The sequence below is a fragment of the Equus asinus genome, chromosome 22 (genome assembly GCF_041296235.1).
Source record: "Equus asinus isolate D_3611 breed Donkey chromosome 22, EquAss-T2T_v2, whole genome shotgun sequence".
In the NCBI taxonomy this organism is placed as follows: domain Eukaryota; kingdom Metazoa; phylum Chordata; class Mammalia; order Perissodactyla; family Equidae; genus Equus; species Equus asinus.
In genome coordinates, this window is record NC_091811.1 from 22,109,933 (window position 1) to 22,170,880 (window position 60,948).

Genomic DNA, 60,948 nt, shown 5'->3' on the forward strand with positions numbered 1-60,948 from the left:
TAATCACCTACATACTTTCTGAGAAATAATGTGAACATGAAGCGATATCCACATCTCTGTTTTAATATCCAGAGATAAAAAAGCAGTTAATTTACTCAAAAGTGAAAACATATACTTCAAACTCCAATCAGACAAAATAACAAGAACTGACACATCTAAAGAAAAAGATAAAGGTTATGTAGCTTCCCCTGTCCTCCACTTTCTTAGTCTGCATGCACATGTTTCAAGTAACTTAAGACAAACACCACTGCTCCAAATAAGTGAATTAGCTCACCTGCTTTCATGAAGTTGTTTAAAATATATCTGAAAGTCTAAATGAGAAAGAAATGTTGAAACACAAACATGCAATTTTACTACATTCCAGACAATTGATGTAACTTGAGTGATGTAATTTCCTAGGCGAGCAAAAATGATTTTTTTCCCGACTTTTTAGAAATAGCTGTGAATCTCCTAATTTCACTATAGACTCATTCTATGAAATTTGAAGAAAGAACATTTTATTAACAATATCTAATATACGTATGTGATTATACTTTCTTCTCTGCAATAGCTGTGGCTGTTCTGATGATGAAGAACAGCAGTGAGCTTCCAATGAGAAAATTGTGAGTGTTTATGTACGTATATAAGCATATGATGTTTATAAAATAATAAATACCTTTTGAATGTGGGTCAATACAAGTGAGTTATACAGATTTATTTTAAAGAAACAAGTCCATACGTCTAATATTCATCTTTGTATTTCTATATTTCACAGAAAACTCCACTGATATCCTCAGTCTTCCTTTTTCTCTCTGGGCAGGGAGTCCGGTGTCATTTCCCTGGTGTCACATTGTAGTGATTCTCGGAATCTTCTGTTTCCTTCTACTTTTAACAGCTAGAATCACGGGATTCGTGGGTAAGTTAAACTAGGTCTATGCCTGAAAAAACATCTCCTTCCTGAGAAATTATTTTTAGTAGTCCTCTTCTCCTCCTAGTGCTGTAGCCATGATCACCAGCTCTACTCAGGCAGCCTTCCACCTTCACCATTAGAGTAATCACTCGTTCATTTACAAAGTCCTCTAAGGCTTGAGGTCTCCTTTAGTATAAAGCCTGGATCACATTCAGGCTTTTTCCTGGAAAGGCTATATCTGAGGATTTTTTGACAGTAGATAATGTTGCATGCTAATTTTCTCTACCCTCTCTGACACGTTCTTCAATAACCTATCAAGTCCCATTGATTTTATCTCATTACCTCCATTCTGCAGCTCGAATTTATTATTTTTTTTTATTCTGATAAACACCTAATATAAGTGAATAATACTTGTCTCCTGGACTATTGCAATTGCTTCCCAGTTTATCCTATAGCCAATAGACTTTTAAAATACTTTTGAAACTGCCAAATTAACTTCTCCAAATATATCTATGATCATGTCATCCAAATGCCCAGAAATCATTAATATTTTTTCATTCATTACTGAATTATGTTCAAATTCCTCTACTTATATTTGAGTTCATGAATTATAATCTTATTTCAACCAAATAATTGTAAGTTTTACTCTATACATCCAAACTGGCTTCAAATGATTCTATATCATTTGCTGTTCCCTGCATGTTCTCTAAGTTTCTCTGTCCTAACACATTTGCTGATGTTGTCCCTTCATCTGGATAGCCTTTCTCGTGCCTGAATCTCTACCTGTGGAAATCACACCCATCCCTCAACACCCATCTTACAGGACAGTGGCAACTTTTCTAATTCTTCCATGATTATTTTTTTAATTCCCTAATCCAATGTAATTACTCTCCAAAACCCATTTTGTGACCTTTTATTATTTTCAACATGCAATATTTTTCCTTTGAAACAGTTTCTCAACAGCACTGTTGACATTTGGCCTGATGATTCTTTGTTGGGGAGGCTTTCCTGTGCTTTACAGGATGTCTGGCAGCATTCCTGACCTCTATCCACTAGATGATAGTAGTTATATGTAAAATATCTCCAGACATTGCCAGTGTTCCCTGGAGGTTGAGAACTGGTGCTCTAAGTCATTTTCCCTTCATGTCAAACACTGTAGGTGACTCAAATATAGATTAGTAAGTAACACATCCTTCAGGAGGGAAGGTAGAGTCAGTTGAATGTTTATAGTTCTCTGTGTATTTTTTTTGAGAACGCTATTGTGTTTAACGACATAGCTGAACCTAGACCACAAGCTTTCTGGTTTGGAGACTAAGCCCTCTAAATTGTGTGTGTATAAATTATTTATATATTAATTATGTGTATATTTGAGTATACACAGATAGATATGTATCTGTGTATATACATATATATATATATATCAGGTTTATTGAGATATATTTCTCTACCCTACAATTCCTATTTAAAATGTAAAATTCAATGGCTTTTAGAATATTCACAGAATTGTGCAAGCATAACCACAATCAATGTTAGATCATTTTCATCACCTCTCCCAAAATTCCCATACTTATTAACAGTTGCTCCCCATTTCTCTTCAATCTGAACAAACCTGTGCAATTACTATTTTACTTTCTATGTTTACAGACTTTCCTATATGGACATTTCCTAAAATGGAATTATATAACATATGGTCTTTTGTAACTCTTTTTTCTTCATTTAGCATACTTTCAAGGTTCATCCATGTTGTAGCACGTCTCAGTATATCATTCTTTTGTATTGTCAAAAATATGTCATTGTATGCATATAACATATTTTATTTACCCATTCATCAGTTGTTGGACATTTAGGGTTTTTATTTTTCACTTTTTGGCTGTTGCGAATATATCTCTGTGAACATTTGTGCACAAGTTTTTGTGTGGATATATGTGTTCATTTCTCTCGAGGTTATCGTAAAAGTGGAATTGATAAGTTATATGCTAACTCTATGTATAAACTTTTTGAGGAACTACCAGGCAATATTTGAAGGTGGCTGTACCATTTTCAGTTCCCATCAGAAGTCTATGAGAGCTCCAATTTCTCTACATCCTTGCCAATATCTGTTATTATCTGTCTTTTTTGTTATTGCCAGCTTAGGCTGTATGAAGTGGCATGACATTGTGATTTTGATGTGATTTGCTTTTCCCTGATGGCTAATGGTGTTGAGCATCTTCTCCTGTACTTACTGGCGATTTGTCTATCTTTGGAGAAATGCCCTTTTCACATTTTTAATTGGGTTATCTGTCTTTTTATTATTGAGGTGTAAGGTTTCTTTATATATTCTGGATACAGGTCCCGAATATATGATTTAAAAATGTTTTCTCCCTCTCTTTGGGTTGTCTTTTTACTTTCGTGATAGTTTGCTTTGAACCAAAAAAGTTTCTAATTTTGATGAAATTCAATTTATCTTTTTTTTTGATTGTCCATGTTTTTGGTGTTGTATGTCAAAACCATAGCCTAATCCAAGATCACAAAGTTTTATACTTTGTTGTCTTCTAAAAATTCAGCTCTTACATTTGCTAAATGTCTTTGATCCATCGTAAGTTAACTCTTGTATATGTGAGGGAAATGTGGGATGTCTTTTCACTTACTTAGGTCTTTGTAAATTTCTTTTATCAATGTTTAGTTCTCAGAGTGTATGTTTTAACTTCTTTCATTAACACTATTTCTGAATATTTTACTTTTTGATGCTTTTTTACATGGAATTACTTTCTTAATTTTATTTTCAGATTGTTCATTGCAAGTATATAGAAATACAGTTGACTTTTGCATTGATCATGTACTATGCAACCTGACAGAATTTATTAGTTCTAATAGGTTTTCTGTGGATTCCTTTGGGTTTTTCTATATACGATATCATGTCATCAATAAATAGAGATACTTTTATCTCTTTCTTCCCATATGGATACATTTTATGTCGCATTCCTGAATAATTTCCCTCACTAGAGCCTCTAGTACAATGTTGAATAGAAGTGAGGAAAGTGTACATCTTCATTTTCTTCCTAACCGAAGAGGGAGAACATTCATTTTTCACCAAAAAGCTGTCTTGTGCATGTGCATAATCACCCAGGGATGACAATGATTTCAGCAGAGTTTTCTTTACTTTCTATTTCCCTGATCACTCTTAAAATGTCTACCTCTGTTGCTATCATACCCAGCTGATGGACTCTACCAATTGGCAGCTGATTTTTTCCATTGTTTTTGACAATATCTTGAGGAATAAACTGCTCTTCAGTCTGATGCAATGAAATCTGGGCTCCTTTTCAGGGAGAGTTTTTGGGGAAAACTTAGGTTTACTAAGACCCAAGGAAGACTTTTTTTAGCTATCTCTTTTTCTTGTTCTTTATGACAAACTTTCTGTATTATATTTAAGATTGTTGCTTTCATCGAGCTACAAACAGTTCTTAATAACTTACCCACCAAATCTCCATTGTTTTCAAGAGCTCCATTGTTTTCATTAGGCCTGAACTTCCCCACGCTCTATCCCAAGTAAAGTCAGCTCTTTTGGGGAGAGATTTGGAGCAATGCTCTTATGGAATTCCTTTCCCTGGACACAAAATTCTCTGATCTGCTTCTCCAGAGTTGGGGGTAGGGACAGTGGCTCACTTTCTCAGTTTAACACCTCTGCTTTATGAGAAGGGTTCCGGTGGGGAGGGAATAGTAACTGCTGGTCTTCTTAGCCTGCATCTCCTGGAATAGACCTTCTACCTACTAGCAGGCTAGAAAAAGAGCAACTGAAACCCCAGTATCCTTGGCCTGCTCAGACAGGATAGTGCGTCACTCTGTAAGTATGGCTAAGGTGGAAAAGGGAGCCCTAAATTCTTGACCACACTGTCTGTAATTTAGCCTCTTCGGCACAGATCTGGGAGAGACTAGAAATGCTGCTGACCTGCCCATCCCAGGGAGATATCATAGTCCTTGATTAGGAGTTGGAGAGAGAAAGAGCCTGGTCTTGGCCACACTCACTCATAGTGAAGCTCAATGGTGCTGATTTGGAGTGGAGACGGGGAGTACATCATGGCTCAAGTGCTGCAGACTCACTTTCCTTACCAATATTTCATAGATTTTCTTCAATAAATGTTTCTTCATTTGCTGTATTACCTTGGGGCCAGTACCACAGATTTTAGACTGTTGTTTTTTTGTAGTTTTCTACAGTTATAATTGCTTTTCTGGGAAGCAGTTCCACTGAGTTTATCATGCTGCCATTCTGGAAGTCACACCACTGCTTGTGTATTTATTATATGCTCTAGAAGTTAAACCTTTTGTATTCCCTAGTAACAGCACCTTCCTGGTGTCTTACACATAACGCATGCTTGTTTATGTGTATTTTTGGATTGGAATATATTTTCATATCTCTCAGCCCTTCATCTAATATCTTACAGTACCATTGAGACAAGCAAGTCTGAAGGTTTTGTGTGAGATGTATTTGGATCTTACCTCAGGGAAAGACGAAAGTGGAAACAGCCGTAGTATGATTCAAGTTATGTAATCAGAATACCTCAGGATAATGTCGTAATTCTAGCCTATTATACCCAATTAATTAATGCACACATAAAAGAATTTTCTAAGGGATTTTTCTTTCCTCCTCAGGCTCCTAAAAGTCAACTTGAGAATTTATGACATGGTATACAAATAGGTGAAATTTAAAAAACATTCCTAATAAGAGTTTCAGTTTCTAGGGGGGATTTCTTTATATTTTAAAAATAGTTTGTATTACTTATTGAAATATATTAATATTAATTTTTGCTTAAAAATAATTACTATATTACAACTAAACCATTCAACTATTCTCTTTAAAGGATACAGTCAGATAAATATGACACTAATTTAAAAAATATAAGCATTCATCATCAATATTTTTAAAAATTCTAATAGTAAATTACATTTTTATACTTTGGAAAGTGGGAGAAATATGACTAACAACAGAAAAGATGCATTGAACGTAATAATAATAAGATATTTTTATCATGTATGTAAGACCAATGTCCTATGTTGTTACAATTATTAAATTAAGAATTTATGTAGTTAGTGCAGGGGCTGGCCCTGTGGCCAAGTGGTTAAGTTCACGCGCTGTGCTGCAGGTGGCACAGTGTTTCGTTGGTTCGAATCCTGGGCGCAGACATGGCACTGATCATCAAACCACGCTGAGGCAGCGTCCCACATGCCACAACTAGAAGGACCCACAGCAAGAATATACAACTATGTACTGGGGTGCTTTGGGGAGAAAAAGGAAAAAAATAAAATCTTAAAAAAAAAAAGAATTTATGTAGTTAGTGTATTAACAACAATTTGTATCACAATGTAAGCACCCAAATATTGCTTTTATCATTTTATTATCAAAACATAACAACAATAAGAGCTAAGCTATTTGACCATTTAGGGAACTTATCTTCATAGATTTCCCATAGAAGAACAGCAAAGATTTACATAGATTCAGGAAAGAAATTTTCAGAGGTTTATGTTAGAAAAAGACTACTATTTTCCTCTAGAAGAAGTGTAAATGAATTTATGAGAATATGCACACACATTTATGGAAGAATACATATTCAGACTGAATTGTATACCTGGTTAGTTGTAGAAGACAAAGGAGAAGAATAAATCAAAGGTTCTCCAAATTTTGAGTCTCTACATGGGTGGTGATGGCTAAAATGAGAATAAATACAAAAGTTCAATGAGTACTATACTATTTTGCAAAAAAGAATGGAGCTATTTAAGATCTTTTGAGTCTGAAATGACAGCTAACAGTCAAGTAGATATTGCCAGTAAAATATTATAGCTGTAGGATTGTAGCATAGACAAGATTTCAGGGCAAAAATTGTGCCTCTGCATTATTCTTCATGATTCTAGTATCTTTGCACCTCTATTCAACTTTTTATTGGTGATCAAGTGGTTTTAAAATCTGGCTTTAAAATTTGGGTTTACTGTTGAGTAGTTCTTGAAATCCAAACAACCTCCATATCAATGATTCTCAAAGAATGAAGGGGTCTGGTGTGGTGCTGCAGAATTTATAATGGTTAAAGGTGTTAGAATTGCTAGCAGAATGTTAAGCACTACTGATATTTCTCAAGTGTATTGGTGTGGAAATTTAAATGTTGAAATGGCGGGCTTATGTTGAAATCCAGATACCTTAGCATCCATATGAGATTTTATTGTAATTTGATTTTTTTTAAATTGGCATCTGTGCTAACATCTATTGTCAATCTCCTTTTTTCTTTTCCCCCTCCTTCTTCTCCCCAAAGTCCCCCAGTATGTAGTTGTATATTATAGTTGTGTGTCTCTGGTTGTGCTATGTGGGATGCCCCCTCAGCAGGGCCTGACAAGCAGTGCCAAGTCCGCACCTGGGATCTGAACTGGTGAAACCCCAGGCCACCAAAGCAGAGCGCGTGAACTTAACCATTCGGCCACGAGGCTGGCCCCTGATTTTTGTTTTCCTTTACAGTCTTATCTCCCTAAAATCTATTACACACAACCTATCTTCTGGGTGTGCTAACTTTAGAAGTTCACTCTTCATTTCTCTACTTGAAGAACTGGTTGCAGCAATCTACAATTTTATGGTCTATTCCTTTTACTTTCCTACCTTGTTCCCATCCATAGACTAAAAGCAAACTTAAGATCAAAACTACTATGTGAAGTCTCGCCGACCTGTCATAGTATTCCAGAACCTACATTTAATGTCTACTCTCTTCTGAGTACTAATAGCAACTCATGATTATCTTTGTTATATCACTCATGTAGTACTCTAATTGTATACTCTCCAAACTATGATGAGTTTCTTGAGAACAAAAGTTTTGTACTTTTCATCATTCTATCATCAAGGCCCAGTAAGATATCTTGTCCTTAATTAATGTATTTTCAATAAATGAGATGTAAGTATGAAAATCACATGCAGAGAAGAGATGTCTAAAAAGCACAGGAATGAAAATGGTCTATATTCCTGAATATTAAATGAAATTAAAACTGTGGCTTTTATTCAGTCCCATGTTATGTTGTCCTTGTGCTAACAATGTAAAGAAAAGTTTTCCAGGGTCATCAGGCAGGTCAACAACAGAAGCCTCAGTTGGAAGACATAATGCAAGAAGATAATTCTACATTTAAAAAGATGACATTCAAAGAAGACCAATTCAACACAGGTATGCAGACGTGGATTCAAAACTGACACCAATGAGTCTCTTCTCCATTTTTCTCAACCTCCAGATATCCTGTTCTAATTGGATTTTCTGGTTGACTAAACTAAGTGTGAAGCACAACTTTCATTCTTATTTAATTCAAAAAAATATCAGTTATTACCAGAGGTTAGATTTTTCTGTGTGCATGTTATTTTATTTCTTTTCATTACTGGATCTCAAAATAATAATTTTTCTACAAAATATATAGAATTTCTTTATCATATTCTCTAGTGGCTATTATATCATTTAATATAGGTTGTAGATCAAATCCTAAATTAAGATCTGCTCTATACATATAGATCTTAGTCTAAGAGCAAAGACTGTGCATCCCACTAAGTCCTTCCAGTAGAAGTTGTAAGAGAATATATCAATCTTGTTAAAAAAAGTATTCCTAGAAAATTTTAATAATATTGTGTATAGACTTGCAGGGACATAATTATTGCAACTTCCCAGACCTAGACTATGTCCAAAGAGCAGAAATAAACCCATCAATATTATAAAATAAAATGCTTTTAGCAGGACTGGGAAGGATTTCTCAATTTCTCATTCCCAGAGCTTTGTTATCAGGATACGCACTGAGTGGTCTCTGGGCAATACCTTTTGTTTTCAAGGAAGTGAGAGCAGCACATGTAAAACTAAATGGTCATGTTGTGGAAAGAAATGTTGCTATTTTTCACCTGAATTGAAGAACTTTGAAGAGAGTATGGAAATCTGCAAAAAATTTGCCTACACACTTCTTAAGATAGAAGACGAAAAAGAACTGGTGATGTATATTTTCTGTTTTCCATTGCATATTGTATTTGTCTAGTTGCTAGCTAACTCTTAATGCCTAACAATGCGTGAATGTCTTAGTACAGTTTACAATTGTAAATTGACTCAGATCCAGACAGTACATGTCATTCAGATATAAATAGAAATGATATGAGAATTTCATTAATATATCAAATTCATCTACAGTTAGAATTTCTACAGTATAACTCATGTAAAGTCAAACATGAAGCAATTAGAACTATTTACCCTTAAAATATATTGTTTTGTCAAGGAAAATTGTATATCTCATAATGATAATTTCACAGAAATTTAGCTTCCGTCTCTCTGCGTAAAGTCATTACACCTCTTAAAAAAACAGGAAAAGACAGCATGACCACTGAGCACGAGGTACAAGGAATAATGCTGGATGAATTTAAAATTGTAGATAAGTTAATTCTAACTCACACTAACTTTTAATTCAATAAAACCAAATTAAATGTTGCAAATGAATACCAAACTAAATACTTCATAATCCTTATCATTATGTCTTGCTTTGGAATATAGGAATAATTTACCATCATTCCTGCAGAAGAATGGATATATCCTAACATTCCAGATTAAGCATAATCTTTTAATATCCTCTCAAAGATAGACACTAAGAATCATTCAGTTCTGTGAACTAGTTCAATTATACATATACTAGGCTTTCAACATCTCAGAAATTGTGCCGGTATTTTCACCATAAGTATCTTTGTTGTAGATGTCTTTGCTGCAAGCATTTTCACACTGTAACTAATTAGCAATAAGGCAATTTTTTTTTAAGATTTTATTTTTTCCTTTTTCTCCCCAAAGCCCCCCAGTACATAGTTGTATATTTCTCGTTGTGGGTTCTTCTAGTTGTGGTATGTGGGACGCTGCCTCAGCGTGGTCTGACGAGCAGTGCCATGTCCGCACCCAGGATTCAAACCAACGAAACACTGGGACGCCTGCAGCGGAGCACGCGAACTTAACCACACGGCCATGGGGCCAGCCCCAGCAATAAGGCAATTTTGCCATAAAAGATAAAATAACAAAAAATAAAAGTGGGACATTCAAAAGGACATAATGAAATATGGAAAACTAATAACAAAATTGAAAATACTTTTTTTGCAAAATACAAAATATTTGAATAAATTTAAAATGTGTGTATATATCAGGGGGCGGGACAAAGATGGCCGAGTGAGTGGTCTTCTTTGTCTCTCCCCCATCGAATCTACAACTAATTGGACATTCACCGATTAACAAAGGATATCCAGATAGCATCTCAAGACGCCTAAAAGTCTCGTGTTACTACACATCAGAAGGCGGACGGACTTACCCTGGGAGGAGGTGGAAATAGGTGAAAGCTCTCCGACCCCCGACCCCTGACCCCCAGACAGCCCAGTTCCTGCAGGAGGCTCTCTTCCAGCGGGCTTCCCCATAGCATCGCCAAACACCAAGGGCAGGAGTGTGCACTCACCAGCGGAGTGACGGTGGAAACAGGTGACAACAACCCTACTCAAGCCCCCCATGATCACACCTAAGCCCAGGGGGAATCCCCAGGGTCCCGCACCCACCGGCAGGGAAGGCCTCTGCTCGCCATTAGCAGGGATGCCCCTCCCAGAAGCCAAAACAAAGAGAAGCTCCTGGCGGGCCTGGCACGGCACCAGACCACAAGCTGCCACTGGGCTCATGGTCTCTGGCCCACGGCTTGGTGCAGGGGGTGCCCGGACTTCCCGTAGACGTGTTTGGGGACACAGTTGGAGCTCCAGCGCCTGGCTCTGTGGCACGGGGGAAGGCTCCCGGGTCCTGCACCTCCCTGGCTGGGAAAGCCTCTGCTCACCATTAGCAGGGAGGCTACACCCAGAATCCAGGACAAAGGGAAGCTCCCAGTGGGTGGATTCCCTGGCATGGCACCAGACCTTAAGCTGCCGCTGGGCTCACGGTCTCCATCACACGGGTCGGTGCAGGGGGTGCCCAGACTTCCCATGGACGCACTTGGGGACTGGGTGGAGATCCAACCCCCGGCTCTGTGGCCCAGGGGATCACTCCCAGGTCCCGCACCCCCACAGCAGGGAGGGCCTTTGCTCACCATTGGCAGGGAGACCCCGCCCAGCATTCGGAACACCAGGAAGCTCCCTAGAGCAGAATTCTCCACAAGGCAGCAGCTTACAAGCCACTGCCAGGCCCACAGACTCTGGCCATGTCCCAGACGAGGCAAGGGGCTCCCAGAGATCCCATGAGAGTGGAGTGGGGCAGAGTAGAGCTCCGGTGAAATGGCTACGTAGCCCAGGGGGGAACTCCAAGTTCCTACAGCAGCCTCAGCGAAAGCCTCTGCATAGCACTAGTGGAGAGGTCCCGACTGGCAATCACAAGGCGGGAAGGCCCTGGGGCAAAAGCAGCACAGCTAGGTGAGCTAATGACAGACTGTAGAAGATACCCATAGCTCTGCTGGGACCTATAGAGGACAAGTGTAATCTGGTGGGCTCTGTTAGGGGCAAATCGGTGATTATAGGTGATCCTGCTCCTGGCTGATGGGAAAGCCCACAAAACTGCTGCAGAGCACAAGGAGGGAGCACGTCTAAATGGGCTGCAGCAGTAGGCACCAGCAGCCTGAGGCCCCCTTGTGATTGCCCCCACAACCAACGAAGGACCCCACAGGACCACTGTGACTACGAGGAGGGGTCCAGGCCAAGTCAGTAACAGCTGACAGGGTTCCTTGTTGGTGCAGTCTAAACAGCTGCCCCCCACACACACACCAGTTGCAACAAGTGCAAGCAGGGACTAAACTCTATCTCTATGCAGAGGCACAAATCCACGCCATTAAGCAGTAGGAAAAAATATATTAAATCTCCAGAACAGAAGGAAAATGATAAGCACCCAGAAAACAATCCCAAAGACAATGAAATCTATAACCTAAATGATGATGATTTCAAAACTGCCATTATGAAAAAACTCAATGAGTTAAAAGAGAATTCAGATAGACAACTCAATGAGTTCAGGAGCTATGTCACAAAAGAGCTTGACACTATAAAGATGAACCAGTTAGAAATATTGGAGATGAAGAACACAATGGAGGAGATTAAGAAAAATCTGGACTCTCTGAACAGTAGGGTCGATAATATGGAGGACAGAATTAGCAATTTGGAGGATAGGAATATAGAAATGCTGCAGGTAGAGGAGGAGAGAGATCTAAGACTAAAAAGAAATGAAGAAACTCTCCGAGAATTATCTGACTCAATTAGGAGATGCAACATAAGGATTATAGGTATACCAGAGGGAGAAGAGAAGGAGAAGGGGGCAGAAGGCCTATTCAAAGAAATAAGAGCTGAGAACTTTCCAAACTTGGCAAGAGAGATGGAACTTCATGTGACAGAAGCCAATAGATCTCCAAACTTTATTAACGCAAGAAGACCAACCCCAAGGCATATAGTAGTGAAACCAGCAAAAGTCAATGACAAAGAGAAAATACTAAGGGCAGCCAGGCAGAAGAAAATAACTTACAAAGGAAACCCCATAAGGCTATCAGCAAATTTCTCAGGAGAGACCTTACCGGCTAGAAGAGATTGGAATGAAATATTCAAAACTCTGAAGGACAAAAACCTGCAGCCAAGAATACTCTAACCAGTGAAAATATCCTTCAAATATGATGGAGAAATAAAAACTTTCCCAGATAAACAAAATTTAAGGGAGTTCATCACCACAAAACCTCCTCTTCAAGAATTGCTCAGGAAGAAACTCATTCCTGAAAAATCAAAAAAACGGAAAGGGGTTACAAAATCCAGAACAAAGGAGATAAGCAGAAGGACAATAACACAAAGTAACAGCTCTCCATCAGGACAAAATGCAAAAGAACTGGAAAACAAGTGATAAAATGGCAACAGTACACCCCCACTTTTCAATAATCACACTAAACATGAATGGATTGAACTCTCCACTCAAAAGGCACAGAGTGGCAGGATGGATCAAAGAACAAGATCCAACAATATGCTGCCTCCAGGAAACACACCTCAGCCCCAAAGACAAACACAGACTCAAAGTGAAGGGATGGAAGACAATACTCCAAGCTAATAATGAACAAAAGAAAGCACGTGTTGCCGTACTTATATCAGACAAAGTAGACTTCAAAGCAAAAAAGATAAAGAAAGACAAAGAGGGGCAGTATATAATGATAAAGGAGATGCTCCACCAAGATGACATAACACTTATAAATATATATGCAACTAACACAGGAGCACCAAAATTCATACAGAGGCTATTAACAAAACTAAAAGGAGAGATCAACAGCAATACAATAATAGTAGGGGACCTCAACACCCCATTAACGCCAATGGACAGATCATCAAGACAGAAAATTAAAATGTGTGTATATTCATGACAACACTGAAATAATTGATTTTATTTTATGTGTTGTACCTAGGCACTTGTCTTTGAAGTCTTTCATTCACAGTATTACATTTTTCTTTTTTTGCTTGTTGATTTATCTCCTTCTTGAGGATCCACTGCACTTTTTCTTTTTTACTAAAATCCGTTTCTTCATTAGAAGAGGTATTAGTTTCCACACATTAGAATGCATATTCTTTACTGAGCTTTGTATTGTGGTAGTGAGACCTTCTACACTGTTGTTTGTTCTTGGCATATTGTCACGTCTGTTGATAGACATTCCAAAGTTTTATGGGAAATGTGGAGCTAAGATTTATATAATATAAAAACAGGAGTACTGTGTCAATGGAGAAATGAAACCAAACTGTCAACTAGTTGAAACCAAACTGTCAACCAGTTATTTTAGCTTTTACAGCAAAATTGCCTTACCACCAATTAGTTACACAGCAAAAATGTTTGCAGTGAAAATGTTTGCAGCAAACAAGTCTCCAACAAAGATGCTCACAGCAAAAGTACCTAGAAACCTCAGAAATAGCTATAAAAAATATGACCTTGAAAACCATCAAGCAAAGGAAGCAAAATTTGAATGTAGAAAGAAAAATTTGTAAAGTCTGAATTAACCTCATTTTCACTTGACTGGAAAGTTACAGTTGTTGTTGATGGCATAAATAAAGGAAAATATCCTACTTTGTTTACAGAACAAAGTAAAAAGTTTATATGGAAATATAATATAATATATTGACAAGTATCCCATAGGGATGTGGATGTGAAATCTGTTTCTATTCAACATAAATTAATCATCACATTTTAGTGAGAAGTCTCGTATGGTCTTCTTTGATAAGAACTATAGGATTTGTATGGATAGTGACAGAATTTTCAGGAATACATTTTATATAACTATACTCATACCACCCAGAATTATTATAACATTAGAAAAGAGGTGAGAGGTGTTAGCCCATGGAATTTTTGGCTTCTCATGGGAGTATGTGTACCTTAACTTAGTTTGCTCACCTTTATCCTATCTAAAGACTTAGAGAGTTTCAGAAAAAGATTATGAAAAGACTCATATTCAGTAATACTTTTATTGATTTATCCACAATGTATCCTTTGATATCAGAGATTTTGACTTAGAGCCCATAGATGTACAAAAGGTCCAAAAATGAGTTTCAAAGTCTAAAAGTTCTGATCTTTCTCAGGGAGTATCTTCATTGAGATATAAAACCATCTGAGGAAACCCTGAAATTGAATGCCAAATTTTATGTCTAGATCCATTTATGTATTTTTTTCTCAATGAGGATGTCTACACTTTCATCATTCTCTCAAATGAGTTGGAAGCAAAAGTAAAGTAAAAAATGGAGTTAAAAATGAGAAGCAGAATGGGGGAAAATAGAATTTACAGTCAGAAAGCCTCAATTAAACTCCCTTGTCACACATTATTTGTGTGACTGAATCAACTGGGGCATCAGTTTCCTCATTTGGAAAAGTTGAGGAGCAGGTAATAAAACCAACTACATTTTCTTACTAACGTATTTGGGAAGATCAAGTGAGATATAGCTGCACAAGCTTTGTAAAACCAAGGTGCTAGATCAATTACTTTTATACTTGCATAAATACTTATAATTATCCAGCAAGCTACGTAAACACCTCATCTAATGGGAAAAAGACTACCTCCTCAGGTTGCCCATTTCACAAGAAATAAACAGTACTTGTGGAAGAAAAATGTAAAGCAACGTTCATAGAAATCTCATGGCTATCACATCTGGACCCTGAAGTACAAATCAGGCTCTGCTCAGAACTCATCTTTGAGCTACAGACATAAGTTTTGAAAGGGAATTAAGAGATTTCAGTTCTAAGTATAAATAGCTAAAAAGAGAGTGTTATTTTATCTCATGTAGCCTCTATATTTAATAAAATATCAATAACTAAGATTCCATTATTTTATAATTTAAATAGAATCAGGATGAAGTTGATCTTTATACTTTGTGTTATTCACAATAATAAAAATAATTTTAACAAGATTATTACTTCATTTCAGAAACATAAAAATATTTTTCCTCACAGAGTATATTCCTTTTATTACAGCATTTCATTCAAAGTCAGCTATCTTATTTCTCTTGGACTGGATTGTCCCGTAAAGGAATAAGCAATCCCTGTACATGGGAAGATAACTCAATACCCTTGCTCAAAATGTAAGTTTCTAGAATAGATATTAACTAATAAGTTCTATATTAACAAATTCTGGTTTATGTTCCTGAAAGCATATAGGAAAAAACTTGCACACATGCATATATAGGCGTATATATGTACACACACACACACACACACACACATCCAAAGGACTTAAATTCAAAAAATGAGTACACAGAAAGAAGGAGGCTTTTTGACTTCATGCCTATATTCCTCATAAGGTACTCTTTAGGAAAGTCTAGGGCACCAAAGGATAGTTTTTGTGAGGAAAGAAAAATACACCACCTTGACTTTGGACCAATATCTCTTATTATATCTGCATTAGTAAATGTATATTTTACATCATTTATATGCTTTTATTTTATATTAAGTGATTGGAATGAGTCAAAGAATGGAAACTGTGGAAGTATAACAGCAACAAGGATGGCTGCTTCTGACTGTTCCAGATTCATGTACTACATTTGTGAGAAGAAAATGTTTGTCTGACGACCTAATAATGAGACTAACAATAACAATAACAATAACAAACAACTAAAATAATTTTTTCTTATAACAACCCAGACCCTTGGAATTTCTGAGTCTTCCTTTCTTATTTCAGTGTATCTTTTCTTTTTTTATGGGCTGTACTGGTATTCTAGCCTCTGATTGAGAAGAGGCTGGAAAATGGGGTGCATCAGAATGAGGTACATTAGAGCCTCCACTTTTTCCCCTTTCACATGACTACTGCCAAATCCTTTCAGTTATGAACACAGACTGGTGGAGTAAGAGAGCATCTTTGCTTCTGATGCAGATTTGGAAGGAGAGTTCTGTACACCCTATTTCTGCAACTCACACAGATTTAGTAAATAATCCTGCAAACTCTAGTCACTGTCATAAACATTTTGACTCAGAATGAATATCAGTAGTAATCAAAATCATTAACCTGTATGAATTATGTATGCATTTGTTTGATTCCTTAACTTTTAGGAGAAAGGCAGTGTGGTATACTGGAAAGAGAATAGTATCTCAAATCAGGCCTGAATTTGAGATTGCACCATACCTGATAGTTATGTACTCACAAGTCCAAACTTCTGAGTCTTAGTTTACTTATCAGTAAATAAACTTCTAAAGTTTTTTCAAAAGTGGCTGCACCATTTTGCATTCCCAACAAAGGTATATGGAAATTCCTATTGCTTGCATCCTTCCCAAGATTTAATATTGTCAGTTTGTAAAACCATTTTAATAAGCATGTAGTATAATTTAATTTTGGTTTTAATTTGTATTTCCTGAATGAATAAATGATGCTTTTTGTCAATCATATATCTTCTATGGTAGAGTATTTATTTAAATAATTTGCCCGTTTTTATTGGATTATTTGTTTTGTTGTTGTCAAGTTACAAGAGTTCTTTATATATTCTTGATACAAGCACTTTATCAAACATGTATTTTGTAAATATTGCCTTCCAGTATTTCAATCTTCTCTTTTATTCACTTAACAGTGTCTTAAAGGAACAAAAGTTTTTGAGTTGAAGAAGTATAACTAATCAATTTTGTCATTCATGACTTAGATCTTTATGTCCTAAGAAATCTTAAGTTAAAGTTGAAGGATTTTTTTCCCTTTATTTTCTTCAATAATTGTTTTCCATTGAATTCTATACTCAATGTCTAATTACAAGTTAAGTTTTGTATATGATGCAAGGTATCAATCAAGGTTTCTTTTTTTGCATATGAATATCTAGTTACACCAGCATCACGTTCTGAAAACACTATTCTTCTATTGAAATAGCACAGCATTTTCTAGAGACAATTGATCATTTATGTATGAATCTATTTCTATGCTCTGTCCTGTTTCATCAATCTGGGTATCTATCTTCTTTTACCAAATAACAATACCTTGATTACTGTGGCTTCTCATTAAGTCTTAAAGTAAAGTAATATGTTTTCTGGCTTTGTCATTGTTCAAAACTGTTTTGACATCTTTTCGCAAAAACAAAAATTCTCCTATTGATTAGATCTTTATTTTAATTTCATTCTCCAATAAAAGAAACCAGAGCTCCTTGGGGGAAATGGCTGATCCTAAGACAAGGGCAGGAAATATACAAGATAAGCCTGGGGAATTTTCTAATACCAGAAAGTAATACTTTTTGTCGAGTTATGCTTAAAATACTTCAAGTGCTTAAAATGGTGGAGATATGTCAAAGGGATACAGGAGCCAAGTAAAAGAGTTCCCAATAGCCACAGCTGGAATAATTTAAGCAACAAAATTAAGATGTACTGTATTATAACCAAAAATATAAAATAAATAGCCCTAATTCCATAATAGAATAAAAATAATTAAGTAAATAAACAGTGAATATATCTCCAGTGAGGAAGAATTCCAAATAAATTATATAATTACTGCCACCTCAATGAGTTAAGGCATAACTCCCCACTCCTTATGTGTGGATCATGCATAGTAACTTTCTTCCAAAGAGTAAAGAATGGAAAGGGGAAAAAATGAATAACTTTATGACAGAAAAATCTGACAAACACTACCTCAGCCATATAGAACCATTCTGGCATCCCAGGGATAAATGCTACTTGATCACAATGTATGATCCTTTTAGTGTGCTGTGGAAATGTTAGCCAGTTCCTTTTTATTTTTTGAGGATTTTTGCGTCTGTGTTTATTAGGGAAATTGGCCTGTAATTTTCTCCTCTTGTAGTCTCTGTGTCTGGTTTTGGTATCATGGCAATGCTGGCCTGATAAACTGAGTTTGGAAATATTCCTCATCTACAATATTTTGGAAGACTTTGAAAAGGATTGATATTAATTCTTCTTTAAGATTTTAATCAAATTCACCAGTGAAAGCATCTGGTCCTGAGTTTTTATTTGCTGGAAATTTTTTATACTAATTCAGTCCCCTTACTCATTATTTGTCTGTTCAGGTTATCTATTTCTTCAAGATTCATTCTTGGTAAGTTGCATGTTTCACAGAATTTCTACATTTCTTCTAAATTATCCAGTTTATTGGGATACAATTATTCATAGTAGTCTGCTGTATTCCTTTGCATTTATTTGCTGTCATTGATAATGTCTCCTCTTTCATTTCCAATTTTATTTATTTAATTCTATTCTTTTTTCTTATTCAATCTAGCTAAAAGTTCATCAATTTTGTAGATCTTTTCAGAAAACTAACTTTTAGTTTTGTTGATCACATCTATTGATTTTCTAGTCTCTCTTTCTGGTCTCATTTTATTATTTCCTTTATTCTGCTAACTTTAAACATATTCTGTTCTTGATTTTCTAACTTGCTAAGGTATAAAGTTAGGTTATTTATTTTAAATCTTTATTTTTTTTTCTTTATGTCAGCATTTGTCACAATAAACTTCCCTGGTCGAACTACTTTTGCTGCATCTCATAGGTTTTGGTAGGTTGTGCTTCCATTATCATTTGTTTCAAGATTTTTCTTTCCTTTTAATTTCTTCTTTAAACCATTGGTTGTTCAGGAGTATGTTGCTTAATTTCCACATATTTGTGAATTTTTCATCTTTCTTCCCATTACTGATTTCTAGATTCATACCATTATGATCTAAAAAGATACTTGTTTGATTTTAATCTTCTTAAAATTGTTGAGACTTATCTTGTAACCTAACACATGATCTCTTCTGGAGAATGTTCTGTGTAACTTTGAGAAGAATGTGTATTTTGCTGCGATTGGATGGAATGTTCTGCATATATGTCTGTTAGGTCCATTTGGTCTAAAGTGTATTTCAAGACCAATATTTTCTTATTGATTTTCTGTCTACATGATCTGTCCATTGTTAAAAGTGAGGGATTGAAGTCCTCTAATATTATTGTTTTGGGGTTTGTTTCTCCTTTAAGGTCTGTTAATATTTGCTTAACCTAGGGGCTGGCCTGGTTGCTGAATGGTTATGTTCTCATGCTCCACTGCAGTGACCCAGGGTTTCTCTAGTTCGGATCCTGGGTGCAGACATGGCACTGCTCATCAAGCCATGCTGAGGTGGTGTCTCACATGCCACAGAAGGACCCACAGCTAAAAATATACAGCTATGTACTGGGGGGTTTTGGGGAGAAAAAGTAAAAATAAAACAAAATCTTTAAAAAAAAAAGACAATGCCTTTAAAGTATATATATATATATATATTTGCTTAACATAGGTACTCCAATGTTGGCACATATATGTATTTACAATTATTACATTTTCTTAGTGAATAGATACTTTTATAAAATGATAAAAGACCATTTTTTGTTAAAGAAACATATATAGTATCTCTGTGTACTTTTGGTTCTCATTTGCATGGAATATCTTTTCCATCCCTTCACTTTCAAACTATGTGTATTCTTAAAGCTGAAATGAGTCTCTTATAGGCAGCATGTAGTTGGGTCTTGTTTTGTATTCAGCCATTCTGTGTTTTCTGTTTATAAAGTGTAATCCATTTACATATAGAGTACTTTTTGATTGGTAAGGACTTATTGTTGCCATTTTGTTAACTGTTTTCTGGCTGTGTTATAGTTTCTTAGTTCCTTTTTTCCTTTATTGGTGTCTTCTTTTTTTTTTTTTTTTTTTTTTTTTTGTCTGGTAAAGTCATTATGTCTCCTGCATTTCTGAAGGACTGCTTTGCAGGGAAAAGCATTCTTGATTAGCTGTTGTTTTTCTTTCAACATTTGAATATATCATTTCTCTCTCTCTTGTCAAGGTGTCTGCTGAGAAATCCTCTGATAGCCTTATGGGTATTCCCTTATATGAGAGGAGTTTTTTTTTCTTCTTTCGCTGCTATCAAAATTTTATTTTTGTCTTTGATTTTTGACCATTTTATTATAATGTGTTTTAATGAAGTCCTCTTTGGGTTGAATCTGTATGTTGACCTATGAGCTTTATGAGCCTGGATGTCCAAATGTCTCCTCAAATTAGGGAAGTTTTGAGATATTATTTCTTTAAATAAGTTTCTGCTCTTTCCTTTCTCTCTTCTCCTTCTGGGATACCCATAGTTCATAGATTAGCTTTCTTGATCATGTCCCATAAATCTCATAAGATTTATTCTTTTTTTATTTTAATTTTTTATTGACTTGTATTTTAGAGCAGTTTTAGGTTCACAGTAAAATTGAAAAGGAGACACAGAGATTTCTCAAATATACACTGCCTCCACATATGCATGGCCTCTCTCATTATCAACATCCCCCACAAGAGTGGTATATTTGTTTGAATTGATGAAGCTATATCTACAAATAATAATTGCCCAAAATCCATGGTTTACGTTATAGTTTACTTTGTATCTTTGATTTTATGAAGTTTGAAGATGATATGTCTATGCCTAGTGTTTTGGACATTTATCTTGCTTGATGTTTGAGGTCTGGCATTAATTGGGGGCAATTTTCAGTCATTATTGTTTCAAATATTTCTTCTATTTCCTGCTTTCTTTTCTTCCCCTTCTGGTGTTCCTATTTAGTGTACGTTACAACTTTTGTAGTTGTCCCACAGTCTTCGGATATTCTGTTCTCCTTTTTCAGTCTTTGTTCTCTTTGCTTTTCAGTTTTCAAGGATTATATTGATATATACTCTAGCTCAGAGATTCTTTTCTAAGCCATGTTCAGTCTACTTATAAGCCTATCAAAGGTATTCTTCGTATCTGTTACAGTGTTTTTTCCTCTAATATTTTTTTTTGTTTCTTCTTAGGATTTCCATCTCTCTGCTTACGTTGCTCATCTGTTCTTGTGTGCTCTCTATGGTATCTATTAGAGAATACAGCATATAATCATAGTTGTTTTAAATTCCCTGTCTGTTAATTCCAACATCTCTACTATATCTGGTTCTGATGCTTGCTCTGCCCATTTGAATTGCGTTTTTGTCTTTAGGTATTCCTAATAATTTTTTCTTGATAGCTGGACATGAGGTACCAGGTAAAAGGAACTGCTATAAATAGGCCTTAATAATGTGGTGGTGAGCCATGGAGGGAGGTGCAGCTTCCCAAACCCTATGATTATGTCTCAGTATTTCAGTAAGCCTATGCCTCTGGACTGTGAATTTCACAAGAATATATCTGTTTTTTCTCCCTCTCATAGGTGGGATCTCCACAGGGAGTTCCCACCTCATCCCAATACCCCAGGAGCTTAGGCTCCAGTTAACTAGTTTTCCCTGAAGACAGACCCTGTTAAGATGAACAGAGTGCTCTGGCATATTTTTAAATGTTCCTCCCTCCACCTTCCCTGACAGAAGCAGGAGGGAATTTTTCTCCAACATTAACTGTGCGAATCTGGTCAAGCTCCTGGAGGTAAATCTCACAATATTATGGGGACTCTCTTATGACTGTTTACCTCAGAAGTTTTTAACTCTCACATTTGTCCAAACTAAGCCTCCAGCAATTCATCTTTTATAGCTTAGGGTCTTCTTTTCATTCCAGCACCGTTCCTACACAGGGTTCCACCCAAGTGTCTCTGCTCCACTGAGCTGTGATGGCCTGTCTGTCTCCTGTTCGCCTGTCTCTCTAATCTTGCTGCAGTGGATGTCCTTGTGTCCTCCCTTTTTCTTATGGATGCAAGAAGAGTTGTAAATTTTTCAGTCTGTTTGGCTTTTTACTTGTTGTTTGGTCTAAGTAGCAACTTCCAACCTCCTATGTGTTGAACCTGAAGCCAGAAGTCTCACAGTTCACTTTTGGTGTTATATGTCCTATGGGTTTTGACAAACATATTGACACGTATTCACTATAAGAGCATCATACTGTAAGAAACTTATGACTGTATCCTTCCAACTTTTTCCCCTACCTTTTGTACTATTTCTGAAATTTAGTTTGTTTTTTGTCTGTTACAGATCCCACTAATTCCTGATTATTAGTGATGTGAGCAACTTTTCATGTACCAATTGATCACCTGTATATCTTCTTTTGAAAAATTTCTATTCAAATCCTTTCCATTTTTAGTCAGTTTGTTTTTTTGCTATTGAGTTGTATGATACTGTGGATGTTCAGTATCAAACACATAGTTTGCAAATATTTTCTCCCATTTGTTAGGTTAATCTTTATTTTATTTTTTGATTGTCTCTTTTGCTGTTCAGAAGCTATTTATATTGATGTAGTCCCATGTGTTTATTTTTGGTTTTTTCCTTGAAATTTTTGTATTAATATCCAAAAATTCATTGCCAAGACCAATGTCAAGGGGATTTTTTCCCTGTGTTTTCTTCTAGGAATTTTATGGTTTCTTGTCTTGCATTTAAGTCTTTAATTCATTTTAAGTTAATTTTTGTGAGTGGTTTAAGATAGGGGTCCAGTATTGTTCTTTGGCATGTGATTATCCAGTTTTCCCAGCACGGTTAATTAAAGAACCTATCCTTTCTCCGTGGAGTATTCTTGACTCCCTCGCCAAATATTAGTTGACCATATATTCATGAGCTTATTTCTGAACTCTGATTCTGTTCCATTGATTTGTTTCTGCTTTTAGGCTAGTACCATACTGTTTTAATTACTACTACTGTGTAGTATAATTTGAAATCAAGATGTGTGATGCTGGGGCTGGCCTAGTGGTGTAGTGGTTGAGTTTGTATGCTCCACTTCAGCGGCCTGGGGTTTGTGAGTTTGGATCCCAGGTGCAGACTTACACACCACTCATCAAGCCTTGCTGAAGTGGCATCCTACACACAAAGTAGAGGAAGATTAGTGCAGATATTAGCTCAGGGCCAATCTTTCACGTCAAAAAAAAAAGTGTGATGCCTCTGTTTTTATTTTTCTTTCTTAAGATAGCTTAGAATATTTGGTGTTTTTAATGGTTCCATCAAATTTTAGAATAGGTGTTTCTATTTCTGTGAAAAATGCCATTGGAAATTTGATAGGAATTGTATTGACTCTCTAGAGGCTTTGGGCAGTGTGGACATATTAACAAGAGTAATTATTTGAATCTTGAACTTGGGATAGCTTTCTATTTATTTTTGTCTCCTTCAATTTCTTTCATTAATGTCTTGCTTTCAGTGTATAGCTCTTTCACCACTTTGGTTAAGTTTTTAACTAAGTATTTCATTGTTTTTGATGATATTATGAACAATATTGTTTTATTTTTTCCAGATATGTCATTGTTAGTACATAGAAATATAACTGATATTTTTATGTTGATTTTGTATCCTGCTACTTTGCTGAATTTGTTTATTAATTATACAGTTTTTGTTGAAATTTTTAGTATTTTTCTATGATAAGATTATCATTTGCAAACAGATGATTTTACTTCTTCCTTTTTTTATTTTGATGCCTTTATTTTTTTTTTCTTGCCTAATTGCTCTGGCTAGGACTTCCAGCACTATGTTGAATAAGAGTAGTGGGAGTAGGCACCCTTGTGTTATTTCTGATCTTAGAGGAAAAGCTTTCAACCTTTAATCTTTGATATGATATAGCTGTGGGTTTGCCATACATGGCCTTCACTATGGTGAGATACATTTTCTATATCTCATTTGTTGAGAGTGTTTATTGCGAAAGGATGTTGAATTTGTCAAACGTTTTTTCTGCATCTTTTGAGATGATCATATGCTTTTATCCCTCATTTTGTTTTATCACATTTATTTCTGCATGTTGAAGCATCCTTCCATCCCAGGGAAAAAACCCACTTCATCATGGTGTATGATCTTTTAATTTGCAGTGGAATTTGGTTTGCTAGTATTTGGTTGAGAATTTTGGTGTCTATATTCACCAAGGATTAGGCAGACAGGTTTTTTTTTTTTTTTTCTTGAAGTGTCCTTGTCTGGCTGTGACATCATAGTAATGCTGGCCTCATAAAGTGAGTTTGGGAGTGTTCCTTACTCTTCAACTTTTTAGATGAGTTTGAAAGGGGTTGACATTAATTCTTCTTAAAACTCTTGGTAGAATTCTCAATTGAAGCTCTCTGATACTGGGCTTTCCTTTGTTGAGAAGTTTTTGATTTCTGATTTAATCTCCTTACTGATTATTGGTCTGTGCAGATTTTCTATATCTTTATGATTCATTCTCAGTGCATCCCAAACAGAGACATACGATGGCTCTTGGCCGCTTGAGTTCTCTGGACAAGTAGGATTATAAGCTATGCTCAGCTGTGGACAGGGTTTCTGCCTTGCTTAGGAAAGGCTTGCTGCATCTCCACCATCTTTTGTGGGAGGGCATAGGATGTGCTCCAGGGCTGCCTAGCATCTCAGACCAGGTTTTCTGGTTGGGAAAAACTGGAGGTTATGCTCAGCAGTTGTAAATTCTTTATGTAAATACGTGTGTATCCATAAAAAGAAAATTGATGAGAGGACAAAAATTTAAATGTTACATGTATGTATCTTGAGATGTTGAGATTACAGATGATTTTTTCTTTCGTATCTTTTCAAAATTTTGCCTATCTCTATTTTCTAATATGTCTAAAATGAATATGTCATGTATTTTCATTTAAAAAGTGATTTTCTAAGCAAGAACTCCAAGTACAGTCTATCATGTCTTAAATAAGATATTTCTAGAAAATATTCAGTTTAATATAGAAAACAATAATGATCTCTGAAAAAGCAAAGAATCATAGTAGTAGCCACAGTTAAAGACTGAGAAGCTAACAATAAAATGAAAACACGTCTAAATCTGTCTAACCATCCAGTTATTTTTCCAGCTCCTTGCTATACATTTTGTAGATGTTTTTATTTATCACTTATAAATCAGTTATTGTGTGCCAGGCATTTTTCTATTAAACTGTTTACAAATATTGACTTACAAATCCTCAATGAAAATCTGCTGTTCTCGCCATTTTTATGGTGAAGATGTTGGATGTAGAGAGATTAAGTATTTCATCTAATGTCATACAGTCAATAAGCGTTAAAAGCAGAATTTGAAACCAAGCATTCTGCCTCGAGAGTGGTTAATAATTATAATTTATATAGTTGTTTTTTCTTGTTGTATATTGGGTGGCCCAATGTGAGTTTTCTTTAGTTGCATGTTTTTTATTATCATCATTACTATCATCATTAGCAAAAACAATGATAATCATCACCACCAGCTGCAGCAGCACACTCTAAGAAGTACCCTTTACAACATACTAACCACTATTTGGGTTTTAATCTTCACAAACAACTATAATGTGGGCATTGTTATCTGTATTTGATGATTAAAGCACCTGAGACTTAAAGGAGTTAAAGATATTGTCCATGGACAAACAGGTTGTAACTAACAGAGCCTAGATTTTTTTAAGACAGATCTGATTCCACATCTTATGCACAAATCACAGAGAGTATATCAAGTTTTTTCCACCTATATCCAGCATAATAAGAATGAAAAGCTATTAGTCATCTCTTCAATCATTTTAATTGATATTGTGAATCTAATTCTAAAGCGAATATTAGAAATATCTTAAGAATCAGAAATACAAAGTTATAATATATCTTGTTTATATAAATTTTCCTTACATATGCATAGTAATATTTTACAGAATCCTAACTGAAGACACCTAAACTTGCAGTACCAATAGCTAAGAAGAATTAAATGACTGGAAATAGATTCCTAAATGAGTCCTGTGTGATTTATAATTAAGAAATTTGAAGAGTAAAATTAATGAATGTAGCATATCTATCAACATGTATTTTGAAGGCTCTGCATTTTTGTCTCTGATGATTAGAAGATTTTGAAAATTTCAAGTCAGGATATGTCACTCCATCTTTCTTCGTAACTGCAAAATATAGAAGATGAACATGTTGCTTTTCAAACCATGAATATAAATAAGAAAAGCCACAAATATAACAGATTCCAGGACTTGGAATTCACAGAAGTCATTAGAATAGCCAGATATTTTATTCATTTCTGTGTCTACTGTTTGTATACTGCTGCACTTCTCTTTTTTAAAAACCTTTCCTCAGACTTTAGGCTTCCCTACCTCTCATTTTATTCACATTTTCTGGTTCCTTTACCTCGCCATTTAACTTTAAAGTCAGATGTTGACTTTCAAAAGTTGGTAAGAATTTAGCCAAATATAAAAAGGCAGAGGGAACAGAGCACAACAGATAAAAATAATTACTCTGAATCAACAGGGACACTGTACTGATAACTGGACAAAACTGTTGTTCAACTTTTCTCTTTAAAATACAAAAATATCAAACGTAGTTATTACATATGCCCTGTAAGTACTGATATTTTTTGAATCTATGTATTACAAAATTGATATTTAGAAATACAAACTCAAATTAATCATAATTTAATTTTCATTCTAAATATAGCAATTTAAAAATGAAAATTTTCTCTGTGAAACTTTAGCATTCTACTCAAACTCCCAACCTCCCAACCTTATGGAATTTATAGGATATACTTTAGGGATCTTAATACATAAATCTTCCTAACTAGAATCAGTTTTATAATCTGCTACCAGGGAGAATGGCCATGTGTTTTATTAATGTCAATTTATATCACTGTATCTTAATCAATTTCAATGCATAAGTTTCTGTTAAGTCTTAAATAGAACGATTACATATCTCAAAAGAACCTACTTTTCAATTTATTCTTTTTATTTTTGTTATTTGGAGTAGCTGGTTTTTAGTATTTTTTATTTTATTTTGTTTTCTTTTGTTCTGATTGTCAGTTTACTCTGTAATTCCCTGTGATCAAACCTAAAAGAAGGCTCTTTTAATAAGTTTAAATTTCAAAATTTCCATCTTACTTTTAATCAGTTGATAAATCTATTATTTATTTAACTTTTTGGCTGGGTAACTACTTATCTCGTTTGCATACTATCAACGTAATGTAAAATAACATGAAGATTGCCTACTGAGATAAATTTTATTATAGAATAAGAAAGAGGAGACAATGGCTTTTCATCTTCCTACTTCACAATTCTGAGAATTTTACTAAAATGCCCATTTTTTTCACATCTCCAGTAACTGAACTTTACAAGCTTACTAAAAGAGAGCATCTTCTGCTTTTTTCCCCTGCTTTTTTCATCATACAATTATGTCTAACTCTGTCTACATCTTTTTGCCATAATTGTCCTATGAGCAGCCTGACAGGTGGTTTCAAAAAGAAAGAAATGAAGAACTGATAATGGAAGTGATCTCTCTAAGATTGTTAGTACCTGAGTCTTTGTCTTAATATCCCAACAACAACTGAGACTGATCAGAAATATTGTTAACACAAGCTTTTCCCCTTGGCTACCTGTCTCAACCCTGTGCTCAAGAAAGATCATTTTGTGACTCTAGTTGTGAATCCTGCAGAGAGATGAATAAATGTACTGCGTTCTGTTGCCAGTTCCTACATAGGAATTTCCAAGCTGGCTCAACATAAGATGATGTTCATCCAAAGGAAATAGTGGTATATCTTGTAGAGCTATCTGCACCCCCATGTTCACTGCAGCATTATTTACAACAGACAAGATATGGAAACAACATAAATGCCCTTCAGTGGATAAATGTGTAAAGAAAATGGAGTATGTTCAGTCAAAAAAAAGGGGCTACTGCTATTTATGACAATATGCATGAACCTGGAAGGCATTATGCTAAGTGAAATAAGACAGACGGAGAAGAGGAATATTGTATGGTAACACTTACATGTTGAAATCTATTTTTTTTTAAAATGACGATTTCATAGATACATAGAATAGAATGGTAGTTACCAGGAGCTGGGAGGAGGAGGAAACGGGCAGATGTAGATCAAAGGGTACAAACTTGCACTTATAAGAAGTGTAAGTTCTGAGGATTTAATGTACAGCAAGGTGATTATAGTTAATAATATGTACCATATACTTTGAAGTTGCTGAGATTAAATCTTTACCATTCTCACCACAGACAAAAAGAAAAAAAAGTTAACAATGTGATGTGGTAATTATCTTGAACTTTCCATCTTGATTATTCCAGAATGTATATGTATATAAGATCTTTATATTGTACACTTTAAATTGTATTTGTATAATTTTATATTTGTATATATATAAATTTGCATATTTGTCAATTATTCCTCAATAAAATTGGAAAATAGAAATAATTGTATTACATTATGATGTAGATGGACCAGTACATGTACAAAATAAAAAAGTATTCACAATTAATGACCCACTGGGCATTATACTTTACCCACATTCTTACATTTAATCCTCTTGAAAATGTGAGGTGGCAATTATCATCTTCGTTTTTTCGATAAGAATATAAAAACAGAGAAATTAACTTAGCCAAGGGCACACCATATGAACTGCAGCAGAAGCAAGATTCCTACATAATATTATAACATCAGAAAATGCAATATTTCAAAATTCAATTAGTGCATTATCCTAGATTTGAACAGTACATTTGGTACGTATCCATTTAAAGCAGTTTTCATCTTACCAGAAAAAAGAAAAGTTATATTGACTTTTCACTAGCTATTTGAGCACATATTGGTTTGAAGAAAATTTCCTTGCACAGTCAACGCACAACACATCTCTTTTTATGGAGAGAAACAACTCCCACTCTATGCCTGTATCAGGTATGTTGAAAGGATAATGATAAGAAATGCTAAATGATAAGAAACAGATGAGGACAACTTAAATTGATCATAACATCTGAAACTATCCATAGTCGTTTTTTTTCTTCTTTTCTTCCACACATTTATATGCTGAAATGATTCAAAACCTTAAAGAGCGGGTAAAAACAGCTGAGTTGTAAATCTTTATTTATGTTTAGATAGAAATTTACAGCTCTTTGTTCTTCTGTTAACCATCAAATAATGTAACATAAGACTTTATAAATTTCAAAACTCTACTGGACTAGAGTGTCATCATATAAAAATTAATATCGATACCAAAAACTCTTTTTTTGAATGATATTTTTCTAGCATTGACACCAAAGCATAGTGATTATGCGTGCACACTCTGGACCCATACTGCCTGCATTTGAACCTTGGCTCTTCTACTTGCTGTCTTGGAACTTCAGTAAGTTCCTTAATTTTTCTGAGCCTCAGATTCTTAACCTAAAAATTAAGGTAATTATAATGTATAGTTCAGAGCATATTTTGAAGATGACGTGATTTGGTGCATATAAGAATCTTAGAAATAATGCCTGGCAAAAAAATAAAAATCAAATCAAAAATAGTAAATAAATGCTAACTTCCAAAAATAAAAGATGGGCAAATTTTGAGCCCAGTCTCAGGAGTTTGTGCCTGAACTCAGTGAGCTTAGAATTCTAAATATAAATAAAAATATATTTATTGCTGGAATCCACTTTCTATATTGACTCATCAAAAGAGGTTTCAGCGTGCCAGACTGATTAATCATCTATCTTCAAGGGATTAATCTGTGTCCACTCTCTTACTTTGTGAGTATATCTTGCTTCTAATCTCAATTAGAAAAGGATAATTTTAGTCATGACTGTGTCTTCTAAATTCACAATCATCCAGAGTAGATTGTCTTCACAATTTTTATTGTTGTTGTTGTTAGTTGGCTTAAATAGCAAAATTCATTGTCTTGCTGTTCTGTAGGCTAGAAGTTGGAATCAAGATGTTGGCAGGGTTGGTTCCTTCTGAGGGCTGTGAAGGAAGGATCTGTTCCAGGCCTCTCTCCCTGGCTTGTAGATGGTCATCTTCATGTTCACATGGCCTCTTCCCTGTATCTTCACATTGTCTTCCCTTTGTGTGTTTCTCTGTGTCCAAATCTCCCCTTTCTATAAGGCTATCAGTCATATTGAATTAGGGCACACATATTACCTCACTGTAACTTGATTACCTATGTAAAGAATATATCTCCAAACAAGGTCACACTCTGAGGTACTTGGGTTAGGACTTCAACATATGAATTTTGGGGGGACACAATGCAACTCTTCCAGGCTTTGGATATTGTTAAGTCAGTCTATATGCACCAGGCTGCTCTCTCTTTTTATTATATCTCTGGACAGGAAATGAAGGTCCTGTCTCTCTGACCCAAAAATGCAGACTAATAACTGGATGACTTACCTTCATCCTAAGATCTCAACCTATCCTTCCATGGCCACATTGTAGTCCATGCTCACCCAAAACCACTCCACTTTGGAACACTTATGGTCAAATATCCTTCTCTCTGGCCCTAAATGCATATTCCTTCCACACTTCATCTCAATCACTCCAACCACATGTATTTCCTATCAGCCTTTCCTCCCCTGGCTTCACTGTCTTATCTAACCAACTAAGATGCCATGTCTGTTACCTCAATTACACTCTTTCCAAGATTCTAAGCTCATGTGCCTTAAACTTCTACTGCTCTTCTTGGCAGAACCCCTGCCATGCATTCCATTTGCCTGCCCACCTCCCTGAGCTTCCCTTTGGCCTGCGGAACGCACCCAGAAGATCCGCACATAGAGTGTTTGGCTTGTTTTATCTTTGTTTTATTTTCATTTGAAGCAGAGCCTTTGAAATTGTGTGTGAAGGAGCATTACTTCAAAAGCCAACAAAAATTCATTGCACATCCACTAAGTGGCATACTCCCTTTTTCAAACACATATAAGATTTTCAAAATACTTATACTATATTGGAGAAGATAGAGACAAAAACAGTGAAATGTTAAATAGGGACAAGCCTACAATAGCTAGTTTTGTAACTTTGTTTTCCTCTGTAGTAATTCAGTTTCCCTATAGATAAATTCTCAATCAAGTGATGAGGGTTGTGATTTTGTTTGTTGGGATGCTTTTTTCTCTCTAGGTCAACTGACAGATATTCTTGTTTTTTTGGGGACAGAACTCTTTCCAGCATCGCAATTTGATTTTGCAATTATATTTACTGTACATGCAAGTTTCTAGCAAAGCTATTTATCCTTGACTCAGCACAACTGATCCATTTTCCAAGGTCCCTTCATTATTTGCCTAATTAGGCACATTAAGACACTATAGTTCTGTTGTTTTCAGTACTTGTACTGGATACTGGCCTAGGTAGAATTAAATATATTTTAAATTTTGTCTGCTCAGGAGAAACTCAATTATGTATATTCAATTATTAGGCATAATTCAGTCTGGTTATGCTATATGGTCTGTCATAACCATTCTTTGCAAGTCCCAGGCAGTCATCAGTGATAAACAGCCACCACATCTCACAAATATACATCCTCTTGGACAAGATACTAGGGTAGCATCTAAGAAGGAAATAGATAAGCAGCAGACCCACAATCCACTCTTTCCCTTTGCCTGAGAAATACATACTAATGGTAATCCTTCTGGCAAACAAACTAATGGTATTTGCCAGCAGAATACTTATCTATGGAATACTTTTGGCAGATGTAACTCTCTGGTCTATCTCCAGTTGCTTCTAGTAAACAAACCTGGAATCTGTAGGTCATGCAGTTTGGCCACCTGAAAAATGTCTTCTGATATGTAGTTACCTAAATATACAATGGAGATGTTTCCTGACTAAAACCACTATCTTCTGCATAAGTGATGCAGCCTCATTTATTACTTAAAGGCCTTATGGGTTAATCTATTCTATTAATTTCTTCTCTTCTCTTTATTGTTTCTTTCATTTACTTTGAATTTCATTAGCTCTTCTTTTTCTAATTTTGTAAGTTATTGTCTTGCATCATTAAATTTAGACCTTTCTTTTTTACTGACACAGCATTTAAGCTTTTCTATTTCCTTGAAGACTGCTTTAATCAAAAATTTTGATATATAGAGTTTTATTTTAATTTAGCATTTAGACACTCCCATTTCAGTGGTGATTTCTTCTTTGGACCATGGATTATTTTACAATTAGAAATTATTTCCTTAATGTTCAAATACTTAGTGATTTTAGTGTTATCTTTCCTTTAGTGTTTTCTAAATTAATTTCATTTTACTTAGAGAATATATTCTCTATATATGACTTCACTTTTATGGCTTGGCAGATGGTCTATCTTCTACATATTCCATTTGTATTTTAAAAGAATCTCTGTTCTGTTGCTGCTAGATGGAGAGTCTTATAAATGTCAATTAGGCCAAGTTTATTGATGGCAATAATCAAGTCTTCTATATCCTTATGGATTACAGGTTACTGTACAAATTATTGAGACAATGTTGCTAAAATCTCTATAATTATGGATTTGGTTATTCTTTTCTTTCAAATCTGTCATTTCTTGCTTTGTTTATTTTTAATATTTGCTATTGGCTGCATATATTTAAGGTTATATGTTTTGGTAAATTATCTTTCTCCTTAATAAATTCCCTTTTCATTTTGGGCTTGAGTCATGAAACAGTGTGACCATATTCTATAGACCTACTTATGGACTCTACATTTTCCATTTCTTTATATGTTCAGATTTGCATCTCCACCACACTCTCTGAATTACTACTCTTTAATAATAATTTTGATATTTGGTATAAAACACCCACTACTTTTGTTCCTCAAAATTACCTTGGCTATGCTAGACTCCACATTTCTATATAATTTCAGAATAAGCTTGTCAGTTTCTACAAAATATTTCCTGGAGTTTTGACTGATTTGCTTTGAGTCTAAAAATAATTTGGGGAAGAACTGACAACTTAATAATATTAAGACTGCCAAATCGTGAACATGACTATATTCCTATTTATGTTTTAATATCTATCAATAATATTGTGTAGTTTTTACTGTAGAAATCTTGCACATCTTTGTTTCTACATATTTGATATTTATATTCTATTTTAAAAGACATTTTTATTTCATTCTTCACTTGTTTCTTGCTAACATGTAGAAATGCAATTCATTGTTATCTTTTCAAATTGCATTCAAATTTTTCCTAAATGTACTTGGCAGAGACTTCTGGATGTTCTGCATAAAACATTATGCCATCTATGAATAATATCAGTTTTATTTCTTCTGCTTCAGTCCTAATACATATTCCTTTCTTTACTATGGCATTGGCTAGCATTTCTAGTACAATTAGTGAGAGTGGACAAGTTTGCTTTTTTCAGGTCTCATCAAGATGCATTCAATATTCAACTCCATATGGAAGTTAACTATGGGGTTTTGTTAGATAAAATGTATGAAATTAAGGCAATATACTATTTTTTATTTTATTGCCGTTTCAGAACACACTGCTACCATGATTAATTGACATTCCTGTTCCTGATGTTAATGGAATCTGTACATTTCTTCACCATGTGTCAAATCCCAAGTGAAACATTTAATTGGCTAAATCTATTTCATATGCCAGGGTTCAGAGAGAGGGAAGATTTCTCCTCCACTTTCATCTTCTGTGTTGAGATGCAAAGGACATCTAACAATTAAAGTCAAACAATCCAGTGTCTTTTCCTAGTCTCCATTATTGTTTCAGTGCATGCCACTGAATTTTGCCAAAACTCAGGTCTTTTCTGGAACTATTAACTATGAATTATTATTTGTGTTGATTATAAAGAAATTAAAATATAATATTTATAGCATCTATGAACTTAAAAACAATCTATCTAAAAATGAGGTCAATCAACATAGATAAGAGATTTTAAATAATTTTTAAATTTGGGGTAAATTTTTTATGACATTTGGAACTTTCAGAGCTTAACAAGAAATATGAATTTTTTTAAAAATGCCATAGATAATTATCTGAAAACAAATTTTCCCTTTGGTTTTAAGTCCTCTGGATCTCTTTACTTTCTATTTAGTGTTCTTTGCAAAATGCAAAAACTAAAAATGTGAACTTATCCACAACTTTGATATTGCCCTTAGGATGCTTTTTGAATAGAACTACTCAAAAATAATATGAATAAAATGTGTGGAATTTCCCTGTAGTGAATTTCTCTTTCTGCAAATAAAATAACATCAGCTTGTCAGTTTCAAAAAGAATATGCAGCTTAAATTTTCTTGAGACATTGCCATTACAAAAACATGCAATAAATTTTCCCTCTCTCTTTTATGTCTTGAGAAATGACTTGTCATTGCTTCTTAAAAACATCTAATCAGAACTCAAACATAATTTGAAGAAATAAAAATCAAGACAAAACCCACAAATAGCTATTTATTTTGAACAGAAAAAAAGTCAAGATAATATTAGAATTTGTCTTCTTAAACAAGAAAAATCTTCTGTGCTGAATTCTGTGTTATCACTTTGTATATTCTTAGAAATGTAACAGCAAATTTTTTATACCAGATTTGTTTTTTTATATAAAGATTGAAAGTCCTGTTAATTTTTTTAAAAAGTTTTTATCTGCAATAGATTGGAAACAAAGTATTTCTTATCATGATCTTGGGCTCAGTAATTTAAACATTTACTATCCGTAAAGATAGCATTGATTATACATCCCTGGATACTACTACTTCTGACCTAAAGGAACACTAATTTTAATTTATAATTTTGAGAAGAGATTCCCTTAATAACATAAGAGAGTAAATCTTTTTTTAAATTTTCGCTTGAGGAAGCTTAGCCCTGAGCTAACACTTGTGCTAATCTTCCTCTATTTTGTATTCAGGATGCTGCCACAGTAGGGCTGATGAGTGGAGTAGGTCCACGCCTGGATTCAAACCCGTGAACCCCTGGCTACCGAAGCAGAACGTGAAACTTTAACCTCTCAGCCTCTGGGCAGCCCCAAGAATAAATCTTGATAATCAAAATTTTCTTCTGTGAATGGAGGACAAATTAAAACTTTGTGTATTTTAGAGTTCTGAATCAACAGTCTCATAGGAGAAAAAAAATCCCTCAAATACAAGATTTAAGTATAAAACTTATGTGTACATGTGTATATAAGTTCTTAGAAAGCTATTAAACACAAAATATTTTATATTATAAAGTATCTGATAATGATCAGATGAATTATGACCTCTTTAAAATATATAATACTTATGTGAGGGTAATATTTACTACAATATGTATCCTCTTTGTCTTCCATCATATCTTAAGTGTTGGGGAACAAATAATTAGTCTTTTAGATTCATAAATCACTGAGTTGAGGGGAGCTGCACCCGAAATTCTATTCCAAATGATTTCAGTTAAAGATCCTCAACTGCATCTTGACATACCTAAATGATGAGATCCTGGATTTCAAGGTAAGTGCATTTTGAATACAGGAAGAATGTTGTGACCAGATGGTGGACTGTTGTATATCGTGTTGTGTTTCCACAGTTAGCCACAAAAATACCTTCTTCCTGATCTGGTCTCTGCTTTGTGCCCATGTTTTCCCTTCATCAAAGTGTGTCATCTACTTCCCTTCCACTTGAGCTGGTCTTATGATTTGTGTTAATCAATGAAATATGGCATAATCGAATCTGCGTATTTCTGAGTGTAGGTTATGAGACACCTGAACATCCTACTCTCACCACTTGGATGTCCTTTTTCGAAATTCAGCCAGAAGGTTTAAAACTGGAAAGTGTCAGCTGTAAAAGTTGGCCATGAGTTTGATGATTACTTTCTGAAGCAATTAATACAATTACCACTGTAATCTTAGTTAATACTTAGGAATTCTATACATAAAACCATAAGATATAAATTAAAGAAATATATGAGAAATAAATACTCCTAAGAAGTTAGACCAGTCAGATAAATAAACAGGGCTTCTTGAATGCTAATATCTTTATTTTATTGATAGATTAACATTAATATAATTTAATTTTTTTCTGAATTTATATTTTGCATAAAGCTTTTGCATAATAAAAGGAAGATGATAGAACTGTGTCACCCTTTATGTGTTATACATTCTTGCTGGACTCAGTTTCTCAGTCTTAAAACAAGGAATGAGTTCGATAGGTAGATAACATATCCATACCAAAAATTGCCTTTCCAAGTACGAGAAGGGAAACATATTGCTCTTCTTCTTTCATTTGATTGTTCAAACCAGCATTTTCTTAACATTGCACATCTTCATATTCAAAACCTTACAGACATTTTATTGTCTATCTCTGGTAGGGGTAAAAAAATTGAAGTCATCATTTTGTATGTATTTTTATGATTCATGCTAATTGTCATTTTTATTAAATTGAATAAGCATATTCAGTTTTCCGAGATGATTCTATACATAAAGGATCAAATAACCTGATAATGCTCACTTAAGTAATCAAAAAATGTTTTGCCTGGATCATTGTTATCCAAACAAATAATCACTCTAAACTTGGAAGAAAATATATTATCAATAAAACAAATGAGGCATATATTACTAATAATTCATTTTTATATTCATGTCAATACCATTTTTTTTCCTTTTCTAAACCAGTAGAAAAATCAAAGAATGGACAATACCTTGTATGAATCAGTTTCATCAGTGTAAATAGGCAATTAATAAAATTTGTATTAAAATTAAAAATAATGAAGTGATACCAAGAAATGGATAATATTAAACTTGAAATTCAGTGTTTCAATACTTCACTGGTAATTTAATATAATTTCATCCTTTCTAATCCCAGTTATCTAGTTAAATAATGTACTTATTTTGGTTAAAAGTGTTTAAAACAAAAGAAAAAAATGATTACTGAGCATTTCATTTTACATGGATTTCTATATTTTGGTTTTTGGTTTTATAAAAGATATTGGTTCTTATTTGTTTTTAGCACAGTAGTACTGTGGTTCCACCTGTGAATAAGTCACATTATCCTTTTATTATGGGAATTGAGAAAAGAAACAGCACTGATTCTACTCTATGTCATTAATAGGTATCACAGCACATTGTTCTCTATGAAAAATAAATTCACGTTGATAAATATAGTGTAGTCCCTTCTTTCCTACTTAATAGTCCTTAGAATACTGTTAGTATTCTTTAGAACACTGAGAATATGACACAGTATTGTTTGCTTCACAGTAATATCGAGCCTCTGTTCAATTCTTATAAAAATTTTGACCAAGGTAACTCAGGTGTACGAAATGCATTTCCATTACCAGCAACCATTGACAGTTTTCCTTCACTCCAGCAAGCATACAAAACCCATGGTTTTATGTTCACTTGTAGTTAATTTTCCAGGACATTAACGCAGGCACAAAATCTTGGAGGCAGTAATGAATTCCTTTTACTTATACCCTTGCTGAAATCACATCTCATCTGGATTCAAATGTCCTGATTGAAAATATCCCTTCCTTGTTGCCAAATGAAACGAAAAAAGCCTAAGGAGAATTTGGTCCGTGTCCAGCACTTATTATTTTAGTTTCAGAGTTACAGAAACACTCTCTAATATGTCCAGGGAAGGTTTTACTTAAGGTTACACATTAACCGCCTTCTCTTCTTTTACTTCTTCAGTCTTGACCAGAAGGTAGCTTTATAGCAGTAGTTATGCTCTCCACCATTTAGCCCTCCATTATTTCTCTATATCTATATCTTCTGTTATATAGTCCTCTTAAAGCTTTAAAGAAAGATTAAATGTTGCACTATTGTGAGATTATTTTCAATTGTTATAAAATCATCCTATGCCTTTGCCTGTTCCTTCATAGTATTTCCCGAGTGTCTCGGAAGGTATATACATCAGGTTGAGGTCTTCATTTATTTCCTTACTGATGTATAAGACACGTTTAAATATTAAGAATATTAACTCACTGTCCATGATGTAGCTTTTAGATCAATTTTTCAGTTTTTCCAATTTTTCAGTTTTTCTTTAAATTAATGGTTTTACCAGAATTTAGCTTAAAACCATCACAAATTTACTAAAAATTTTGCTGTAATTTTTTCTTTAAAAATATCTTCACATTCTGATTTCAGTTATATTTTCATCAAGTTCTTTCAGTTTATATTTCTCATTAAATTTTGATCTTTTGGCTATATTTTAGTACATAGTGTGAGGGGAATATCTAATCTATAATTTTCCAAATATGCATCTAATTATCATGAGATAAACTGTCCTTTCTTAGATCATTTGAATGATCACTTGAGTGAGAACTACCATATTGATATTTTTTATAAATTTATGTTTCATTTTAAAACCTAACAGTAAAAGATCTTAGCTCAATCAGATAAAGTTTCATTCATTATTTTTAATAAAAAGAAGATGTTTGACCAAGTCACTGTCATCCGAATGGAATCTAAACTCCCAATTACTGATAATTAGATAACATAAATCAGTAACGGTTCTCTAACAACATATTTAGGATGGGTTAGCTAAATTAGCAATAGACTAGACTACATTAAGACGTAAAATGACACTTTTCAAATCATTTTTGTCATGATTCCTCACATCATGCTATGGCTATACATTAACAAGCAGAAAACATTTTGATTGATAAGAAATGTTTCAAGCATTTGCTGTGTTTCATGTGTTTGATGCAATGCATTAATAGTTAGGAATAAGGTAAATATCCCAAGGTCTCATTAAACAAAAACCTATTAAAACTATTTCACAGCCTCCACATGAGTATTAATCTACCAATAATCACTACAGCACTGACTCCTTAACTTTGATTTTTAGTTCTCTTTTTATTTCCTTTTAATTGAAAGCTCGAATAGGAATTTAAGAAAATATGTCTTATATCTTAAATATTCATTTATAGTGGAACAATTTTAAATTATTGAATCTACAATATTTCCAGAACCATAAAGTTTAGAACGTTTTTATCCACTAGCACAGAACATTTTGAATGTTCCAGAGTTTAGAATAAGAAACAGATGTTAACAAAAGAAATGTAAAAAGTTTAGCATTATTGAAACATTCTCAATTTGTTCAAAACAAATCAAATTATCTAGGTGCAAAAACTCTCTTTTGCCACCATATGGGACTAAACTATTAAACATAACTGTTCTACTTACAGTTATTGCAAACATTAAGGATAAAGAATATAGTGGGAAAAGGATGATAATATATGAGATAATTAATATAATTTTAACCACATTTACTTATCATTTAAGGACAAACACGGTCTAAAGCCTTCACTGATGATGATGATAGATAGAAGATAAACATGAGATAGACAGATGATGGATGATGGATAGGTACATAGATAGATAATAGACAAATTGAATAGAATCAACTTTCCCTTGAAAATAACATGCTGAAATGAGACTTTCACCCTTCCGCAGAGACCAATTGGTATGATTTTAAGTTAACTTTCTCATTGAATTTGGCCATTTTTTTAAGAATTATATATGTTCTATGTCCATCAAAAATTTTTATTTCAACTTTGTGTCTACTCCTCATTACACCATGCTTTTTTGTTCCCTTTTTTTTTGACTGACAACCCTCAATCACTATTTTTGCAAAAGTGACGAAGAAGATGCTTAAAGCTTTCTCACTTGTTGAATAACAATCAGCTAGTTTAGTCTGATAGTTTCAGTTTCTTGTCACTATCCTCCATAAGCCTCTGTGAAACAAAAGCAAACAGAATGGAGGCTGAGAGGATCCAATCAGTGGCTTGGGCTCTCTTTTAGACATTACATTTTTCTAGTTTCCTTGAGTTTACCTTCCAAATAACTAAAAGTATATAGAGAAGAGGAAACTATTACTTATTCAGATGTACTCATACATCTTAAAAGCAGTAACTAAAATATAGCATAGGATTATAAAGTTCAGCTATGAATGGTGTGAGTCTCAACAGATAGCACAACTTACCTTCCCTTCCTCCACATACCACTCAAGAAATAATTTTATTGTGTGAGTTGCAGCTTTGTCTTTGCTATAAGAGAAAAATGAGAAGCATAAATGGGAGCTTAATTACATAGAAGTGAACAAGATAGTTTGATTTTGCCACAAAATAAATAAAGGCATAAGTTTACACAAAAGTCTCCAAACATGTTTGTTTAGTATTTCTTCCATTAAACAAAAGCCAGCACAAGACCAGTGTTCTTGCCTAGGATAACTATTCTGTTACAGCCATTTCTTTCTCTAAATTTCTAAGGGGAAACAAACCTCTTCCTCTTGTTCTAACTGTTTTCCAATTGAAATATTTAGTTACCTATTTTAGCCTACAAACTACTATTTCCAGTTAAAATAGTCATTTTGTTTGCATACTTTGTAACCTCAGTGATGTTGACTGCTTACCAACCTGTTAAAACTATTTAAGTCTCGATCTACCTACACAATGTTAAAAGTAAAGACACCACTGTGACCACATTGGTTTCAGAGTCCCCTGACTAGAAGGGATGTTGAGTGAGCAATATATAAACCCTCCCTCCACAACATCTGCTTCTCAGGGTATTGCCCAAGCTGTCCTTACAACTAAACGCCTTGGGGAAGAAAATTTTCTACACTTGCTTCTCCCATTTTCTCACTGCCTACTTACCTCATAAACCATTGCAATCTGACTTTTGTGGGTTTTTTTTTTTTTTACCACACCATTCCACACCATTAAGATTGACTGCTAAAACCAAGGTCACAAAGGATGTTTTCACAGTGAAATCTAATGGACATTCTTTAGCCTTAACATATTTATCACTCCATCATTCTTGAAATAATGGATTCCACTGGTTTCTGAGACATCAATTTCCCTCTTTTATTTTCTCTTTACAGGAATATAACAATAGATTCTTCTCAATTTCCTATTCTCTTTGCCCATAACTTCAGTACTGAAGCAGCTCAGATTTTGTTACGTTTCCTCCAACCACACACTGTCCTGGTCAGTCTTCTCTATCAATAAAAGGAAATTGCCACCTATATTTTGCTGACTTTGTACGGAATTTCATGAGTTTTATTAGACTTCCACACCAGGTCAACTTAGTTGCAGCAATGGATATGGAGATGTGTGCTTTACATCTTGTCATAGAAAAATGAAAGGGATATATTGTAGCCATAGTACCCTTTTTGGGGGGAGGGGGTGTCTTCCAACTGATTACCACATGATTGTTTTTCATTCCTTCCAAAAATGAGCAAACTACATAAGTAATATAAGCAAATTGATGTCTATATGCTCACAAAAAGTTTGCGTCTGTTCTCTTCTACTTGCTACTGTGTCCTGTTTTCAATAAAACAGCTGTTGAATGTCTTTTGTAAGGTGATAAGGGTTTTAAATTATGATTTGCCTTAACAAAAATCTTAACATATTTCTGGCTGTTGCTGAGGAAACTGAAATATGGAGCAGAAGACTTACTTTGATTTAATGCTACAAGCTTGTCTATTAATATAATCCCCTCAGACTTTCCTTTTTATACCTTTGCTACAGACACTTTTGGAACAACAAAACACATTGGCATAACACAGGAATAATTGCGCCATTGTGTGTTCTCTCACTTCCTATATTATATAATGTATAGATAGATATACTATATATAGAATATATATTTTATATATGCATATCATAGTTACATATAATATACTTAATATATATGTATAATATGACAAGACATTTCCCTCTGCTCTGATGTTTACTTCAATTTACAAAGTCACCACTGACATAAATGCCATAGGGCAGATGCTGTCAAATGCTCTGGATGAATTTAGTCCTTGACTAGACATCTAGATTATAAAGAACATTTTGGATCAAATCAACAAGGAAACTGTCTTTCAACAACTCTAGAGCAAATCTAATTATCTTGTATACTCTTAAGAGGCAAATAGTATCCACTCAAATATTAAATATATAATACAATCCTTCACAAAATGCCAAGTGAATATGAAAAGAAGACATTTGAACTGTATTAGAAAAATAAACTTCCAGAGTATTTTCATGTATTATTCCTTTCGTTAATTCAACATAAAATTAAGTGTTCTATGTTCCCAACATCGTACAAAGTTTGAGGTACAGAAGAACTTTCAGATTACAAAAGTCCAATAATTAAAATGATCTAATGTGAAAATAAGAATAGATTCACAATTTGATACAATAGTATACGTGAGTCCAGGAAAATATCCAAGTATATTTACAAAAAAAATATTTACACAAATTGCGAAATATTTAAGCAATTTATTTAAAACTTGTTTCAGTACTAAATTTTAATATATGATAAACATAGCATTAAAATCAGTGATGAAAGAATAATGAATCATTTAAACAGTGCTCTGACAATTGATCACCGGATTGAAACATACAGAGTTAAGAGATGTAATTATTTGTACTCGTACATACACATACATGTTTCAGCTTTCTCCCTCACGTCCCCAAATAAATTTCAAATGAATAAAGACAATGTTAGTGTGCTTTAATGTTAGACATTTCTTTACATATTAAAGTCATAAACTTAAGGGTAAAAAACTAAAGGGAAAAATTGGTGAGACATGCCTGAAAAAGAGATTACAAGCTTAATATATAAGGAATGCATACTAAGAAAGAAAAGATACATGTGATAAATGGGAAAAAGATGCAGACTAATTAAATATCAGAAGACTATAACTTAAAAGAATAAAATAAAAATAATCAGCCATCAAATTGTCAAAAGTGTGAAATATTACCTTACATTGGTGCAGAGTGATCAAATAACTTTCTATTATGCTTTTTGCTATAGGCGTCTGGTGAAGTGTTTCTGAAGCTCAATTTCACAGTATGTACTTAAAATAATAGAAAAAGCTGAAACTCTTAGGCATATGAATAACAATTCTGTACTTCTTCCCAATAAAAATAGCAATGGTCCAAATTCGTGTATAATGATGTGCTTCTCAATATTACCTTTATTACCCAAACTCAAAATCAATCCAATCATCTAGTAATAGAAGCATATTTAAACAAACTATGAACTTTTAAAATAACTTTTTTTATTTACGCAATTGGTCACAGTCCAATATAAAATAACAAAAGCAAGAAACAAACCATCTAAATTCTGTCCCCAGGAATCTTTTCTATTTCATCCAGCTCTTTAAGCAAAAGACATTGAGACCTTGAGAAAGGAATAAAGAATTGGAGTAAGTACTAGAAACTTACAGTCCAGGAGAAGGAGAGGAGCCATCCTCCCACTTAAATTTGTCCTCTTTTTGATAAGACATTCCAAGCGTGATGTACTACAAGTAACTTCATGATATTCTGCATGGAACTAAATGCACAATGGTGATTCCCTAATACTAAAAGCCATTAGAGATGAGAAATATGGAACTTGTGTCAAGAGAGAAGCAAAGAATCATAAAAATAATTCATTCTATATATGCTCAGTGAAAAATGAAACATGAGCAAAACATTTCAGGAGATACTCCAGTCTCTATGCATTTCTTGAACCATGAATTAAGTAAAAAGAAAGATAGGAAATAGAAAGCTTTATATTCAAGAAGACACTATACCACAATATGAATTACTTTTCTTGCTCATTTAATCATTTACTCAACTCTGTGCCTGTTCTTCATGCTTAAGATATATCATTGAACAAAAAGGACAAAAATCCCAGCTTATGGGAGATTTGGGGCAGATAAAAGGAAATATACATGTAAATTATATGGTATGTAAGATAGTGGCAAGAGCTATAAAAACTAAAGCAGAGTAAGAGGGACTAAGAGTACAGAGGATAGTTTCTAGGGGACACTGATACACAGGTTGCAATTTTAAATAGGTTTTCAGGGCAGATTTCATTAAGGTGATAGCTGAATAAATACTGGAAGGATGTGATGTCGTTAGCCATGGCTATATCTGAGAGAAGAACATTGCGTGCAGAGGGAACAGTGAATGCAAACATCCTATGGTGAGGGCACGATGGTATGTTGGGAAAAGAAAGATGTGCTGAAGTGGGGCACACCTGGGAAAGATGAGTACAAAACAGTGTCCCTTTCATAGGTTTTAGAGCTGCAGGTAAGCCCTTCCTTTGACTGTTACCTACTATATGTTTGTATCCCAGAAGTACAGAAGAAAGTCAATCTTACCATCAATCTGATCCTTTCCATTTCTAAAAATGTAGCATTCAAAATAACAGAAAATTAGAAGTTTAAACAAGAAACCATTCCCACAGTCTGCTAGTAGCTGTGGTCTCTGTATTTTACGCAGGGATTCAGAGGAGGTCCACGCCTGTCTTCTAGGAAAGAAAATATTTATAACTCGGAACACGCAGAACCTCACAAACAAGACCTTATGGCTTTGTACCTTATCACACTTAAAAGAATGAGGCTGTTACTAAGAATCATTATCAACTCAGATTTTTCTAACTCCCAGATTACTTTGTTTGACATTTAGTTCTTAAAGAGCTTCAATGAAATACAAATTCAGTTTTACAGTCACTTTAGGAATACAGAACCTAGCATTACGTGAGAGTACATTTTGCACCTGATATTTGCACTATGGAAAAAGTTATGGTAATGATAATGATCAACTGGCAAAATGGACAAATAATTTTAGTGCAGTCCCCTTCCCTACTGAATTAGTTTTATTTCTGGCTGAAACATTTGATTACTTATTAACCAGCCTTTTAACGTGACCAGCCACTAAAGGATTCTCAAATGATTGATCTAATTGTTCAATAGTGGCTGGGTTTCTCATAAACAAAAACCCCTAACATTTTAATGCAAGACCTGTGTAAAATTTACACATTTGCAAAATTTTGTAGAAATTTACAAAATTTATTTATCATAACTATAGACCAATTTTACACTACAATTTAACGAACACCATAGAAGTTTTATGATTGCTCTGGTATTTAAAACTCTTCTCCTTAAGGAGATATTTAGAAACTATAAAAACACTTGCTTTTCAGATAGTCAAGTTCTATTTCTTTACTCCTTGAGCATCTTGTGCATACCTCCACTCTACACCTGGACACTTTGGTTTACTTTTGGTTTATATGCTTTCTGCAAGTCTCCCAAGGGCAGGGTTCATATTGTACGTATTGCTGATCACTAGCCCTGTGTCTGGCAGGTAGTGAGCATTGACTAAATGTGAATGAACAAATAAGTGAATGTTTTAACTAATTAGTGTAGGAGGTTATGTTTGATAAATGTGGAATTCACTCAGTTTCAGAACGTGACATGAAGAACTAAAAGAAGCAAGAAACCATCAAAACTGCCCTGTTGGTGTGTTAGAGAGCTCTTACTGGATTATGGAACCGAGTATTTTAGGATCACAACAAGAAAAACAATGCAGCTTTCTGTAAAGATAGTTTGTTCTAGCTCTAATATCATCTTTATTTTAGGCAAGAACTTTGTGGACCTGAAGAGATTTTGCTGTGCTTTATAAAGACTCAATCCATTGATGAAGTCTCTTCACTTTGCTCTCAAATGCCTGAACACTTTGAAAGTCTAAGAGAGACGATTCAAAACACACATAAGATACATACTCAGTCATAAAACAGTAGCTCATTAGATTATGAAGTTTAAATTTTATAGTATTTTCCTTCATAATGTTCTCTATAAATGTTTTAAAAATCTATAAAAAAGATATTTAGTTAAGAATGTTTTCATTTATCCTCTATTATTTCTAAAGTTTATGCCTAAATCTAAAATATCATATCAATTCCTTATAAGATTGAATGTGTGTAAATATTAAAAGGACAAATGTCCAACATAACTAAAATGGACAAGAAAACCCTGTATCATGAACGATTGATTCAATATGCAGATTTCACTTCCTAATCAAAATTTCAGAGTTTTGAGATTCCAACTAATGTTATCAATAAGTAATACTAACTTTAAATAACCAGTTGCAAATAATTTTAATAATAATAAATGCATTATATTGATCTAATAATCCATTGCGACTATTAAGATCTTCTGCAGAAATAGCAATCATACAAACTCCCTTGAAAAACTTGCAGTTATCGGGGCCGGCCCAGTGGTGCAGCAGTTAAGTTGGAGTTCCACTTGGGCAGCCTGGGTTCGCTCGTTCGGATCCCGGGTGCGGACATGGCACTGCTTGGCAAGCCATGCTGTGGTAGGCATCCCACATAGAAAGTGGAGGAAGATGGGCACTGATGTTAGCTCAGGGCCAGTCTTCCTCAGCAAAAAGAGAAGGATTGGCAGCCATTAGCTCAGGGCTAATGTTCTGAAAAAAAAAATGCAGTTATCGAGAGCTCGCAAGGTCGAGTTCATTCATATAGTAAAAAGCTGTGACACTTTCATGTTATTTTTTCCTCTTTTCTGTCAGAGTGGCAATAAAACATTTACTAAAAATTGTTATCTGAAATGTGTTTAAAGAAATATGATAATCTGACAAATAGTCTGTTCCTTTTTTCCCTCAATTAATCAGACTTACGCTGATAACCAAAGAATCCACACAGCATCAAGAGTAGCAGGCTGAAGATTCCCAGGATCACAGGAGTTATTCCATAAAGAGAAAAGGGAAAAGTAGAAGCAAAGAAACAGAATGAGTGATAATCAGGCAAAATGTGAGCTCTTGTTATTGGAAAGCTTAGTATCATTATTTTCCATTTATTATTGTCCTGAAAATGTCCTAAGTTTTCTGAAAGATAATTTCCAATGTCTGAATTACTGTGAACTACTAGACTGGAGACAGAAAACAGCATTTAAGAGGATGTGCAGAAAATGATTAATGTAGCTAACTTCCTTGCTATCCTTGAAAGGCCTGCTTACAAGGTTAGCCTCAGCTGGTGTCTGGAACTTTAGATTTCCAGAGGGTTCCTACCACCATTAACTGATAAGAGTGGCTCACTATGCCTAAACTGTTTGTGCCCACAATGTAGTTTATGTTGAGCATCCGCTTTCCTTCTGGAAGTCTGGAATTTTTTTACATGCCAGACAGAGTCTGCCGATGTGATCAACCCCCAATAAAGACCCTGAATGCTGATTCCCTGGTGGGTTTGCCTGTTGGGCAACATTTGACACATTGTCACAACTTGTTGCCAGGGGATTTCACCTGACCTGTGTGACTCTATTAGGAGAGGACCTTTGGAAGCTTGAGCCTGGTCTACCCCACACTTCGCTCCATGTGCCTTTCCCTTTGCTGACTATGCTTGTTATCCTTTCACTGTCATAAATCTGAGCTCTAAGCACAACTGTCGACAGAGTCCTGTGAGTTCTAGTGAATCACCAAACCTGAGTGTGATCTTGGGGACCTGCAGGAGGGGTGAAATTTTATATACAAGGTATTATTAAATATCTATAAATATTAGGCATAAAATTTCAGTTCAGATTACATTATCCCCACTAATACAATGTGAAAATGCTTATTTTAACTCTATGTTATTATTAAGATAGAATTCTTTATTTGAACTTGATACTTAGTGACATATTCCCCTCATAGAGAATTACTGTAAATTTTAGGGAATGTTTAAACCAAATGATATTTGCTTTAGTCCTAAAACATCTATAAATTTATTAAATTTATCAAAAATACGTTATATCCCCACATTCTAGAAGCTACACTTTCAGACATCATTTTTTGGAATCATTTTGTTGATATGTTTATTTCTTTCAGAAATAAATTTATATACTCCAGTATAGGAAAAAAACATTTTCTGTATTACAAAAGAATCGTACTTTTGAAACAAGGTAAATACTGCATCAAAAAATGTTTATGTTCATAATCTATATTTAAATCATCTTTAATTTTCTGAAAAGTATAACTCTGTATCTAGCAACCAGGGTCAATTTTGCCCACAGGGGACATTTGTAAATATCTCAAGACATTTGTGGTGTCATAAGTGAGGGGCCAGTGCTACTGGCATCTTGTGGGTAGAAGTCAGGGATGCTGTTAAACATCCTACAATCCTACACCCGCTACAGCAAAGAGTTAACCAGCCCAACGTGTCAGCAATACTGAAGTCGACAAATTCTACTCGAACTGAAAGATATTAAGTTTAATTATGATCAAAAGGAGGCAATCAAATGCTAGTGTTTTACTTCTTTTTGTATTTTTACATGTCTACTGTATTTTAAACTTTGATTGTCTTGTGTAAGTCTTTCAATTTCATATGAGGAAACAAGACTAAATTTGGACAAATGGTTTTTTTATCTTTAAATATGCTCATTAACACAGGAGATTTTAAAAATGAGCAAATATGTTTTTTTAACTTCTATATATATTTTGAAAATATTTCAATCTCTATATTTCATCTAAATAGAAAAATTCCCCAATAGTAACAACTAAAAAGCAGTAAAATAAGGGGAAAATGTATCTTAAGGTAACAAAGAGAGAACATCAATGAATAAAATCTAGTATAGCTACTTTACGTCCATGTTGGTGTCCTCAGGAATGGGGCCCCACTCATCCTCTGGAGGAGGGGGAGGAAAAGGAGGAGGAGGAAGGGCAAGACATGGCTCCAAGTACACAATAGGGATTGTCTCTGTCTGCTCTGTGGTTTCATTTATCACAGACAATAAATAATTAATGTATAACCTTGTAAAGCAAATGAGATTAGAAGTTTGTTATTTTCAAAGAGTTGTAGAAATGCAAATACTGTAGTAGTAAAATCAAACACACTCAAATCACAGGTCCACCCAATGGCCCATCCAGCTCTCCTAAAACTATTTAAATTAATTGCTTACACTTTGCATCTAGCCACGAAACAGATTATCCTTCCTTTAATTACATTTAAAAGCATTCTTTCAAGTATGCCTGGGAAATATTAAAGAAAATATAAGACATTTACCTCCCTGTTATAATCATAACCATCAGTGATGATAGACAAAAATAACTAAAATTTTACTTTCACTAAAATTAAGTAGGACATTTAGATTTTCAAAATACCTGGAAGTTCGAAGAGTCTGAAAAATTTGACGTTCTGCAACATTTCAGATGATTTCTTTGCTCCACTTGTGAAGAAGAGCCAACAAAGACATTGCTAGGTTAATGAAGAGATATTTCTGTCATACCCTGCTAGAGTTGATGAGAAGTCCAGACCTCGCCTAGGGTGGGGCAGCTACCTACAGTTGTTATGTTACTAACTTACCTTGGTAAAGACAATTGAGGAAATATGAATTGATAACTGGATATATTTCTAATAGGTGTGCAAAAAAACATTGCCCATATTTAATTAAATTAGGTGCACTAAACCTTTTAATAACATCTGATTTGTAGAGGTAATACTCAATCACTCTGGAAATAAATTAGGAAAAGCCAGTCTCATAAAAAAATTATAATCAAGTAGTCTAAAGTAAAAATTCTCATGAGAATTGAATATGTAATGAAGGAAGAAATAGGTATATGGAAACAAAGAGTCTAGACAATCAGCGGAAAAAGAAAAGGAATAATACTGGAAATAACAGATATTTGCTAACCAAAAGTGGATTTAAATGAGAGACTATAAGAAATGATATTTGAAGGTAGAAAACACATATTAAAATCTATATATCCAGATATTAGAGTTTGGCTTAAGCTTACTTGGTACCACCCTCCCCCCTGACCCTTTTCAAATAAAATCGAGTTCTATTCATAGAATCTGTCTTTTGCTATTTACTGGACTCACATAAACAAAGCTCAGTATCTGTAGTGGTTAGAGGTAGATACTGCGCATAAACGAAAATAGACATACGGACTCTCTTATGAGGCTATAACCTCAGAAACTAATGTATATTTAAGCCAGTCTGGTTGAAACCACACAGGATGCTTCAGATACAGGCAGTTGTTATTAATTTTCTATCTTTCCATGTCCAGTGCTGATAAAACGGTCTAACAAATAACCCTAAAAATATATCATATTTTATATTTTAGTGCATGAAAGACAAGGCTGACTGACTACAATGATGGTATAACTTTATACTCACTCAAATGTCTCACTAAAGTCCAGGAAGGGGAGAACAAAGGCTTATTAACACATTAAATATATCTTAATTTTTTAAGAAATTTCTAATGTCATTTATTTTCTGCATATATTGTAATACATTTTGATTTTGTTTACTTTCTTACTCTAAATTATAATTTGATTCATTGCATTAAAATTATGTTGGATCAGAATTCAGATAACTATATGTGGGAATATGGAAAAAGTATTAGTCATTAAAGTTTGAATATTATTTATACTAAGCAAATATAAAAATATATGATATGGAAATATTTATTACCACAATCATGGATACATCCGTTCTATTAGAATGAAGTAATCTTATTGTACTGTAGCCTTTGATATGATTAACCACTTCTTCACTCGGGTAAGTATATATCCATGCATTTTAAAGAAAAAAATCCTTTAATGAATGACTTAGAAGGAAGACTCTATATGTTTTGTTGTTTAGGGGCAAAAGTCAATTTGCATAATAATGGACACTTATAATACAACATAAAAAGGAAGCAAAGAATGAAGATGAAGAGAAAGAGAAGACGAAGAAAAACAGCATGAAGAAAGGACATGTTACAAATGTGTCTATTTAATTTATATGAGCATAGGGAAAAGATTTACGTTGGTTTTTATAGGCAAGTGAGTCTATAGGGAAGAGGAAAAGATTTGCAATGTCTGCTACATTGTTAGGCCTCATATTATAGATGTCTATTATATTTATCATATTTTTAAAGTAGGAAATCAGGAATATCATTGCTTCACCATCCTTCACTCCTCATATCAGAGCAGGCGTTAGCTTGACATTTTTCTTCTGTTAAAAAATTTTCCCTTTTCATTTAGAACTGAAAGCTCGTAACAAATTCATTTTTGCTCCTCTTTTACTTTCCAATATTTAATAATTGCTGCCTATCTTTAGTTATGAATGACACTTCTTAGAATCCATTTGTTCTAATTATACATCTTAAAGTCCTAGAGTGGAAACACTTTACTTTCTGATTGAGAATCTAAGGTTTTCCTGACTAAATGGAAGACAGCATAATATAACGAGGAAACCACCATATAGAGTTTCAGAAATCCTATTTCGGAGTCAACATACCTGAAGCTTTGTAGCTTTGATAGATCAGTTTTGTAAGTCAATTGCCTTCTGCTAACCTTCCCCATCTGGAATATGACAAAGTGGAACTAAATGACTCACAATATACTCTTGAACTTGAAGTATATGTGGTTCTTCTCTAGCAACTTAACTTTAACTAAATTAATTTTTATACTTCAATGAGACCTACAATGAACTCTAAATTTGAGTAATTCTTAGTTTTATTTTGAAACTTTCCAGGATGACTAGAGGTTTCATATTTTCTGTGATGCCTTTCTTGGCTAATTTAATAATCATGACAACCTTGTTCAACATAAAAGAGTAAATTCTGAATGAAATTCATATTAAATCATTATAATCCCTTATGTGAGAGTAATATATCTATGTGATACATGGCTAAATATAGATATAGATATAATGAAGCTCATCACATTACATATAATTATCTGTTTCCTAATTGGTTTTCCCTACTAGATTTTTAGGTCCTTGGGGAAAACAGCTTTTTTCACCTTCAACATTTAACCATAAAACTTAGCAAAATGTCTACATGCTAAGTGTTCATTAAATGCTAACAGAAAGAATATGCTTGCTGCTTACCACAGATTTTGCACCGTTTTATCTGACTTTCCTTTTCAAGACAGAAGTTGTTTGCTGAGCTGCTGGGAGGTAATCCAATAGGTGGATCCAAGTGGATGTCAGCCCTATCTGGAAATGGCCTCCTCTGAGGAGAACCAGCTCACCCACAGTCATGCTCCCTTCTGGGGGCAATGCCAATGCCAGTGTTTTGTTGTTGTTGTTCTACCTAACCACCTCCTTTTGTTCATTTATTCATGTTTTACCACAGAGAACTCAGGCCTGTGAAATAGAACTGGGGTTAATTCTGAAAGAGAAAACTTGTATTCTAGAAAAAAAAAACATAGAAAAGAGGAAAAAGCATACTCATGTTTCACAGCACATTTTATTAGAAGCACTTTACATGTTGACAATAACAAAAGGACATTCGGTCTTTAGGTCTTATTTAATGTCACTATTAAGAAAAATAGGGTATAATTTTCCATTGTTTGTCCATGAAGTTATCTACAAGTCAGTCAAATTCTCCTATTAATACATGAGAGAAGTTATTTTTTAAAAAGGCCTTAATAGTAAAAGTTAATATCTGAGGATAGTTTATCTGAAATTATAAAATGAATTACTAATAAATATTTATGAAATTAATGATTCTTTTCCTTCTGGATATACAGAACAAATACTTTTTAAAAAATTTTTATAAGCTTCTAATACTACTATTGTCCTGGCTTTTTAAACAAATTGCTAAGGTAATTTTACAGTTTATTTGACAGCTAGTACCACACAATCCTACAACTTTTACCACTTTGCAAAATAGACAAAGGGGAAATAGCTTTAAAATTCCTCTGTCTTAGATCTTATTATAGTTAAGAATGGTTCTATATTAACACCCTCCTATGATCAACCAGTGTGTCTTAGATTGCCATCTACATCCATGAACAAACTATAAATTAGTTAATTGGCTTGTAGATTTTTTGCAGAGGTCCGTAAGACAAAAAAGTGAAAGCGGTAGGTGGATTATAGGCCAATTCATAGAACATATCCTTTGAGAAGGAAAACCAAGTTTTAGAGTGACAGATATGAAGAAAACAAGAGAAGAGATCACAATACCCAGACTCTTGGCCCCACCAGTATACAGATAATTTAACTGTATTCAAATGGTTACTAGCTCCCATGTCTGACAAGTTTTCAGAGTGGAGAAGAAATTATTAGAAAGAACGATTCAGACCATCAGTTCAAATAGTCACTTTTATACAGTGTCAGGTCAATTCAACTTAGTCTCCTTCAACCATTTAAAGTTTGCTCTTTTTCTTTTTTAAAGATTTTATTTTTTTCCTTTTTCTCCCCAAAGCCACCCGGTACATAGTTGTATATTCTTCATTGTGGGTCCTTCTAGTTGTGGCATGTGGGATGCTGCCTCAGCATGGTTTGATGAGCAGTGTCATGTCCACGCCCAGGATTCCAACCAACAAAACACTGGGCTGTCTGCAGCAGAGCGTGCGAACTTAACCACTCGTCCACGGGGCCAGCCCCAACCATTTAAAGTTTTAAAGTGAAATACATTTCAAGATAATACTTCATCTCAAATCTAATTTAATAAATTATAAATGCACTATTAATTTGCGTGTGTATGTTATGTGTCATTTTAAAACATTTTAGATATATTTAATAATATAAAGTAGGATAAACATTTTGAAATTAATATACTTAGGCCACTGTCACTAATTTTAATTTGTATTGACCAAGAAAAGGCAGCTTAAACCTTAACTTTGAACGAGCTAGATAAAAACATGTCAGGGGCATATTTGAGAAATCTGTCCTTATTGTACTATAAAAACAGCTAAAAGGTTTTGACAAACATCTAAGTACAATTTCTTTGCTTTACTTTATAAGCAAAAACATTTGAATATCCAATTTAATATTTGGCTATCATATTTTTGGTTTGCCTCTATTGGGATGACGTATGAGACAAATGATTAAGCTTTTCAAAATTAAAAGAAATTTTATCTGACCACCGTTCTAATTTCTCCAGTGAAGCATAAGAAAACATTACTGTTAATAAAGTGGTATACCTAGTCTTTTGAAGTAAAAAATAATAAAGTATCCAGTCACTTTTGTAAAAGAACATCCATGAACTTTCATCTTCAGAAATATATAATTGCTGGAATGAAGGCTGGATGTGTCACCAAAATTAATCCTAATTATTGTTAAAAGCACTGACTCTAATAGTTTAGATGGAGGAAAAACCTCCAATTAATAATAACATAACTAATATTTCTGGTGAGAATGAATTCATAATACAATGACTTGGATTCCTCTTTCTGGAAAGAAGTTAAATTAGCTTGGTAAATCATTCTCTGAAATACCCTGCAAGGTATTAATTCACTAAACATACACAAAATATGGTAAATACTAAAGAGATGTGTTTCTATTACAAATATGATAATTCTGATTATTGCTACCTTTACAAAGTACTATACATACATTAGATCAATATGATACCAATGACAGACTCTGAAGACACTTTCTATATTTTATTTACATTTTAACACTAGCTTAAATCTCAAAATTATATAGATGTATACTTATTTCCTTTTTGTTGGTTTCACTAGAACTTAAAAAATATGGTTTGTTAAAGGAAGATTACAAAAAACAAATATGCATCATTAATGTTACATGTAACATACCGGAGCTGCTTTTAACATGAACTCCTACCTCTTACACATATACACATGTATGCACACATATCAAAACAATCCTGAACATATTTTGATACTGCTATTAGACAAAGATCATTGTTTAGAAAATTATTCTCGGCTGGCCCTGTGGCTTGGTGGTTAAGTTCACATGCTCTGCTTCAGTGGTGCAGGGTTTCACCGATTCCCTGGGCACGGACACAGAACCACTCATCAGGTCATGCTGAGATGGCATCCCACATGCCACAACTAAAAGGACCCACAACTAAAATATGCAACTTTGTACTGGGAGGATTTGGGGAGAAAAAGCAGAAAAAAAAAGATTGGCGACAGTTGTTAGCTCAGGTGCCAATCTTTAAAAAAGAAAATTATTCTCAAACAATTAAATAATAGACTAGATGGACCAGCTATTTTTCTTCCCTCATATTATATGCTTAGGGGCCTTAAATATAATATATTGTAAAAATATGCAATTTATAATTAGGATTCAGACATTGTGAAACTCTAACTTGAAAAACAAGACTGTAACTCTGAAGGATAGAATTTTTCATATATGGCGCCAGCCTGGTGGCACAGTGGTTAAGTTTGCACATTCTGCTTCAGCGGCCTGGGGTTCACCAGTTCAGATCCCAGGTACGGACCCATTCACTGCTTGTCAAGCCATGCTGTGGCAGGCATCCCACATATAAAGTAGAGGAAGATGGGCACGGATGATAGCTCAGGGCCAGTCTTCCTCAGCAAAAAGAGGAGGACTGATGGCTTAGATGTTAGCTCATGGCTAATCTTCCTCAAAAAAAAAAATAATTATTCATATCTTTCCTTTATACTTCCTACCCCTACAAGCATCAACTCAATGTAATGTCAATTGATATTACATTGATATATAATGTATATATAATATACATCATACTTACAATAATATATTAATACAGTAATTATGTACAATAATATAAATCCTGATATTACTGATATATAATGCAAAATTTGTATATGCTACTTATTTTTAACTAAACTAATGTTTGAGATTCTAGAATATGCCATTGAGTGGATTTTCCCCAGGAGTGGGCATGAAAGCACAATATGAATCTGGAGAGAAAAGAGAGAGGAAAAATACTAGAAAAAATAAAGGAAATATTGAGCCTTGAAGTTTTCTATAACAAATGTGGAACTTATAATTACGCTATACATTCTTTTTACTATGTATTTCAAGAAATGAAAAAGAAACTGAAGAGATATACACTGCCTAAATACAATTTCAAGTAAGTGATCATAAATTAGAAGCCTCAATATAGCTAAGATATCAATTCTCTTTGATTTAATCTATAATCCAACACACTCCCAATCAAAGCCCAGCAAGATTTTTTGTAGGCATTGACCAACTGATTCCAAAATTGATATGGGAAGGCAAAGGAACTGGAATAGTCAAACTAATTCTGGAAAAGAACAAAGCTGGAGAATGCACATTACCTAATTTCAAGACTTATTATAAAGCTATATTTATCAAACAGTGTGATTTGGCAACTGATTTGATGCATAGATCAGTGGGACAGTTTAGAAAGCACAGAAATAGACCCACAAAATACAGTCAACTGATATTCAACAAAGGTGCAAAGTAATTCAATCGAGGAATAATGGTGTTTTCAACAAATGGTGCTGGAACAAATTGATATACATAGGGAAGGAAAAACCCAGACACATACTTCATACCTTAAACAAACAAACAAACAAATCTCAAAAAGAATCATAGATCTAACTGTAAAAATATAAAACTTTTAGAATAAAGTACAGAATAAAATCTCTGTGAGTTTATTTGGCAATGAGATTCTAGATATAACATCAAAAGCACAACCCATGGGAAAAAAAGATAAATAGGGCTTTATGAAAGCTTAAAGTTTTAGTTCTGTAAAAGACACGATAAGAGAATGAAAAGACCAGCCACAGAAAGTAAGAAAATATTTTTGTAAATTACACATCTGAAAAAGGCATACCTCAGATTATAGAAGAAAGTTTTGAAAATGAATGATGAATTAGACATTCTGAATAGTGCTGTATCTATTAAAGAATTTAAATCAATAATTAACAGCTTTCCAAAACAGAAAGCACCAGACCCAAATGGGTTCACTGGTGAATTCTGTCCAACATTTAAGGAAGAATTTATACCAATTTTCTACAATTTCTTTCAAAAGATAGAACCAGAGAAAACACTTCCTAACTCATTCTATGAGGCTAGCATAACCCTGATACTAAAACCAGACAAAGATATTACAAGAAAAGAAAACTAAAAGCTAATATCTCTCATGAACATAGATGCAAAAATCCTCAAAGAAATATTAGAAAACCAATTCCAACAATAAATAAAAAGAATTGTACACCATGACCAAGAGGGACTTATTCCTGGTATGCAAAGCTATTCAATGCTCAAAAACCAATTAATATAATTCATCAGGTGAACAGGCAAAACTTAAAAAGTCGTATGATCATATCAAATGATGCAGAAAAGGCATTTGCCAAAAATCTAACATTCATTCAGTATAAAAACTATCAGTAAACTAGCAATGGGGGAACTTCCTCAACTTGATAAAGTCTATCAATAAAAAATCTATAGCTAACATCATGCGTAATGATGAAAAACTTGAAGCTTTCCCACTAAGATCAGGAACAAGGCAAGGATATCCCTCTCACCACTCCTTTGTAGCATTGTGTAGGAAGTCCTAACTAATGTAATAAGATAAGAAAAAGAAATAAAATATATGAAGTTTGAGAAGGAAAAAAAAACGGTGTTTGATTGCAGATGACCTGATCATATATGTAAAAAATCTGAAATAATTGACCAAAAACTCCTGAAAGTAATAAGCGATTATAGCAAGATGGCAAGATACAACGTTAACATACAAAAGTCAATCACTTTCTTATATACCAGGAACGAACAACAGAATTTGAAAAAATAACACAAAACCATTTAAATTAGCACCCAAAACAAGGATGCTTAGGGATAAATCTAACAAAATATGTGTAAGATCTATATGAGGAAAACTACAAACCTCCGTTGAAAGAAATCAAAGAACTAATAAATGGAGAGAAGCTCCATGTTCCTGGATAGGAAGACTTAATATCATCAAGATGTCAGTTCTTCCCAACTTGATTCAACATCAATGTCAACCAGAATCCCAGCAAATCATCTTGGGGATGTTGACAGACTGTTTCTAAAATTTATGTGGAAAGGCAGAATAGCCAGATTAACTAACACCAGTTGGAAGGAGAACAAAGTTGGAGGACTGACAATACTTGACTTCAAGACCTAATGTAAAGTTACAGTAATCAAGACAGTGTGATATTAGCAAAGCAAGTAAACAAATAGATCAAGAGAACAGAAAATAGAGCCCAGAAATAGACCCATATAAATATAGTCAACTGATCTTTGACAAAGGAGCAAAAGCAATACAATAAAGCAAAGATAGTCTTTTAAACAAATAGTGCTGGAATAACTGAACACTCACATGCAAAAAAAAAAAATGAATCTAGACACAGAACTCACACCCTTCATAAAAATTATCTCAAAATGGATGATAGACATAAAGGTAAAATGCAAACCTATAACACTCCTTAAGACATCACAGAAGAAGTTCCTTATGGCATTGGGATGGGCATGACATTTTAGATATGACAACGAAGGCATGATCCATGAAAGAAAGATTGATAGACTGGAATTAAAATTAAAATTTTCTACTCTATTAAGGCCAGCCCAATTGTGTAGTGGTTAAGTTCATGCACGCCATTTCAGTGGCCCAGGGTTCATCAGTTTGGAACCTGGGTGTGGACTTATCCACCACTTATCAAACCATGCTCTGGCAGGCATCCCACATATAAAATAGAGGAAGATGGGCCCAGGTGTTGGCTCAGGGGTAATCTTCTTGAGCAAAGCTGAGGAGAATTGGGGACAGATGTTAGCTCAGGGCTAATCTTCCTCAAAAAGAAAAATTCTACTTTACAAAAGACACAGTCAAGAGAATGAAAACATAGGCTACAGATTAGGATAAATTAGTTACAAAAGACATATTTGATAAAGAACTGTTATCCAAATACATAAGTAGCTCTTCAAACTCAAAAAGAAAATAGCCCAATTTTAAAATAGGCCAAGACCTTAACAGATACTTCCTCAAAGGCAATATACAGATGGCAAATAAGCAGAGGAAAACATGCTCTACATCATATGTCATCAGGGAAATGCAAATTAAAACAACAATGAAATACCACTACACATCCATTAGAATGGTCAAAATCCAGAACACTGCACCAAATGCTGGTGAGGATATGAAACAACTGGAACTCTCCTTCGTTGTTGGTAGAAAGGAAAGCTGGAAAGCCACTTTGGAAGACACTCTGGCAGTGTCTTACAAAACTAAACATCTTTTACCATGTGATCCAGCATCATGCTCTTTGGCATGTACCCAAAGGAGTGGAGAACTTATATCCACAAAAAACCTGTTCACAGATGTTTAGAGCAGCTTCATTCATAATTGCCAAAACTTGGAATCAACCAAGATATACTTCAGTATGTGAATGAGTAAATAAACTGGAACATCCAAGCAATGAAGTATTAGTCAGCACTAAAAATAAATGAGCTATCAAGCCATGAAAAGACATGAAGAAACCTTACTGCATTTTGCTAAGTGAAATAAAGCCAATCTAAAGAAGCTACTTATGTTATGATTCCAACTATATGACGTTATGGAACAGGGCAAAGTATGGAGATAGCACAAAGATCAGTGGTTGCCAGGCAGTAGGGTGAAGGGAGGGATGAATAGATGGAGCAAAGAAGATCTTTAAGGCAGTGACAATACTCTGTATCATACTATACTGGTGCATACACGTCACTATATATTTGTCCAAACCCATAGAAGGTAAAACACCTAGAATAAATGTAATGTCAATATTGATTTTGGGTGATTATGATGTGTCAATGTATGCCCATCAATTGTAACCAATGTACCACTCTAGTTGAAGATATTGATAATGGGGGAGTCTATGCATATGTGGGAATGGGGAATATATGGGAAATATCTATACTTTCTCAAATTTACTGTGAAACTAAAACTGCTCTAAAAGATAAATCTTTTTTTTAACTAATGATAAGAAAGCACACAACCCAGCTACAAAAACATTAGAATTGACATTACCAAAGCAGATGACAAACAAATACATGAAATAATGTTCAACAGCATCAGTCATTAAGTAAATACAAATTAAAACCAAAGGAGATACCACTGCACACCTACTAAAATGGCCAAACAAACACTAAATGGTACAGCCACTGTGGAGGACATTTAGCAGTTTCTACTACAGTTAAACATAAACATACCAAATGACCCACCAGTAGCACTTGTAGATGTTAACCGAGGTGAATTGAAAACTTATGCCTACACAAAATCCTGTATGAATGTTTCTATGGAAACTTTTTTTTATAAACGCTAAAAATGGGAAGCAATCAAGGGGTTTTGCACAGGGGAATAGATAAACAAACCAACCGTGAGACATTCACCCAATAAAATACTACTTAGCATCACAAAGTGATGAGCTGTAGTGACATCAGTAAAATAGTGGACTAGGAAGTTCCAAGCCCTCATTCCCCAATAGAAACACAAAAAAACCAAAGCAAAAACAGGCACAATCTTGTCAAGATGGCAGGTTACAACTATTTTTGGAAAAATTACCTTGGAGAGAAAACTGAAAGCTGGATAAAAAGAACACCCACAACAAGGGACAGTCCTGACTAAGGCAGAAGAGGCTGAAATTCCTGCTGTAGAGGAAAAAAGCCACCTTTGGAAGCAGCAGAGTCTCTCAGCCAGCCAGGCAGGAGCCACGCTAAGGTACACAGCCCTCCCTGGAGAAGTGAGGTCTGGAGCAGGGGCAAATACTGCAATAAGCATCCTTCAGACTCAGCACAACTGAGTTGAGGGTCTTACTATCTGGCTTCATTGGCTATTAACTGCAGTGAGGATACACCCACAGAAGCTATCAGGCAAAAGCCAAAAAGACCCAGGTCTTAAAGGGCACATGCACAAACTCACCCATGTCAGCAAGCTAAAATCACCAGAGAGAAGGCCAATAGTCCTTTGGTGAAAAGACACTCACCTGGTGGGCTTTGGGGTCATCTTGGTGAGGGGAGGGACCTCTCCAGAGATTGAGACATTGGTGGGGGCCATTGTTCTGACCTGGTCTAGGCGTGCTGACACAGACCCTGGTAGACACCATTGAGGTTCTTCCCCTGGCCTGTAAGCCCAGGGGTCTGCCACATCCACAAGAACACAAATTTAATCCAGTTCAGCCAGGGAAGGCAGCTAGCCCTAGGGACAGGGCCACACAATAGCAAGCCCTCAGGCTACTTGTCCGCCTGTGTTGTCTGGGTGCCTTGATCCTCTACAGGCAGGCGAGTGTGTCCACCCCTGTGGGGCAGGGCCTGTGTGAGGACCAGGTGAACTGTGGGGGCATTAGTGGAGAGGTGGGGGCCTCTGCAGTGAGGTGTCTGGGTATACTCCAGGGGGTGAGGAAGTGCACACAGACCAGGATTGTATTGATGTTGTGTGTGGTCATGTGGGGGTGAGACTTAGTGGCAGAAGACCTATGCTTCACAAATAGCCATACAAAAGATCAGCCCCACCTTCCAAAGCCTGAAACAATTGAGTGCTCCCATGCCTAGGGCCAGCCCCTCTCAACTGCACTCCTAAGAGAACTGACAACAGCCTTGTAGGTGTAAGCCTTGTAGGACCGAGGGCTATAGCAACTGAAAGCCCCTGAGCCTAGCAACTAGGGTTGCTACTGGGTACCTACCCAATTAATAGGAAAACTGTAACAGGAGTGTGCTGTTAGAACTTGTGGCC

At 34.5% G+C, this 60,948-nt stretch overlaps 1 long non-coding RNA gene across 1 annotated transcript; it reads right to left on the reverse strand.

Annotated features, from left to right (window-relative positions):
- Positions 1-35,855: 35,855 nt before the first annotated feature.
- Positions 35,856-48,797, reverse strand: LOC139041632 (uncharacterized). The gene is made up of 4 exons (XR_011497131.1): positions 48,688-48,797; positions 46,234-46,274; positions 39,756-39,819; positions 35,856-36,134 (listed from the first exon to the last, which is right to left on the reverse strand). It is a non-coding gene; the product is annotated as an uncharacterized lncRNA (long non-coding RNA).
- Between the last annotated feature and the right edge of the window lie 12,151 nt (positions 48,798-60,948).